We start from the raw sequence: 72,089 nt of genomic DNA on the forward strand, positions 1-72,089 counted from the left end.
TCAGGATCGAGTGAGGTTGTATGCATTTGTGCACCTGAGTGTGGCTGAAAGGGATTTGGGGCACAGATGTAGTTGGGATGGATCATGCTGCACTGATCTCTGATGAAAAGATTAACTTTTGAGTGAATATTCAGTGTGTACTGTGTATAGCCACAAGAAAAGTATGTCACATACAGGAATGTGTTTTACGCAAATTTTGGAGCATGAAGTTGCTTTGTGATTGAGTTAATTAAAAGCACAATTCTGTGTCGCATATGGAGCAATAGTTACAGTGAACTTTTCTAGTTTGTTGATAGCTACTGCTGCATAGAAAGCGAGCATTCTAAAATAATAAATAGTGTACTTTTACGAAACAGTTTTTAATTATTGGCTAAATACTGGCTACTGTGTGTGAATGTTTCACTGTAGAAAGAAACTGCTAAGCTGTAAATACTTGGTGATGAAATAGTGAAGAATCACATCTGCAATATATCAGAATTCCTAGAAATAATTGTGTTTCCTTCAGTAGTTAGCTATACCTAAATCGAAAGGTTATTTATTCGCAGCCTTGTGACACTTATCATATATTTCAGTTTTATCGTCATAGCTTTGCAACTGAGTAACATTATAGTTAATATCAGGACAAGGTGATGTGCCGAAGGAGAACACATTAAAAGGTGAATGGAATGAACTAGTGTTCCGCAAGCAGTTTGCTGTGGCACATTGGTGTACCAACACAAGGTGAAGATCCTCACTTTAACATTTACGTATTATTATAAGAAAATTAAGCGATTTCAATTTTAGACATACTGCAAATTTTTAAGTTATTGAAGAAATTATACGTACTTTATTTCGTTCGATTTTAAATAAACAGGTCTCAGAGGCCCAGCTGTACTGACCAATCGTCATATCATCCAATAAGCGTCACTGAATGCGGATATGGAGAGGCATGTGGTCAGCACATTGCTCTCCTGGTCGTTGTCGGTTTTGTGACTTGAGCAGTTAGTTCGCACTCAAGTAGCTCCTCAGTTGGCCACATGATGGCTGAGTGCACCCCATTTGCTGACAGTGCTCGCCAGACCCGACCGATCACACATACAAGTGCTAGCCAATCATGGTAGTGTTTAACTTTCGTGATTTGACATGAACCAATGCTACCATTGTGACAAGACTGTTGCCTTTATTAGTAGAAAGGTGCTTTTTTATTCTTTGATTATTTAATAGTGCTAATAATTGTTATATTTTCGTAGAAATTAATTATAATCTATTTACTCAAAATCTTGTTCTACTTTGCTTAAGTTAACTGTATTCTTGCCTGTACCACTGCCCTGGCTATGCCATTAGGTTGAGAATATTTTGCAACACCGCATCTTTTGTATACAGCTGACTGTGTGTGCTTTTCCCTAAAGTTCCAGGTATTAGCAGAATAGTCATTATTTTTATTACCTTGTTTTGGTATTTGTCCCAGCTTGTATTTACTTCTTAAATTTGATTGCTCTTTTAATTTGCTACAAGTGGACAATGCATTTTCAGACAACAATGAAGTATTTCAGTTCAACACTGTTACTCCATCGTGGAATTTCCATTGTTTAACTATTTCAGTTCGTTTTATCACACCTTTGCTGTACAGTAACACGAATTTTCCATTACCTTCTTATTAAACTCTTTTCTTAATTTGATTGTACAGGTTGGTCCATCCGCAAGTGTGAATAGTAAAACTGCAAGCCTGGAGGGAAAAAAACAAAAATTATTTCAAAGGTGATATAATGATAGTTGTTTATCTTATGGTTCTTTTTAGTGTGGTGACAAAATATGCCCAGTGCCTGAGTGTGTTGTGTGTGCTGAAAATCTCAGTAATACTTCTTTGGTTCCCAGTAACTTGAAACAGACATCTGTCATCAAAACATTTCTCTGTGTTATGTGAAGATGTGAATTATTTTTGTTTGTTGTTTCCACAAAATTAATGGCAATGTAGTGATAATTATTTATCTTAGATCTTTTTGTGTGGTGACAAAACACACCCAATCCCTGTATGTGTTACGTATGGTGAAAAACTCAGTAATGTTGCAATGCTTCCCAATAAATTGAAATAACATTTGTAAACAAAACATTTCTCTCTGTTAAGTAAAGATATGAATTATTTTCGTCGATTGTTTGAACAAAATTGAAAGCAGGTGGAGCTGTTCATTGTGTCGGTACATGTTGCACAAAAAGTACATGAAGGTAGCCAAACTTATCAAAAAGCCAATAAACCACACACTATAGCAGGAACGGTGTTAATCCCTGTGTGTGAATAAATGGTAAAAATAGATGTTACTGAAATTAGATATTACTGAAATTACACAAAGTCTTCTCTCTGCTGACACAGTCAGCAGCTAAGTGTCCAGTGACATGGAAGATATTTTGAAGGAGAAAATAAAGAGCATTTTTAATTTTATTTCAGATCGATGAGGCCATCAATAATAGCGATCACTCAACTACTTCTTTCTTCCATAAGGTAGTTGATGGGCATGTAATTGCAAGTAATTTCTTTTTTTTACAAAGAACTACTTGGACAAGTAATTGATGAAGACATATTTCGTGTGACTGATGAATATTTGGTCTGTAATGAATTAACATGGGAGGACTGCAGTAATGTTTTTATGAGATCCCTCGTTTCTATGACAGTCTGAATGAAAGGATTCATTGGTAAAGTATGCAAAGTAAATCCTGACTTATGAAGCATCTGTTGTTTCATTCACTGTGAGTAAATCGTTGCTATATCTTTGCTATCTCCTCCAGAAATTGTGATGGACGAAGAATAACAAACATCGAACTTCAACAAAACGTAGTCCATAAATGTATGGCTTTTTAAAGTTTTGTGCCAAGAGGTGGGATCACAGCACACTACATTTTTGCTATATGCAGGAGTATGATGGTTATCCAAAGGTAAAGTGTTAATGCAAATGTTTGGACTTAGAGACGAAGTACCTGCATTTTTTTTTTACTATTGAGGGACATAAATCTCAACAGAAAAATGCAAGGTAGAAATGAAAATATTTTGACTGGTATGGATAATATTCAATGATTTATTAATAAGTTAAATTTGTGGATACAGACAATTGAAAATAGATCATGGGAGATGATCCCAACTGTAAGACACCTTACTGATGATAATGAACTTAATTAAAGCACATCTAGTGCTCTAGCAGCAGAGTTTCAAAATATATATTTTTAGAGTGTGTTGAAGATTTTGACTGGGTTCGTAATCCATTTGCGGATTCGAAACATCTTCTGAATGATATATGTTTAGTCTAGAAACGTGGATTGGTAGATCTGAAAGCAGACAGAACATTGAAGTAAATACAAGGTGTCCCAAAATAAAGTATAAACTCTTTGCAACTGAATATCTCTTCAATTAAAGGAGATAGAAATACAATACCGAACAATGTTTGTGGTGTACCTTAAGGTCCAACTACTAGAGGTGGTAAATATTCAAAATGGCCTCCTTCAGTCGCAATACACCATCAACAATGACTTAGAACAAAGTGACAGGCCATCTGTATTGTTCCTAATGGAATAGCATCACAGGCTTCCTCAATTTGCTCTCTAAGTGTTAGTGGTCTTGCGGTGTAAACTGTGTTCTTGAGAGTACCCCACAGACAGAAGTCTAAAGGAGTTAAATAAGGGGATCAAACTGGAAACTTCACACTCCCTCTTTGTCCTATCTGTCTTGCAGGGAATGTACAATTGACAGATACCCTCACATCAATGTGAAAGTGATGTAGTGCACCACCCTGCTGAAAGCAATAATCTTAATTTTCAAAAAAGTCATTAAGACCAGGAGTCATCATATGCAACATTTCTAAGTAAGAGTCACCTTTGACAGTGCTTTCAAAGTTGTGCAGCCCAATTAACATTCCAAGGGACAGACCACACTAGACTCATACTCCTGGTAGATTAACGTGTCTTTCCTCTGTTGGGTATGGCCCAGTACACGCAATTATGGTTGTTAATTGTTCCATTAAGTTTAAAGGTCAAATCCTCTGACCAAAGAATTAGATCGTGGAAACGTTGCTCTTCTTTGCATCTGTTAACGAACCACTCACAAAGTCACCTCACCTATTGGGATCATCCTCATTAAAACCATGGAAAAGTCTTGGAATCTAAGGCATCAATTTCTGAGCCCACTGAATTCTATGAACACTGCATTTGCAGGTACCAATCTCACGAGAGCATTGCCTTGCATATTTATTTGGGATTGCATGTATGCTTCGATCACTGCATCGACCCTGTCATTGTCTGCTGAACACCTCTTTCTTCTGCAATGTCCCTTATTCAAATCTTGTACTGTTACTATGATGTCAAACTTATCTCAGATTCTTGCAATTGTTACCCTTGGTGGTGATGGTGTTCCAAATTCAGCCTCCCAACATCATCATACCTAATTCACATTCTCTGTTTTCCAGTAACACTTCAGCACACATTTCTGTTGAGCCAACAACAACACCATGTTTACAATTCTGTAACAAAAGAAGGTGTTGTTATGTTTTTCATTGTCTTCCGAATAATTATCGACAAAAACTCCATTTCTGTATCCTTTAATTAAAGAGATATTCAATTTAGAAAAGTGTATACATTATTCTGGCACACCCTCTTTTTTCTGAAGTGCCTTTGAATACATGTTGGTTGTCAATAAGCAGTGAATACACAGCTATCTCTGAAATGGCAGTTAAAGTGTCATTACCATTTTCAACTACATATTTGTGTGATGTTGACTGAAATTAGAACACCAACGAGACAGAGACTCAGATCCTTTGACAAAGAAATGAGGCTTGTTTTGTAAACTATTCCACCATGAAGCAGCCATCTGTGTGCAGCTAAGCAAACTCAAATATCACAGTGAAGACAGAAGTAGAGTTATTTACTTTAAAATTCATATTATTGATGTATATTTTCAATAGTGAACTAAAGTTAACAATTTCTTAACAAATGATGAGTCTGCATCTGTTTTATAATATTAATAATTGATTACATAACGATCTAATAATTCGTAATTACTGTATATTAAGATTCACATGGTTATGAGGGGAAAGACATTTTAGTGTGCCATTTGAGTCTAGGCCCGTTTGAGTGAGTAATAAAAGGTTGTGGAACACTAGAATAAACTTTACTGAATGGAAAGATCGCCACGTCGCAACAGTATGGTTATAGGCTGCATTGTGAATCAACAGATGATGAACAGTGAACTAATTTAGAGAGGAAACTTGTTGTAGATTGCGTCTGAGATATTTTTTTTTATAAAACAGCATAAGTCTGCCTCCCATTTAGCAGTTCATTGTTAACTCGTGTGCAATTATTCATGTGCTCCCACTAGGTGACGATACTGCAAGCTGTACAAGGTGTGTTCAAAAAGAAACCGAACTTACGCTGTTTCATCTTTATTGCTTATTGTACAACATTTTAAGCACTGTCCCCTTCAAAATAGTTCTCTCTACTCGCAATACACCGCTCCCATCGTTTCTTCCAGTTTTGGAACGCCTCCTGGAACACATTATGTGGGATGGCACCCAGGTTTCTCGTTGCAGTGTCCTGTATCTCCCCTATGGTTTGGAAACGACGTCCTTTAACGTGTTTTTCATTTTGGTTCAAATGGTTTAAATGGCTCTGAGCACTATGGGACTTAACATCTGTGGTCATCAGTCCCCTAGAACTGAGAACTACTGAAACCTAACTAACCTAAGGACATCACACACATCCATGCCCGAGGCAGGATTCGAACCTGCGACCGTAGCAGTCGCGCGGTTCCGGACTGCGCGCCTAGAACCGCTAGACCACCGCGGCCGGCCTTTCATTTTGGGAAACAGGAAAAAGTCTGCTGGGCTACGTCCAGAGAATACAGTGGATGGGGCACAATGGGAAAGTGGTGTTTTGCTAGATAGCTGCAGACAAGAAGTGACACAAGAGCTGGCACATTGTCATGGTGCAACATCCAACTCTTGTTTTCCCACAATTCAGGGATCTTCCTGCACACAGCATCCCTCATAAGCACTAGCATTCCCTGGTAGACTTCCTTGTTTACCATCTGACCACGTGGCATAAATTCATGATTGATAATGCCTTTGTGGTCAAACAACACAACCAACATCACCTTGATCTTTGACCGAGTCATGCGTGCTTTTTTTGGACGAGGTGACTCTTTACCTACCCACTGCAATGACTGCATCTTCATTTCATCACCATAGCCATACACCTACGTCTCATCGCCTGTGATGATGTTCTTAAGAAAGTTTTCATCGTCATTAAAAGCGACAAGCAGTTCCTCACACATTTCAGTGTGGGTCTGTTTCTGATCTTCAGTCAACAAACGCGGTACGAATTTTGATCTGACACGACACATCTCAAGTTTTTCACTCAAAATTTGATGTCATTATCCTACGCTGATGCCCGCCTCCTCAGCAACTTCCCGAAAAGCTAAACGACGATTTCCACGAATCACAGCACGAATGCTGTCCACGTAGCCATCGTCTGTTGTAGAAGGACGTCCAGAATTGCAATCGTTACAGTTTGACAACATGCCCTGTTGAAAACGTTTAAACCACTCGTAGCACTGCGTGCGACTCATACAACCCTCCCCATATGCTTGGCTTAGCATTTGAAATGGCTCTGTGAAAGTTTTGCCAAGATGGTAGCGAAATTTCACACACACAACACACACACACACACACACGTTGTTCTTCAAGCTCCTTCATTGCACTAATCCGACGAGCAAGCTGTAGACGTGCTTGCTTCAGGGGCTGTGGTTCGCTTGCTAGTTTCTATTGTCCTTGCGACACGAGGCACATGGAAGTTTGTTCTCTAAATCTGTCGCTAGGTGCGCTCAGTAGCCGAAGCGCGCTCGCCTTGCCGGTTGCCGCGCTATTTCAAAAGTCCAGTTTCTTTTTGAACATACCTCGAATATCCTGTCATCCCATGGGTCCTAAGATGTATCATCATTGGCTGGAGCTCAGAGACAAAATTCCATTGATGCCCACAGATGTAATCGGTGTGAACCTTTCTTAAGCAAGAACAGGAATCTGACTACGAAAAGCCTTTATAAGCAACGAACATTTACTAAAACTAACCAAATACTAACCTAAAAATCTTCTACTAAAAAGTAAATAGAAGATTGTTTATAAATTAATATTCTACACTCAATAAATAATAGAAAACGTCTATGTATTAATATGAACCGTACAAACAAAGCATTGCTCTGAAAAAACTATTCAGCCATCAAATAATTACAAACAACTGCATAAGGAACTTTCATCCAAATAAAGACAATTATTTCTTGTAACGAATTTGCATTTGTGAAAATTCGACCTTACTTATCAAAAGTATTGCAATGAAAGTCATTGTACGTAAAATGATTTATGTCTCATGAGGTTGAAGGTTCTTTCCACGATTTTCCCTGGTTTTCCATAGGTCTAGACTGAATAGTGGGCCAAAATAAGAATTTAATCCAGGATGAAAGACAAAATTCAACCTCAGGTGTAGCCACAATGACAGCATTTGAATGTAAAATAATTAAATGTCTCATGAGGTTGAAGGCCCTTTCCACAGTTTTCCCTGATGTGCTGTGGGACGTACTCATTCTATGAACATCGTTCTGTGAAACCATCTTTATTGTTTCCTGTCATGATATTGCAATTTACGCCAGTGTTCAAAATTTGTATACACGTGAGAAAAATGACAAGCAACACTGTATTCCAGGATAATTCTATCTTTACCTCATAAAGTCAACTAAAGATAGAAACAAAAATTAACCTGTAAGAGAATATAATATTAATCTTGGTCCCTTCATAGAAGTAAGAAAAGATAAAAAACGTAACCAGTAGTGAAGCGAGTAAAATCAGAATGGCGACAGGTATCTTTACATAGTAAATAAAGTCTGTCCCTGTCAGGGACATTGCAGAATGTCCTGTCGAATCTTTTAATTTGCAATGTTTTTAGTCGTTAGCAGAGATCTTCTAGGAATCCAGAGGTGCTATTCAACGAAATTTGAACTCTCTGTCGTCTTTCTCCTTAATTCGCTGCAGTACAAGAAATTATAAATGCCCGTTACGGCCATTTTGTATCCCATTCTCATTCAAGCTCTGTTGTTTTCTTTAGCTGACAATCATCACAAAGGAACATGTATTACTTACAATGATTAACGATTTGTTGTAGTTGAAAATCATAAATAAATCAGTCGTATGTGTGGTACCCTCACGTCTCTCTTTTTTATTTTCACTGTCTGTCTGTCTTCTCTCGCTTTTTCTCCCACTGCTACGATCTCCGTGGTGACGGTACTCACATCAGAGAGGACCGCACCACAATCGATAAGCTGTGCTCGAAAAGCTCGCACAGCTGTATGGGTTGGCAGTATGAAATATACAAAGTTCCACTAGGGGCTGCAGCTGCCAGCCCATGGGAATCACGCGCGTGGATAGCGTTTGGTCGATGCCTCATTAAATACCAGAGCACTGAACTATGCTGGACAGTTCTCTTCAGTGCAGTCAAATTGAGAACAGTCTATAGTTACCTCCGTGTTTACAAGCTGCTGTGTTCATGCCATCTCCTAGTCTTGGGCTCCCCACACATCGTAGGCCAGCTCTGGACATTACGTAGGCATCGCTCAGAGGCACAGTGACAGGACTTTAATGTTTTAGAGGACTTTTAATAATTCCAAACTTCTAATTGTGCTGGACTTTTCAGAAGAAGACGCATCACTTAAGTTGAGTATTTCTTCAAATTTAATAAACATCGTTTTATTACCACTTGTTGGGAATCTTTCTGATTGAAGATAAGCTACGCAATCCTCCTGCACTTCCAGCAATCTCCATGCATCTCTTTCTTAACTGCCACGGTTTTCCATTGACCATCACTAACAGGTCTCTCTTTGACTCCCACTGCTGTTGTCTTGAATGATATCTCTTTCTCCTTCATTGTCACTCTCTTTCTCGCACGATAACTGTCTCCTCTCCCCTTCTTTCCCAGTGGCACTGTCTCCTCCATCTTCCAACATTACTGTATTTGCCTACTCCCTCTCAGCACAAAAAAGCGCGAATATGTTTGCATGCCAAACTTTTTGGCGAGGAAGGCGGTATGAGGATTGGAGAAGCTTTTCTCTCAGAGTCTGTTACAGAAGAACATATTTACCTTTTTTGTGCTCCAACAGAATTATTTTTCTGCTGGTTCCGTTCTTTTCCCAGTTACAGCACGGTGTGTTGCTTATACTAAACGAATTCTATAGGCCAACAAAGTTTTGACAGTTGATTTATGTACTTCGACACATTCATATACTTTGACACATATAAACAACAAATAAGTACCTGTATTATAAGGTTAAGACAAAATCGTTTGCTTTAAATTTTTCTGACAACGGGCATGCCGCAGTGGTAACATTAGTTCCCGTCAGATCACCGAAGTTAAGCGCTGTCGGGCTGGGCTAGCACTGGATGGGTGACCATCCAGTCTGCCGAGCGGTGTTGCCAAGTGGGGTGCACTCAGCTCTTGTGAGGCAAACTGAGGAGCTACTTGATTGAGAAGTAGCGGCTCCGATCTCGTAAACTGACATATGGCCGGGAGGGCGGTGTGCTCCCCACATGCCCCTCCATATCCGCATACAGTGACGGCTGTGGGCTGAGGATGACACGGAGGACGGTCGATGCTGTTAGGTCTTCCAAGGCCTGTTCGGACGGAGTTTTTTAAATTTTTCTGCTCATCGATCGCAATTCATCGAAGAAGCTCGGCTTACGATTTGTGTCTTAAAAGATTGAAAATGTTATTCGAAATATTTCACTGAATTTGCAGTCTTTCCACTTTTACACTATTTTCGCCGATAGTTTCGTCCAAATATAAATCGAGTCCTACGTTAAACCAAAAAAAATTAAAAACGCCACCTGAGAAATAAAAACAAAAGCTTTTAAAGCGACACTATAAATCTACAGCGTAAAATGACCACTCTACAAAACAGATGCTGCCTCTATACCACCTGAAGAACATATGGCAAAAATTTAGACGATTTGACAGGAATAGAAATTACAGAAGTGGTTATCCCCACAACTGATTCAATCATGGTTTTTCGGGTGATCTTGATAACGGATAAAGATTTTCGAAAACCGGAAAATGGCGATTCTAAAAAAAGTCTAAAGAATATGCTCATAATTTTTGAGCTGTTTGTTATGTTTAGTTATTTCGATAAATGCGGCCTACGATGCAAAAACTGCTAAAACTGGTTTTTGCATTTTTCTCAGGAACCAACCATGAACAAATGGTGTTTTAATAAGCCCCATAAGCCCATTCTAGACCACACCTAATGCAAAAGAACCAGCCGATTTCCTCAGTATGCCAGGGATGGAGGAAGTTATGATGTTTAAATTTTGACCCTGTACATAGCTAGAGTATGTTCGTTCTTCCGATAGCTACACAAATGGTCGCTAAGCCGAGGGCTATTCAAAACATTTGACCCTTTTATCTCCATAATCAGCAGAATGCAAGATATGGTTCAAGTGGTTCAAATGGCTCTGAGCACTATGGGATTAACATCTATGGTCATCAGTCCCCTAGAACTTAGAACTACTTAAACCTAACTAACCTAAGGACAGCACACAACACCCAGCCATCACTAGGCAGAGAAAATCCCTGACCCCGCCGGGAATCGAACCCGGGAACCCGGGCGTGCGCAAGATATGACCGCCTGAAAAATCGTTATTTGCGCACGACTATTTGGAGCGTATGACATACTCCGTTCATAATAAGAATACACGTCACGTAAACATTACACTATGCATTCTTCCGCGTTTGCTGGAACCTCATGGAATTTCGTTTCACACGGAGCAGAAGCCAGTCTCTCTCGATGACAGTCAGGTACAATAATAAGGATACGTTTTATGATGCGTGTTACGCGTACCTTGACTCGGCGATAATACGGGACAACAGCTTTACCGGCGCATTTAACTTGGAAAGCGCTGACCAGCCAGCTCGTCCAACTAACCTGCTGTAAGTGAACAGTTGTAGTAAAGACGTAAAAAGAGACGAGCAGCCGACAATACAGCCTTGAATGTCATTTAATTTTTGAACATAGGTAAATAATGGTACAACTCAGGCGATACGCTTCTTAGGTAATCTGAAGGAAATGCTCGCGATCTTAGCTAACATGGTACTGCAATTAAAAACGAGAGTGATGAAAATTCCTGACTTTAACAAGCGTAATTTTTCTGCATGAGCTACATGCGGCGTAAAAGCGCACTGCTGGGATTTCACCATGTAGTTAAATATTGAAGCCACTGAAGATATTACAGTTAGTCATCTGGTAATCTCTGAACTTCCTCCATATCGGATTCCGATGAAAGCGGTACATTTCAGCACTACAAAATTGATAACGAGGTGATCAACAACAGAATCCCAAGCCACCAAAGAGTCCATATTTCCGCCTCCTTTTAAGAGGTGCTGATTTGCATATCACCATCGTTCGGCCGTGATGTGTCACAAAGCTTCATGCATTAGTTCCAGTAAGTCTGGCAGTTAAATGTCTTGTTATTTCTCGCGACAAATCCCTTAACTTGCCTCCAGATCAATTCTATTGCGTTCAGATAGCAGTGGTACGGTGACAACTGTAAAAATGCAACATTTGTACTAGAGATGGGCAAAACTGTTCTTTTCAGAGATCGGATCAGTACTGTTCACTCCATGAAATGAACTAGCTCACAATAGAAAATAAATGGAAGGCACATTGCCCTTTAAACTTGGTTTACTCCAGTACTATACCTGTATTTTGATCTTATTTGATCCTATTTTGAAGTAACACAGATAATGAGTAAGAATTTTGTATTGTTTATTGAAATTTCCACGATATGACAAAGTTTTTGATTATTGATTTATTTTGCACTATCGTGGTTTTGGCTTTGTAGCCATTATCATGGTCAAAGGTGAAGTAGTCATAAAATATCTGACATGTCTGAATGACGACAATCATTCAGACATGTCAGATATGTAATAAATATTTCACCTTTGCACGTGATAATGGCTACAAAGCTAAAACAGCATGCTGATAACGAAACTTTTGAGTGTCCCGCAAAACAAGGAAAATATTGGTGTATCACATTTTGCAATACGTTTATCGGTTCGCTCGTAATTAAAGCATAAATTCGAGTGTCTATAATAAAAAATCCTATAGTAAGAGGAGTCGTCAGGAACCTAATGTGATCAGTTTAAACAAATAAAAATAAAATAAAAACAAATGATGTATACATAATATAATTATGTAATATACATACTGGTATTACTACGAAGAACAATATCCAGTAGAGATGAACTCCGATGCAGAGGCGCTGAGTCAAGCAGGTCGAGCCGCGAGCTGTATTACTGCGTGAGCTAAGACCGCAGAGACCAGAGACACCTGAGTCGCTTTGCTCAAACGCTCTGGCTAGGGTCGAGAACAGTGTGGTGAGCGTTGAGCGGGCGAGTTCCGAGGGTGGGGGGAGCGGTGAACGGCCACCAGTCACCCGCTCTGAGACAAATCGGCCGTTCTCTTGCGAGCAGGTTGTTGCAAGTAGTTCTTATGTTCTCCGCTAGGAGGCTCTCTGTCCTGTTGCTCGCATCAACTGCCCAGAGGGCAGGAAATGCGACTGAAACGATCGCCGACGGAGTGCGATAGAGGTGGGCCAAACGGTTATTCTGGAGTAACCGTTATCACAGTTCCAATTATTCTTTGATAACCGTTATTGTTAACAGTTACTAATAACTGCCAAGTTACTTTCGCTAGCGAATACCGAAAACTCCGAGGGGCTACAGTTAAATAACGACATAGTTGGAATCCATCAGTTTATTTATCAGTGCAACTGCGAGTAGTGTGAAATGGCAGGAGTGTCGTATGAATCGTGTCATAACCTTAGCTTATTTACTCCGGGTACATTTTAGTTGATGTTGGAACAATTATTAGTGTTTCGTATTATATGTTTGTAGGTTATCGGTCGCTATTAGAAATATTATCTTCGCAGCTGCAACAGAAAGTACGCGGAACTTTGCCACAGCACTGTTTAAGTAAAATGTTAACAATGTGCGTTTTTAAGTATGAAGTAATATGTAAACTGAGTACTGTAGGTTAAATTCGAAGCTTAATTTCTTGTGCTGCTCACATAATAGAATAAAGTGAGCCTTGTAATACAACAAAAAATCTACGTAATGTGACAGATTCGTTTACCCCTGTGCTGTAAAAGATAGTCCTATTGGGGAAAGTGTGAGTACGCTAATCCAAGTTTTATGTGAGATTTGGAAACTGCTCGATTTCTCCAGCTACAGCATGTTTATAACATATGAAGACTTGCAGATCGAAAATGTTGACAGTGTTACATTTCTGGGACTATAACTCGATAATAAATTCAGTTGGGCAGGGCATACCACATTTTTTCACTCTTATTATTTCATAAGGGAGCATATTCTGTGGTAACTCATCAAACGTAGCAAAAGTTTTTCACATGTTAAAGTGTGTAATAAAAATCGTTTGTGTTATAAATTCAAGAACATCATGTAGGAACCTGTTCAAGGAACTGTGTATTCTAACCACTGCTTCCTAGTATATTTATTCCTTAATGAAATTTGTTACAAGTATTTCCAACCAATAGCTCAATACATAATAACAATACTAGAAATAGGAACAGCAATCTACATAAAGACCTAAAATCACTTACCTTGATCCAAAAGGGGTCCATTATTCAGGAACATGCATTTTCAATAAACTGCCAGCAAGTCAGCAACCATTAAAAACTTGGTTTCAGATAAAGCACGGTTTACAGTGTGTTTGAAAGACTTTAAGATACATAAGTGTCTAATTCCACCCATCATCAATATGCCAGAAATGGCTATTTTAAGTGTGTCTATGACATCACTACATACACATGGCAACAAACACGAAGATACATATAAATAATACAATAACATCTCCCACCAAAAATACAATCAAACCAACGGGACAACTGTGGGAAGTTGGGGGTTTTAGGGTGAGGACAAGCTAGTAAAAAGAACACACCATGATCCCAAAACACAAAATGAAGAACAAAAAGAAAAAAATACAGCATTCTGCTACACCAACAAAAATTTGCAGGAATCGGACACTTCCATTGAACACTGTAGGTCAACCATAGGTGACCATACCAAAACACAAATACCCACAACTAAAAGCACGAAAATTGGAATTGGACATTTCCCTTGACCTACATAGGTAAACCTCAGATGACGACACCAAAACATCAACACGTACAACTATGAAAATGGGAATCGGTCATTTCCGGTGACCTATATAGGTCCACCACAGCTACTGATGCCAAAAAACCAACACCTACAACTGCGAAAAATAAAACCACAATCCCAAAAGTCCACAAATCAATCATCCCTACATAAATTAAATCACATTCAATACTCCATAAATACACAAAACATCACAGCTAGAAAAAAAAAATTAATTGCCACCAGCAAATTCCGGCACTGCAAACTAGATCGACCAGCCAGCCCCCCCCCCCCCCCCCAACACACACACACACAAAAACCAATTCATAAACACCATGCTGTAATGACATTCACACACCACAACACCTTTTTACGCCGAAGCAGACATGTGGAATCGGACGGTTCCATTGACCCCTCCTTCTCCTCTGTAGATGAATATCGTAACAGAGACTGATAGACCAGCTTAGGTAAAAATCCTGCTATATTTCAGTTTTGACAGCACTTGGTTGCAACAGTCAGGATCGGGTATTCTGTGTACGATAAATTTATTAAAAGTGCGTAACTGTGTTTTATTCTGACAGTGTATCAGTTCTGTAAATATTAGCAGTTACTGTAATATATTCACATGTTTTGACAATCTCCTGACAAATGATGAGGATAATAACTATTATATTCAATTGTATTATGTTATACTTCCTGACATGTTATTTGTCATGCGCGATGGCCAGCGGCTATTTCCGAAGAAGCACGTAAATATTTGTTCGCTCCAGTAACTATAGTCTCTGAAATATCACCGGGGTCTAAGACTGGAGTCACTGTATCAGCAACACAGACACACAGTTATTCCGTTACCAACTTCCAGGTTACCTGTAGTGGTAGCCCGATAACTGCCAGAGAGCGAGAACTGCGAGCCAATAACGATAACTGCCAGAGGAAAATACCGATCTCTGACAGTTATTTCCATAGTCGCTCGAATTCCTTATGGTACCTCTCTTTATACTACCCGTCCAAGCTAAATTGACATATGAGACGGTGGCTTAAGGGAACGACCGTACCTGTTAATGCCTGTTCAGCTCCTATCAGCCACCGATCGGGCATTAACGTTATTTAATTGTTTGTGCTAAAAGTAACGAAGGCGCACGATATAGTACACAGTTCTTATCAACAGATGGCGCGCAGTCTCACAGTTATTCCCATGGCCTATAGAACGCCTTCCAAATGGCCTACCCTCGCTTTAGTTCCTAGCCAGATCTCCGATGAGTTGACAGAAAAGCGTAGTATGATCTTCGGTCAACAGATGGCGCGAGGCACTGTTGACATTAGACAGTTATTGAAATAGCCTGTATCAGAGGAACGGTTATCGCAGTAACCGTTACTTCTCAGTAAACGGTTATTTCTATCAGTTACGTTATTTTTTGCCACCTCTAGAGTGTGATGCTAAGTTAAGGTGCGCCAGACACTGCACGCGGCAGAGGAAGCACAGAGACAGCACGGCATATGTGAAACACAAAATCCAATGGGGCACTGCACAATGCAGGCAGCCGAGGCAGAAGCAGGGCAGAGGCCGACGCTGGCTGTGTTGTGTGGCGTGCAGTGTGCTCTGACCAGCAGAGGCCCCGCTGATCTGCTCTGACTCTCTCTCTCTGCTGTGGGAAACGTTTGGAGCTACCGTTCTTTTTTTCTGAATCACTGATTGTTCACTCCTTTGAAAGATTCAACTCTAAGAATCAGTTCAGGAGCGGATCCCCCATCTCTAATTTGTACAGTGGGCTCCATGCCGTGAAAACTGTTTCCCATGTTTCTAAGACACTTATCACTGGCTCATAACTTCAAAATATGTAACCATCTTTTATAATATATCGATAAGGAATGTATTTGCAATGAAAACCAGAATTCTGCGTGTGGTATGTAATTAGAAACGAGAAGACGTGCATTTTCTTGAAAAGTTGATCGTTAAGTATGAGTTAATTAACACATATTGATAAATTTCGTATTTAATTGATTTAGGTATTCAAATGGAACAAACAAAAAGATGTTGACCGCAATGGGTTTCTTTTTTTTTACATATAGAAGAGGTAAATGGCCATAGGAAAATATTCATTTATTTATTGAAAAAAAATTCTCCTTTCCATGATCTGTATCTGAAAGAAAGCAAAGCACACAAAAAGCTGCAATTCTGTAACACGCACATGTGGTGTCGATACTCCATGGACGTTGCTGCCCCATTTTCATGGCATGTCCTCTTGTAATGTCGCGTGGGTACAGTTATCTGTCCATTTCTTTGTGTGAATGTATCAAATGTATTTCCTGCAATGAATAATCCAGCTACTGAATGGATCGTGGAAGATGTTCGAAAAATATTGACTTAGGGTCCTTCACAATAGCACAATGACGATCGTTTAAGTAGTTCCAAAAGTTCATGAGTTCTGTGACACCACTTCCAAATAAAAAATGAATCACGCGATCTCTGGTCCACATAACGGCGTTGTGTTTCCTCCTCGGGTAATAAACAGTGTCTGGGTAGTGGAGAGTGTGGGAATTGACATAAGATGGCGACATTTGTAAAAAGAGAGCCAAAATTTGACACAAAAAATATCAGATCTCTTCCGCTGGAATGCTATGGAGCCAATGTTCATCCGTATCCTGGACGTTGCAGTTCACACATAAAGGCGAATCTGCAAGATGAATCCTATGTAGTCTCTCTCGAGAAATTTGTTTTCTGTTCACCATCCAGTACCAGGTAGAAAGTGCACCTGAATCGAGCATTACTGTGTTGACAGTGCGCCATACTACATTCCAATGAATGGTAGGACACGTCAGTTCGACGACATTAGTTGACTGGCGGCGAATTAGTGTGTGGTAGATGTCCATTAGTAGGCCGTTAGTGGGTGAGAGACAGGGAGAATGTCCCGTAGGTAGCTATACTCTAGATGAAACCATCCCAAAGTAGGAAAAGGGCACCGGTATCTCACTAAGCGCCACTAAAGGGTCAAGGGAATATGGTGCCAGAGCCTCCATCAGTAGGCCATGAGGCTGGTTGGGCTTCATTGCCAAAACTTGATGTGCATAGTGACGTATAGAGATACTGCTCGAATGTGAACATTGACAAGACCAAGTCCACGCCGTTCTTTAGAAAGACTGAAGGAGTTGTATCAAACCTTAAATATCATTCCAGCGCTGACAAAGGAACCGAATGCCGCCGTGATGCTCCGAGCTATGTGTTTAGGCATTGGTTGTGTTTGCACTAAATGCCGAATTCGTGATGCCTGATAGACGTTAACAAATTCGGTTCACTGATAAAGGTCTTATGCACTAAGACAATGTTCCACAAATCCAGCACAAATGTGTTGCAAGAGGCTCCGATAATTAATGGTTGTCATGTGTGAGATGTTATCCATGAAATCGATAGTAAGACAGCGGATTTTATTTCCCACTCTGAGTGGGGCGACCTTGCAGGTGTCATCCCAGTGCCAATATTCAAAGCAGTCGATTTACGTACACTTATACGGCTTCCCAAAGCTTCACCATAAGTGGCTAACCAACCCAAGGCTCTGTGAACATCTTGTTCGTCACAAAGAGTTAACATCAGATCATCAGCACATGCAGTGCACCTAAAAACGAAACCACCAAGAGACAAACCCTTGAGGCTGTGTTGCAGGCCACACAACCAAGGTTCTAATGCTAAAGCATGCAGTACTGTCAATAACAGGTATCCCTGTCCATCAGAGCGGCGAATTTGCAATGTATTCGACAATATAGCGTTGACAAATACTTTCCATGTTGCACCACATAGGAGACAGAGTACCACCTTGAAGAAAGTGCATGGGTAATGCATATTCTGAAGAACAGCAATTAAGTATGTATGACTGACGCGATCAAATGCTTGACTGAAGTCTATTGCAACCAGAACTCCTGGTATGCAACAGACCTTAGTGAAGGCAATCAGGTCCCTACAGCGGCACAGAGCAGAACAGATATTGCATCCCACCCATCAATGCTTGATCCACTGGTAGGACATGAGATGTCATACACCAAATTCGAGCTGCCAGTAGATGTGTGAAGATTTTCGTATCACAGTTCAACAGAGTTAATGGTTGGTAGTCTGTAATTCGTGAATCTCCATGAGGTTTATGGATAGGGATGATGATACATTCTACAAATGCAGCTGGAACTTGCATCTCTGATGTCATGAGCTCTTGATATTCGTAGTCCAATAGGGCACCAATAATCTCTGGAGCATCCTATAAAACTCCAGGGGTAACCCATCTGGTCTTGGTGACTTATTGGGTGCCCATTTTACTATGGCATCTAACACTTCTTCTTCAGTCACCAGTTCTCACAGTTCCTGTTGGAATTCCAGCATGCATCATACCAGTGACAGCAGTAATGATCTCTGGATCAGATCTAGTCTCCACATACAGGTGAGAATTATGGATACAGTACGCATTGCTTATATCTCTTTGCATGATGTGGTGGACGCCATCTTCTGTCATCACATCATGGATCAACATCCTGTATCTGTACTTCCTTTTTGTGGCAAAATGGTACATGGAAGGCTGTTTGTTGACGATTCTGCCCGTTTGTTGTGTACAAATGATGATAACTTTCAGGTGTTGCCACAGCAACTTCAAAATCTTTGCTTGGCTTGGTTGACAGTCATCTGGCTCTAGTGACGACGGGGTAACGGAACACTCGCTGAGAACTCTGTAGTGCTGTGCCTCCATGCTGCAGCTTCCCTGCTGAAAGTCTTCAAGGTACGTCAAAGACTCAGCTTGGCACAGTCCAGCCACCACTGTAAAGCAGAAGTATACACTCTTTGTCATCGTAGGCACAGTCTCCATGTGTCTCCTACTGCTGCTTGACATTCAGGTAAAGGTGAGTGGTGTTAGATTTCCACAGGCTGCAGCTGCGCCACACTTGTTGGCATCAAAGCTTGATGGCACAGACATAAGCAGTGTGGTCAGTAAATGCTGCTGGCCACAGCTTGGTTGCTGCAATTGCATCCCTGAGTGAGCAGGAGGTATATATCCTATCAATTCTGCTAAACGAATGTTCTGTAAAGTGACTTGGCTGACAGTCATTTGGCGGTCTGGTGACAGGGGTGTAATGAAACACTCCCTCAGGATGGTGTAGTAGAACTCTGTAGAGCTGCGCCTCCATACTGCAGCTTCCCTATTAAAAGTCTTTAAGGTATGTCAAAGGCTCGGCTTAGCCCAGTCTGTGCCTTGGAATAGTTGTGTTATTTCCTCAGCTGTCTATCAGCATAGGTGATGTTCCAAGTGTCTACCAAACCAAGCTTGCGAATGACAGCAACAAGTGCTGGGCATGGTGGTTGCTGAGGAATTTGGTCCTTGGGAGATTGTGTACAGTTAAAATCGCCCCTAATCACCATATCATATAGCCTTCCTTGGCATAATTGTGTTAATTTCTCAGTAAATAACAGCAAATGTTCACGCCTCTTGCTGGTACTAGATGGTGCACGAACATTCACAAGGTGTATCTCTTGGACCATAAGCGCCATGGCCCCGGCATTCTGTCGGTAACAAATATAGGTGGCTATTAACCCTTCTTCGAGAAGTACTGTGATGCCACTGCTCATATCTGACACATGTGATACGTATGTTGTGTATCCGGTGATGTCCTGGAATCCAAGAATGTATACCTCCTGCAATTAAGCCATGTCAGTGATGATGAGGTCCCATACTCTGAGGAGCGTAGGGGACAATGTGGGAGACCTGCACTGCTGTACTAGGCAAGGTCCTAATGGAGGTGGTTTGCCATTGCCCTCCTCTGACCATAATGAAGCTGAATGATATTGAAGACGACACAACAACACACAGTCATCTCAAGGCAGGAAAAATCCCTGACCCCACCGGGAATCGAACCAAGGACCCTGTGTGTGGGAAGCGAGCATGCTACTGCAAGGCCATGTCAATATCAGTCGCATAAAGTGTGTCACATAGCAATGACAGCTTCTTGTGTGACCTGATGGTATTGATGTTAATCATCGTGAATTGATATGACTGTCATTCAACCTCAAAGACCGCGGCAGTCATCAGTGTACGCAGTGGCGACAGGTTTGGTAACCTCCACACCACCCCGTCATTTCTATTATCATGCTGTTTGCAGGAGATGGGGAGGATTATTTAACTACCCCTCTTCCGTATGTGATGTGCCCACCAAAGAGTCATCTTCCATATTGTCCACCCACGAGATACTGGAGAGAGGCTGTCAGTGTGGTTCATCAGCTACCAAGAGGCCCTTGTTGTGATTCCTCGTGGCTGGGATGGTGTTCCATTGCCCCTCCATATCCGCACGGATATCCAGGAGAAGAAAAGTCTATCGTCTTAGTCCTTGAAGAGCGAATAGTGTCAGCTGATACCTCTGGAGCATGGGCATCCATGGCGCTGTCAAAATCAGTAAGATCGTTTGTACCTGTCCGCAAGAGACAGTTGTCAGATGGCGCCTGTACTTGTAGGGTGAAAGCTTCTTCTGGACATGTGTCTCTATGGCAGAATGTGAATATAGAGCCAACTCCTCTGTGCTTCCGAGAGGAAAGCTTGGCTTGGTACTACTCATGGATCAACATCCATCTGCTCACTGTGCAGTGACAGGTGCTGTTCAGGTTTATCTGGCGACTTCGTCTGCATAGAGCAGACGGTATGTGCCTCATCAATAATATGCCCTTCTGTCAGCAGTAGTAACCTATCCCGATTCCCACTGCCCGACGTCGTAGGTGCCACCACTTGTGCGCCCGATATCGTGGCTGCATCACCTGTGCATAAGTAATTGATAGAATCGATGGAGCAGCATTTTGTGTCGCTTCTCCTGAAGGAATCTGGATGATCCACCGCTGCAAACAATCAGAGTGAACATGACCCTCCTGTTTGCATCCTGAGCATGTGCGTGGATGTCTGTCATACATGATAACTGCACGACAATTGACAATGTTAAAGTATGAAGGAACATGCTTTGTCAGTTCGATTTTGACATGTCTTACTCCTTTGAGTATGGGATACATTGTAAAAATCTGCCACTTCTCAGCCATGTGGCTAATGACAGTCCCATACAGCTTAAGAACGGAGATAACAGACTTGCAGATATCTCAAAAGGGAGCTCAGATAACCAAAGGGTCCTCATGCCTAAGCCTGTGTGTACAACTATTACAACCCTGATATTTCCATCTGAGTGCTCAAACTGTGGTTTACTGGCAGTGTCAGTAACCACCTTCGTGCAAGCTTCTTTGTTAATCATCTTAACATTGACTACACTGGCTGTGATCGAAAAGTGAATACCAATTATGTCCTGTAGATCTAGATGTAGTTCATCACGCAAGAAGTTTTCTGCTTCATATGTTCCCAGTCTTGGATATTCGGCTTGGAAAGTTATCTTGATAGTGTTCTTCCCAAAGGAATTTGCTGTGTTGCTGCAGTGAGCTTGTAGTAAGTGACATGCGCTCGTGGGAAGTAAACAAACTTGCGTATGCCACTAGACTGGTGGGATGGCAAGCACAGGTCTTCGCTGCTCCGTCACTGATGGCCAGCTTGTTTCGAACCACCTTTCACCAACCCACTTAATTTTCAATCAAAGACGCTACCGATTACGCCACGGTGACAATTACAATTACATTTCTTATATTCAGTACGTGCAGCTGCTCAACGAATGTCATTTTTCTCTGTAATGTTGTGAAAGGCTTTAAGAATAACTTGTTTCTAACCATTAACAGCGGTCCACGCGCTTGTTTCACTACGAAGCAGGAAACAGTGTCATCCATTTTCGCGGTACATATGAACAGTTTGATAATCAAAGGACAAGTAGCGCTTACAGAGACTATGACTACATAATTTTTGAAAAAAAGAAATTACGTAGCTAAAGTATGATTAAGAAAAACTTTGATGACTGTTAATACATCAGAATGTCTTAAAGTTTCATTTACAGTGACATAGCAGTAAAATATCTAACACATAAGTTGGTCCTGTTTTCAAGAGCGGAACAACAGAGTACGAGAGCTACAGCTGCTGACCAATTATCGCGTTTATGTTTGTTTGCATCAGGTTTCTTCTTATGATAAATGGTGTGTAGCTACCATAGCATAATATGACAATACCTGTATGCCTGAGTGCTGTAATATGATAAATTTAGAGCAAACAGTTTCTTTTCGTCTTTCTTCCGTCTTGCAGCACGTTTCTCCTTCAATGGCATGCTGATCTGGCTTAACAAGAAGTCAAGAGCATCCTTTTTTTTTTTTTTTTTAAATATCGGGATCCTATAGTCTTCAAAAATTGTTTGTCCTTTTTCACTTGATCCTTCTGATACAGTTTCTGCTGCTGTCTGTAATTAACATGATAGGCACTTTTATTGTCCCATAATAGTTTTGCACGAAGTCTAGCAATCTGCACATTCTGAAACTTCACACGCTTTTGCAAGACACAAATAACTGCGCTTAATCTAACCACTTCATCGTCAAATCAGGTTTGTGTTGACGATTCAGATGAATCTGGCACTGACACATGGAGATTTGAATCGGCTGCTTCTGTGCCATGGAACTGTTTTACAGCTTTAGACGAATTGTCGAATCTTTGTGGCAGCCTCTTCTTCATCGCCAGTTGAGGTGACTTGTTTGGGATGTCAAACAGTGTGGGTATTGTATTCCACACGAGTTTATTATTGTCTGCACTCATGAACTGATTTTGCTCTAAGTGTAGCGGACAGAACTTAACATTATTAAAAAGGTACACAGGGTATTCTTTCGTAAGATCTTCTCGTCTGCTATTCACTAGCCATTTTCTACTACTAAAACTAAACTTTAATCATTGATACACATGTAGCTTGCAAGCGAATCCTGACGATACCGTTTAGTGACATGATAGTATATACCTCTCAGGGTCCTTAAGAAAACTAAAAAACACGGATGTGGTATCTTATTCTTGTTGTTGCTGCGCTTGATTGCGCTACAGACGCTCCCGTTTGTAAAAAGCAGTATACAAACCAAAATAAACAACTACCATTCGCTTTCGCTCTCACGATCGCACCGAACTCAACAGTAGCACGTTACTGGCACAGTAGGCAACAAAAACAAGCGTCTAAAGCTAGCGAAATGAGGGATGCTCAACTACAGGACCTACCGATAAATGGCTCTAGCGTCAAGCTACCGTGATCACTTTAAGTGATGCCATCCAAAACAAAACCGAGTACAATGCGGCATCGTTGTCAAGTGCTGTGGCAACTATATTTGGCTAGTAATTCGTGGCAATAGTTTAGCCCGTTTTTCTTTCTCTCTATGACGTGACATTTTGAACGTTTACTCGAAAAGCTCTCTACTCTACATGAATAACTTGGCTGTATGGAAATTGTTGACAGTATTTCAATAACATTCCGTTGTACGGCTTTTTGCCATGTATCTTAAACTGTGAAATCACATATTTCATAGTTGGTTTCATTTGAGTGGTAAGTATTTACGAAGCAAGACCAATATTGTTGTTTTAATCCGTGCACGTAGTATTATAGAAATGTATTGAAGTCTTCTGGAAGACTAATTCGGGACTTATGACCATTGCTGTTCGGTCCTTTTTTATTTGAAGATTCCCGCACAATGGCATGTACTTCTGGAAAGCTGACACTGGCTTTCTCTGCAGAATTAATAATAAATTGCAGAGGTGCTATGTGCCTCTCCAGTGCCACAAGTCCTGCATTGGACTTTACACTCTGCACCATTTCTGATAGTTTTGCCACTAAAGATGCTTTTCTGTCCTTCAAATCACTAGCGTCAACTGTCTTTTTAGTCCGTGCTGGACTAGACAACTGCTGCACAAGTGCAGCTGCTTCAGCACATGGAATAATAGCGACCTGGAACTTTGAGTAATAGTTTCCATTTGTTAAATAACTCGACATACCAAATGAACATGTTTACACATGTTCCACAAAATGCTAGAGTCTGCACAAGTGCAACTGAACACACGTATACAATGGTCACAGTCCTTGCACCATAAACCACAACAGCACGAGCCTAAGTTTTTTAACTCCGAATAAAATTAAGTGTTGTTGCATGACATGAAATTCCACAACACTTGTACTAACAGTTACTACTAGTTTTTCAGACAGAGGCAATGACTCGTTGTGACGTACCCTCAGAACTGAGAAATTCTTTGTCAGTTTACCTCTGTAGATAGTTATGAGGCGATCACGCATCCTAAAATTGAGGAATCTCATAAGGGTATGGATCCCTTTATCTAAACGCTTTACTTTCTTCCCTTTCAAATATATATGTTTCAAATTTCTGTGTAGATTTTCCAAAGCCATATTTGTATTGATTCCTGCATTCAGTCGGTAACAATACGCCCACCGATCGGGCTGACTTAAAAATTTCTCAAAATATACAGCAAAACTTTGAGTTTCCCTCTCTGAGAGTAATTCCTCTTTCAGATGGCGTCTCATAATTTCGAAAGTTCTACTTTCTCTTTCGAACATTAACGTTTTAATTTTCTTGTATGTTGCAATCTGATTTTCCTGGCCTTCGATTTTGTTAATATGCTGCCTCCACACTCTGTCGACGTGCCAGGAGCAGTACAGCTGACTAGCTCTGGGACCACACATAGCAATCCAAGCATTGAAGAAACAATCGTCCATGTCCGACATGAACCACTTCGGGTTTATGAATTCCTCACTTAATGCACTTACTATGGTGCGAAAGTAAATTTGCATGGCTACTGTCTCTCCCCCGCTAGATATCATGAAAGCACATGGAAAGCCTTCCCGTAAATCGTCCAACACTAATAAAGTATACAGCTGGAAATTGTAGCTGTTTGTACCATGTGTACCGTCAACGCAAGTCACATCGTTGCCGTATTTTTTTCAGTAACTCAATATGACTGCCATTTGACAAAATCAAACAAAAATCATTTTTGTCAAGCTGACGGAACTCAGGCAGTAGGCTGCCTTGTGACTTATACAACTTAACAAAATTTGAATTGGTTTCCATATGTGCCACCCAAGAATCTACACTAATGCAGTCTTCACTATTCAGCACACTGTCATTGTTCAAATTGTACATCTGAATGAAGTTGTGCAGGTCTTTCCTTCTAGTTAAGTCTCTCCTGCACAATGTACCTTCAATACTAGCCACTATCTCGTCGAGAATGTCTTCTAGCAGTACCCCCATTGCAATCTCAGAAGCAAAGTCTTTCTTTTCTTCTTTTGTCAGCGACTGCCTGCCAACTTCTCTCTTATGCCCTACATGAGTTTTCTGTAAATTTACAATAATCTCCCCACTGGTTAATGTCTGTGTCATTATTGCTGCTGGACAGTAAGCATCAGTTTTACTGGAGCCTCGGACCTTTACCGCACGAACACCTTGGCTCTTTGATGTGAAAAGACCACTTCGGTGGCAACAGTATTCATTTATTATTATGTCCTGTTGATTAGTTTTTTGACCACGTTGCTTAATAAACTTGGAATTAGTTTCCTTTTCAAGTTTTGTCTTCCACTGTTCGAACGTTGCACTATTACTAAATATTGAAGTGTCCATTTCCATGGGAAAACCGTGTTGCAAAAAATATTCTGGAGCACCCTTCTTATCGATTTTGCACTCACAAACTGGGCATGTATATTTGCAAGTTTCATTCTCATGGGCCTTAACATGCATGTTTAAATTATGCGAATCACAAAAACTTTGCAAACACACAACACACTGGTAACGAGATGGTGTTTCGTGGACCAATTTGACATGGGATGCACGCGCCTGAAGGCTGGTAAAACTCTTTTCACATAGTCATGATGTCATCTATCGTTTGATCCTGTAGTTGAGCGTGATCCGAGATACCTGGACCACAGTCTAACATAACAGTCGCGACACTCACTGCTGTAAAAGTTGTTGCCGTTTGACAGATGGAGCGACACTAGCGCTCCAAGCGGCAGGTAAGGTGAACGTCAGACGCGTTGTAAGCATAATGTTTGTTTACATCCATTTCCTACGTAATTTCCGAATTATTCGAGTTATTTTCTTGCCTCCAAGAGTTTGTTTAGTATCAGAAGGCATATATGTTTCTATTAATGATTCTAAAATAAGCGCAAGTATGGACAAAAACCATTAATAGAGTGGCACGCTACAACACATTCGTGAAGAAACACTTGTGACATTGGACAGAATTGCAGCTTACCACGTTGATATCAAAAGAATATAAACACACAGATTCACATGTAAGAAGCACAGACATGTAGCTCTACATGCAAAAGCAATCGACAGCTCGTTTATCGTTCCGTAGGCCTACTGTGTTTGTCATTGTCGCCTGTTGCCACAAGTACGACCTTCATCTTTATATTATTCTAAGTGGGACAAGCAACTGCCAAATAGTGGGAGAAATGTACTGAAAACATTATAATGAGCTGATTACATTACATTTCACGAAAAACCAAATATTTTAATAATTTTCAAACAATCTGTCTGTAGGCATTTTCCTTGTCCCATAATAGTTTCGCTCGAAGTCTAGCGATCTGCACATTCTGACACATCACACGCTTTTGTAAGACACGAACAGCTGCACTTAATCTAACCACTTCATCGTCAAAGCAGGTCTGTGTTGATGATTCACACGAATCTGGCACTGATACATGGAGAGTTGAACTGGCTGCTTCTGTGTCATAGGACAGTTTTACAGCTTTAGATTGACTGTAGAATCTTTGTGGCAGTTTCCTCTTCATCGTCAGCTGAGGTGGCTTATTTGGAATGTCAAACTCTGTGGGTACTGCATTCCACACGAGTTTGTTATTGTCTGCGTTCATGAACTGGTTTTGTTCGAAATTATTATACAGGTAAACTGGGTCTTCCTTCATAAGGTCTTCTCGTCTGCTATTAACTAGCCATTTTCTGCTCCTAAAACGATACATTCATCATTTATACACATATAGTTTGCAAGTGAATCCTGACGATACAGTTTAGTAACATGATGGTATATACCTCTCAGGATCCTTAGGAAACCTAAAAAGAGACAGCTGTGGTGTCTTCTTCCTGTTGTTGCTGCAATTTATTGCGCTACAAACGCTCCCGATGGTATAAACCATTGTATAAATCAAAATAATCAATCACTATTCGCTTTCACGATCGCGCCGAACTCACAGTTCAACCTACCAGCCGCTTGGGGCGCTGCTGGCGCTGTAGGCAACAAAATCGAGGCGAAGTGTCGCGACTGTTATGTTAGACTGTGCCTGGACTCCCAAAGGATCATGGTAGCTTGACGCTAGAGCCATCTATCGGTGGGTCCGGTAGTTGAGCATCCCTCATTTCGCTAGCCTGTGCAACAAAACCGAGGCGAAGTGTCGCGAGTTGGCACTACTGTGAGCGTAGTAAACATTAAACAAGCTGTTAGCGCAGTACTTGTGTCCTCCGTCGAAAATATATTTGTGGGTGCAATGGTCTTCTTGAATACTATTTTGCTAGCTAGAAACAGAGGACCAGATGAATTCTGGCGAAAAAGAAGAATTTTTAAATTGGCTGCTGTAAGAAAGCTTCCTCCCTTTCTTTTTTGTGTTGTTCATCGGCTTTTGTGTAATTGTACGTAGCGTGTGCACTACGTTATCATAACTTCTCGTTTGTTTCGTTCAAACAAATAAGTTGGCTCTATGACGCTTCGGACATTTGAATTATTATCTTGTAGCGTTATTTGCTATCATAACTTAACGACATTCTTCTTTCGTGGTGATTATTTCTCCTGTCTTCAGCTAGTCGTCATTTCATTGTCAGATTTGTTGTAGTTTACTAGTTCTCTTTCTGTTACGTAATTTTGATCGAGAAAAAATGATTATGATATTCATTCAACTTCGAATGAGTGGCTGGACAGTTTCAAAGACTTGACGAGTTGGATATCACTTCATGATGACTGTAAGAACATTTATGTGAGAGAAACAGGCGGAAGTGAAATAAAGGCCGCTTCCTGTCCGCTTGAATGACCAGGGATAGTGAGTACAAAATGTTAGTTAAATGAGAGTTCATAGGCCCATAATTTTCATCCTATATACCTGTGTACTAAATATTTGTTTCCTAAGAGTTTTGCATTTTTTATGAATCATATTTTGGCATTAGTTAGTACACATTTATGGTGTTAATTCAATGTGTCCAAACGTGTGACTGCTTATACGCTTATCCACTAATGGTAGAAATACTGTAAAATCCACAGTGGGTCATGTAGCCACAGGTGAACTATTCAATTGAAATAATGTTCGAAAATCAACCAGCTACTCTCTTACAAATGTTTTTTAATTACTTCATTTGAATGTCAGGAAAGTCCACAGGTGGAGCCTCCTTTCTTCCATTCCCTCGCACGTGTTCTAGCTCTGAGAGAACAGTAAACTACTTAAACCTTCATTCTCTACTTCATGTTTTACTTGTTTAACTCTCTACATCTTGTGTACCTTCTGCCATTTAGTTTATATTCTGTGTGACACACTGTTCATACGCTAAATGACTCTCATTATTGAATTACAGGAAGGATAGAACTCAATTTTCTATGGATTACAAATAATCATTGTATGTGTGTTTCTGTTGCATTTAATATCTAGGTATTTACTATTTTTCATAGACACTTACTGTTTGGATGGTTAATTATTTCTATTGTCTCGTTTCTTAACGTTATTAAATGTGGTTGTTTTGGTAATGAGTATAAACTGTGTGGATTATTCTCAAATATGTCAAGATTTCCAGAAGTGTGGTTAGGCGGGAACCGATGAGCACAGCAGTAATCATATTTATAATCTTTCTTTCACAAATACGTAGATGGTCTTTGTTTCTGAATGTAGCGTGGTTTTGTGCAGGATTTATGTATTTTCTATTGCTATGACTACTTAATCCATGTGGCATTATTTTTCTGGATTTTTGTTAGGTTCCTTAATGTGATACATTTTTTTCTGTATCGCTCTGTCTACTTTTGCTGTATAGCTCAAGTTGCTGGTACCATGTTTTGTTAATTTTAGCTACACCATGTTCCTGTCTGTTGTGTTTCCTATATTTTGCCATACTGTGCTTCTGAGGTTTTTAAATTACAAATTAGTTTCTCTCGACCTGCTTTCCTGCAGTTGTCCCACAAGTTTGTATATTATTAAGGATTCCTGCAATTCTATATATCGTTATTACCCTTCAGCTCCATGGAAACACTGACAAGTATTGGCTGCTATTTTCAAAATCTTGTTTCTGTTGTGTCTTTGGATCTGATGTTAAATCACTGGGGACGACGGTTCAATCCCGTCTCCAGCCATCCTGATTTAGGTTTTCCGTGATTTCCCTAAATAGTTTCAGGCAAATGCCGGGATGGTTCCTTTGAAAGGGCACAGCCGATTTCCTTCCCAATCCTTCCCTAACCCGAGCATGCGCTCCGTCTCTAATGACCTCGTTGTCGACGGGACGTTAAACACTAACCACCACCACCACCACCTTAAATCACTGGTTGCAGCTGACAGGTGGAATTGTATGCTAGAGTTTATTCAACTTTGTCTGCATTTCACTTTTGTACAAGACTTCCCTCCCTCAGCATCACCTGATCTAGTTTGACTACATTCCATTACCTTTGTTTTACTTTTGTTGATGCTCATCTTATAACCTCTTTTCAAGGTATTCTTTGTTCTCTTCGGCTGCTCTTGCAAATTCTCTGCTACCATTTTCCTCTCCAAGTTTCTCCTTGGTTTGTTTAGTGTACCACTTAAATAACACTGGGGAAAGATATAGCCCTGTCTTATTTAGGTTCAGGATTTCAAATAGTGTTACAATTAGCATTATCAAAACCTTTTTGTAAATTTTTTCTGCACTCTTTTGAGATAAGTCATAGTAAGTGTTCCTACTTTCCTCCAAAACCCAAAATGGTCTTCTTTGAGGTTCACTTATAGTAGTTTTTACGTTCTCCTGTAAATAATCAGTCTTTGTGTTCTGAAACAACAACTTGTTAAATTGAAGGGTCTATAATATTAACCCCTATCAGCACCTACCTGCTTTGGAATTGTAACTACAACATTCTGTTTGAATTCTGTAGGTATTTTCCTGTCTCATACATCTTGCATAACAAGTGGAATAGTTCGGTCATGGATGGCTTTCCAAAGATCTCTGAAATGTCATCAACTTGGGTCTTTCAGTGCTCTGTCAGATTTTCTCTCGGTATTGTCTCTCCCATCACACCTTCTTCTACTTTCTCTTCTGTTTCCCTAACATCTTGCAGTTTCTCTTCGTGTATAACCCATTTATATATTCATTCCACTTTTCAGCCTTCCCTTCAGTTTTTAACTGAAGCCTTTGATAAGATTTTGCCATCACAGTCACCTTCCGGTGTGACCTAGTTCTCAATCAATGTTGCACATCAATATGTTACCACAACTAAGACTTCATATTTGTATTCATTGTCTTCACAAACTCAACCAAATTTTATCATCTAACCTAACTTACACCGTGTGCTACAGATCAGTCTTGTCACCATGACCCTGATTCCAGAAAATAATGTAGATGCAAACAAAAGTATGCTTTCAGTGTTCTATTCTTCTACTGTTTGAGCATGTATAACATCACATGCTACAAATTATTTTGTCATACAACAAAACCGACAACCACTGTAGGTAGGTTCCATTGACTCATCCCTTCTCACCTTAGTACTGGATCGACATCTGAACTTTTGATGTTCGTACAGTTGCTTCTCTTTTCTCCAGAGTTTTTTTTAATTTCCCTATATCTGAGATGTCTTTCCCATAGTTTTACATACTTACACAGCTTTGTATTTTTTCATTTCAGCCATTCTTACTATTTCATTTCGCACTTTGTCTCATGTTTTAGACGTCTTTCTCATTAATTCAGTTCCTGTGTTTCTATTTCTTTCATTGTTTAAATTCAAGGATTTCTGTGGGATCCACTCATTTTGCCTTCAGTTCTTTCTTCTTAGAAAGTTACTGATCCATCTTCTGTTGCATTAATTTCTCCTGTTTCACTCAGTAGTTGCCTAGTGCTCCCTTTGAAATCACCTTCGGGTATTTCAGCTTATCCAGTATCCATCTCCATAATTTTCTTTCTACAAGGGCCATCCAGAAAGTAATGCACCACTTTTTTTTGTCATGGCCCAACAATACAAAATTATAGGTACATGTTATTTGAAAGTTCTGGAGTGCACACACAAATTTTCTATTTCCTCAAAACAGGTAGCATAGATGTGGCAGTGTTTCAAAATGGGTTATATGAGTTTTATATGATAGAAGCAGTATCTACTCATTGAATTTCTCACCATGGAAAAAGAAACTATTGGGAACATTCACAAATATTTGTGTGCAGTTTATCAACAGAAGTACTGTTAGTCACTGGCCACAGATGGTGGGCCATCAGAAGACGGTATGGTGTAGCTTTGTGATTTTCAGCAATCAGGGAGACCATCCATTACTGTCATGCCTGACAAAATGCATCTTGCTGATGTGCTTGTTCACAAGAACTGATGTGTAGGCCTAATGACTCGGCTGTTGGTGCTCAAGCTGCTAATCAGCAAAGGAAGCGTGTATGCAATCATCCATGCTCTTGATTACTCAAAAGTGTATGCACGATGCTGTCTACACTATTGTACGGTGGAACACAAATCTCTCTCTCAACAAAAAATAAAAATCTTAAGAGTTGTTGCAATGAATTGCAGCTGAGGGGGGAGCCACCTAGTCCCAGATTTACAGCTATGAAACCTGAGTTAAGCATTTTGAGCCCAAACCAAAACAACAGTCAATGGGATGGCGTAATCCTCAGTCTCCACAGACAAAAAAAATTCAAAGCAACTGCTTCTGCGGGTAAGGTCAAGAGCACTGTGTCCCGGAACTGTGAGGGTGTCATACTCATTGATGTGATGTCAAGAGGCAGCACAATTAATTCTGAAGCATATGTGACCACATTAATCAGACTCAGGATCCTCACGCAAGTTTGAGGAATTCGAAACACATCACAGAACAGGGTTGGACAGTGTTGCCCCATCCACCCTGTAGTCCTGACCTAGCTCTCTGACTTCCACTTCTTTGGACCATTGAAGAATACCATTCATTGAAGACATTTTGAGAATGACGTGGTGAATCCACACAGTGAAGAAATGTCTTCATGATCACAACTAGGAGTTGTAGTGACAGAGCACACATGCCATTGTGTTTCATTGGAGGAAGGGCAGTAGAACAGAAGTGTAGAAGAAACATCACTCTTGTGTGTACAAGCCACTGCATTCCATAAATAACTGTTAAAGGAATATTACATGGTGCATTGTTTTCTGGGTGACCCTTGTCTCTGGAATTTCCTTAGCTTCAGTCTGCAGTCAACAACCAGTAAATAGCGGTCAGACAACATGTGCCCCTGGAAATGTTTTGCAGTTTAAAACCTGACCATGAAACCCCCTTCATGCCATTATATAATTTGTGTGAAACCTTTCAGTGTCTCCAGATCTCTTTCAGGTATACAACCATCTTTCATGTTTCTTAAACCATGTATTAGTAATGATTAAATAATTATTGTGTTCTGTGAAATATTCTACCAAGTGGCTTCCTTTAATCCTTTTTGCCAGTTCATGTTCTATTTTTTTCTGCTATTGTTTTCCATTACAATTAAATTTTCAGCTCCCTAAAATTGAATAATTTTTTCTTCTCGTCGTATGTTGTTTCTGTTCATTATCTGAGGCGCAAGGAGGCACATACACACATATACTACTGTGGTGGTTGTGGCATTGTTTCTAACACACTATAAAAATGTTTTGTGTCTAACAATGAACCTAAAGAAAATTTCAGTATATGTCCCTCAGGGCACTCACAGCTCATTTGTAAGTATGTCTGTGGTGGGCATGGGCCCCTCGGGCTATTGCAGTACTTGTTCCTTTCTTGTGCTGCAGTTTCATTCTCTGGCTGCATAATTCTCAAAACTGTTATCTACGACAGATTCCCTGCTTATGACCCAGCTTTCTCGTAGGATGCAGAGTATGGTTTCTCCCATTTTGTTCCTTTATTTTACATCACATATTTCAATTAAAATATACATTCAGTTCCCACACCTAGATTTGATGTCCACCATTTCAGTTTTTTTTAGACATGTGTCAGAAGTGGAAGTTCACCCAATACCTTATGGTAGCCAGCCCATGTGGGGTGTCGTCAGGTACCCACACTGTCGTACCGCACCGAACCTGGGGGACCGCAAATTGGTGTCAGAGCTGTCACCTCCCTGCGGATTCTGGGTAGTTATTGCCTGGCCATTTGTGGGCAATGGGACTCATGCTCTGGGTGTAAAGCCAAGTGGCCTTTGCTCTGGCTGGAGGGGTGCTCATGGGGAGAGCCCTTGTTTGGAGTAGGGCAGAATTGTGGCTGATACCTAGCATCATGAAAAGGCCAAAGTTGTCAGCAAGTGATCACTACACTCCAGCAGTCTTTTCAGACAGACCACAATTCACTGCAGATCATTAAGACCCAGTAACTTTTCCTACTTGGCCATGCCATGGGAGGAAAGCAAAGCCAGGTAACATGCAGACACAGCCCTCAGTTCCTGGTTTGCACTCAGACGGATGGACAGTCTTTCTCTCTACTATTCCAATGTTTTTTGTGGAGATACTGAAAATGTATTTGGTGAACACACTTCCGTACTGAATTGCGAAGTGGTTCAATCTTAATAATATGACAGAGCCTAACCAGTTCTGGCTATTACTTGCTGGCAAACAACTAAGTGATGTACCTGTTACAATAACCATGCTGTAGGGTTTAATTTTATATTGGGACCTAATGCTGCAAATGCGTGAACTCTGCAAACACTTAGAGGAACAAGGGATCCGATATGAGCATTGTGCTTGTTGAGGCTTGCAAAACAATGCGATTGACAACAGAGCATTCATCCTTGCTTTTGAGAGGGATTTGCTTCCAGAGGTGGTCAATATCATGGTTTATTGCTGCAGTGGGAAGCTGTATTTCCCGTCCCCAACACAATACTTTAAATGCCAGTACTTTGGGCATATATCTTTGTAGTATACATACATCCCAACCAGTGGAGATTGTGGTCAGGCAGCTTTCAAAAATTCACCATGTGTGCTACCACCTTCCTGTGTCAACTGCAGGAATGAGTACCCTCCCTGATTCCCAAATTGTGATACCATAATTAAGGAATGCAGAAACTGAAGATCTTTGACTGCATCTCATATTCCGAAGCTCAAAACAAATATGATCCTTCATATCCTGCTTTTGTCCAGGTTGGTATGTCAGTACCTGGTATGCTTACTCCCTCACAGTCGACCTTTGATAGTAGTGCAGATACAAACTCTGACAATAAAGTTCAGTGAATGAAGTCAGAACGGTCGACTGGGCAACACTGGTGACTCACAATGCCGCACCCGCATAGCGGCCGGTATTGACAACCTGCTCCCACCATAGTTCATGTGAGCATCGTGTGTGTTCCGTGTTAGACCTGTTGGATGAAGAGCTTGTTTAGTGCATTGGTTCTGAACTGAGAACAGGACAGTGAATGTACAAAGGATCAATTTAAAGTTTTGTTTTAAGCTTGGCAAGACACTGAGAGAAACACATGCAATGCTGGTGCATGTGTCTGGGGGCCAAGCACTGTCCATGAAGTGTGTGTGTATGAGTGGTTCTCCCGTTTTGGGGGGGGGGGGGGGATTAAGCACTGTCCATGAAGTGTGTGTGTACAAGTGGTTCGCCCGTTTTTGGGGAGGCCGGGAAAGTGTTTCTGACAATCCCCGTGGTGGACAACTGGCAACCACCCTCAGTAAAGAAAACACTGAGAAAGTGAGGACATTAATTAAGAATGATCATTGATTAATTGTGCACTGACGATTGGAAGCAGGCACATTTAGAGACTTCACAGGATTTTGTCGAAACGGTGGATGCTACTCCCAATTTCTTGAATCATATTGTCACTGAGGATGAAACCTGATGTCTCTGGTATGACCCTGAAATGAAACGGCAAAGCATGGAATGGCATTCTCAGAGACCCCCTTATCGGAAAAATGTCAGAGCCAAAAATCACGCCTCAAAACGATGCTTATCACCTTTTTTGGTAGTCAAGGCATTATCCACAAAGAATTTATACCTGAGGGAACAAGACTTTACACTGCATGGTATGTTGAAATTTTGACCCGTTTCGTGCAACGTCTACTCAGGGTACAACGAAAGTAAGCACAACAAGGTTCCTGGTTTTTTGTTCACAACGAGGCTCGCTCACACAAAGCCAATATCGTCAAACAGTTCCTGGCAAAAAAGGGGGTGGTGCAACTTGAAAATCCACCATACTCGCCGGATCTGAATCCTCCAGACTTCTTCCTATTCCTCGACTCAAACTCACGTTGAAAGGATAGAGATATGATGATATTCCTGACATCCAATGAAACGTGACTTCGCTTTTGAACACCATTCCAAAGGAAGACTTCATGCAAAGATTCCAGGACATGTATCCCAGAGCTCAATGCTGCATAGTTATGGGAGGTGACTATTTCAAAGGACAGTAAGGTAACTGTAGTTCATAGTTAATCTATGTTAATGTTACAGGACTATTCAGCGAACTTTATTGTCAGAGGTTGTAAATTAGACTGTGGGAGTGACAGGCCCTGGGCAACAGGCCTCACCTCTTGTTTTTCCATTGGCACCATCACCAGAAACCATTCCCACATCCAGCTGGATGGCAAGTCAGAAGGTGATCCCAGAGGCATCCCCCCCCCCCCCCCCCACCTACCTTCCCATGGTGTTGGACTCCAAGCTGACGGCCGATAGTTATGATAGTGGTCCTGGGGTGTAAGCTGTCCCAACAAGGATAGCTTTTACGTGATAATTCAGCGATTTTACTGACATGTCTCTGTGAACAACAACTGATTTTCTTAAGCTGTCCCAACAAGGATAGCTTTTACGTGATAATTCAGCGATTTTACTGACATGTCTCTGTGAACAACAACTGATTTTCTTCTGTTACGTGATCTGTGTTCTCTCCAACACATTTCGCTGACAACCATTCTCCAACTCTTCAAGGTTACTGTGCATTGTGGCTGAGCTGTACTGTTCTCGAGGGGGTTATCAAAATGGTCTGTATGTAGGTTTGCACAGATATTAGTGAGTGGATTACCTTCTATAATAGTTCGAAGCAATAGTAGTTTGACAGTGAACATCCCAACCATTCACAATTCATTTATTACCAGGCAGGCTGCATTTGAAGACCTGGAAATGACCACCTTAATCCAAGAACTCCCTGGCCCCATGTTCTCCTTACCTGGAGATTTCAGTGCACACCACCCCTTGTGGGGAAGAACCGCATCATATGGTAGGGTCCCTTCATATTAACCAGCTTCTTTCTGATTTTGATCTGTCTTTCCTCAATGATGGTACTCTTATTTACAACCATGGCATATTTTTGGCTATCAACTGTACAGTCTCTTCCCTCAGTCTTGTGGCTTTGCCCCAAGGTGACCTGTACGACAGAGATAACTTTCTGGTGATTGTCACTTTCGTGTCACCATCTGAAGGGCCAGTTACCATGTTGTGCTCATTGAAGAGCCAGTTGGCAGTTGCATACTTCCGCTGTGACCTATGTCCCCTCCATTGTATGGTATAGGAGTCGTGAGAGACATCTGACATGATCACCCATGCCTTAACTAGTGCTGTTCTGCTTTCTGCAGGCCACCTCTGCTGTTGGCTGGTCCCAAGGTGGACCAAAGACGTTGCAACAGTTAATCAGAAGATCTCTGTGCTGAGTGTTTCACTCTGCGTTAGTTATACCTGGGCTTGTATGTTGATAAAATTTGCATTTGGTGTAGCTCTCAATCTGTAGCCTCAGCTGAAGGTCAACTCCATGGCACCATATTTCTGGTTGCACCACACTTGGAACTCTTGTTTCATAGTCCCAGTTTTTGGGACTTCTCTTTCTTAAAACGGCTGACATGTGCACCCCATCTTCATCAACTAAAGATTAGCTACATTTGAAGCCTTAACTCTCTCCACTTCCTTGCCCACAGTTCTTGTGGTGTGGATTATACCACTCGACTTCATTTTTTGCTGTACCCTGGTGTCATCCCAACTGGACTATGGTTGTCAGATTTATGGTTCAACAGGACTTTTGGCTTTGAAGTTAATGATTTTACTCTTGTACTGGTCTCCAAAATTTGTATTTCATTTAACTTTCCATGACACATTACAGATTGCCCCACTTCTGTTCTCAGGCAGTACAGTGTGTCAAAAAAAATAAATTTTTGCATCTAGATGGCATTTATGAGAGTACTGTATTGCCAGATAATAGGAATATCAACAAAATACCAGTACTTATTGAACCTGGATAAATTACTTAACTTCATTTACATAAAAATTAGTAAAAGGAACTGCTTTCTATTGATAAAGGCAAAACTTACGTTTCAAACCGGTTTGAATTTGAATGCACGAGATGACCTTCAAATAGACTCTGTACAAAAAGAATTTTTAACAGCTGATATTAAATGCATTATTAGTTGTACATCAAATTACAAAAATTAAGACTGAAAAGAGGATAATGGGAAACTAGGATATATATTATAATTGCAAAGGACTACTGTCATATACAGCCCAGCAGGATGATAATACTTGTAGCTACTAAACTGTCACTACATTTAAAGAATAATTTGACCCAGTGCATTATTGTGGAATTAGACTGGTCACAGCTGCCTTCAGTAGTCCCGTAGACAGTCTCCTCTCTGGAGCCAGGATCTCAGCTCTTCAGTTCCAGTTCTGCCATTTCTTGCTCACTTATGCGATCACCATCCAACAATTTTCTAATCACTCAACTTTCCAAATACTTTTTGCATACAAGGGAAAGCAACTTATGACATTCGCCTCTGGTGGCATTACCAATTGCGATGTGCCAAGGTTGCTGGGACCTGTGCATCCTGCCTACTCCTCCCCCTTCCCCTTCCTTTTGGTTAATACCCAGATCATAAATTAGGACTGATTGTTTTATGGACCTTGTCCCATTACATTTTGGCCTCTGCTTCTGAGTTCTTCGGTGGTGTCAGGGTGTTTACCCTCATTTGCACTGATCCTATCAAACCAGAGAGAGGACATTGTAGGTTTTTACATCATCCACCTGTCAGCAACATCATTTGCTGTTGAGAATGTGTAATGTTATGATGGAATTGTAGCCATTAACATAGCCCTACATTTTATTAAATAGACCTCCCTCAGCTGTATTCTACTTTTTTGTAGTGACTCAATGAGCAATTTTCAGGCTATTGATTGATTTCACTCTTGTCTCACTGTGGTCTTCTCTCTGATCTTAGATCATACTGTCTGCTTAGTTGTCTTCCTCTCTATCCCAAGTCTTTGGATATTGTAGGAGTGAACTGGCCAATAGGTTGGCTACTGGGGCGCTTACATGCCCAACATTTGCTTTGATGGTCCCACATGCAAACTTGAGGGCACAAATGGAACATCTCTTCGCGCAGAGATGGACCAACATCTAATGGGCTTCTGCCTCCTCTAAACTCTGCACTATCAAGGGGACAATTGTTGTATAGCGTTGCGTCCCTTGGTCCCTTCTTCCCCCCCCCCAATCGCCTGGATTAATCAACTGTCGTATGTTGTCTCCACATTGGTCACATCAGATTAACCTACAGTTTTATCTTATGAGATGAGCTAGTCTCATATTGTAGTTGTGGCACTTCAGACATTAGCTCACATTCTGGTGGATTGCTCTCCCCTTCTGACTGTCCATGGCCGTGGTAACCATTGTCTTTCAGATTGTTTGCCTCTAATGTTGGTGGATGATGTGTGGACAGTTGACATAGCTCTTCATATTCTCTGAGAGTGTGTTTTTTTTCTCAGACACAACATTGTAAACTGCTTTTGGTTGCTGCAGCCTATTTTATGTTTTGGGATAGCACTCCGATGAAGAAGAGACCTGAAGAATTCTGTACCTTGATACTAGCTGACAACAGAAGAACTGTCAAAGACGTTTTTATACTTTCATCCAGATAGTAGGCACTGTTTCCATCTTTAACACTTTGCCTATAATGGATAGGGCATGGGAGAGCTATGGGAGGGACAGGCCCCGTGACCTCACTGTTGAGTACCTTAGCCCCCTAACCAACCAACCAACCAATCTACCTTCTGCATGATGTAGACTAAATGGATGTTCAAAAATAATGTTTGTGATTATAAATTCCAGTCATGAAATGCAAAGAGATCTTACGTAATGTCATTCATTTCTTCTTGTTCATATCTGAGAGGTGACCCAGGCAAACAAAATTGATGCAAGACTATGCTGGCAATTGTGAGTAAATAGCAGGAAATAAAACTAATACTGGAAACACAAAGTCAGTTACTGATTAGTGTGTGATAGTGTCTTCCTGCGAAATCTCCATTGTGTTAACAGCTTGGTGTGTGGTATAGCCTGAGGCATATGTTTGTTCCAGATTTGCCACACTTCTCATTATAAATAACTAGAACTGGGACTTAAATTAAGAAAAGCTTTACCACATAATAAACAAATCTCTGATGAATATTATGCTACATATTATGTACGCATATAATACATGAATTATGTAAAATGCAGTTGGTTTTCTTTGCTTTATTAAAGTTCTCTGCATAATTAACAATTTAATTCTTTAAATTTAATCACAGCATTTCCGTGGGCGAAGGAGGAATTGTTACTCTGTAGCAGTGCGATATGTCCACAGAGCTTTAGTGTATGCTACAAAAGGAAGACGGTTAAAGAAGGCTGATGCTGCACAGGTAAACATTGTTATTTTATCATTGTTGAATTGTATTGTTATACAACATTTTTTATTTATAGAAATTTGAATTTCTGCGTAGTTTGATATTTATCACTTTTATCCATGCAACATTTTGCTCCTATAAATGCCGGGAAAGAGCAGTGTTGAAGATAAGAGTCATACTGAATCTTTTATACATTTGAATTAGATGCTTTGTGCTTGGTTTTCTTAGTTGATGCAGAGTGTAGTTTCTTAATCATGAAAGTGTGTGAATTTCAATCTCTTGGTTGTAACTTTGAATGCTACTTTTGGGTCGACCGAAGTGTCCGATCCCACCCGTTGGCTTTGACCCGTGGCGTAAGGCTGTTGTGGTGTGTGATGTCATGACGGCGCGGAGTTTGGTTTGTGAGTGTGGCATGTTTGTAGGTGTCGTGTTGCGGTTTGTGGTGCCCTCTGGTGATGTGTTTAGGATTTCGTGTTGTGTGGTGTAATGGGTTCAGTTTGGTCTTACTGATTATCGTGGCTGGTTCGCATTTTGGCTGTGTTTCAAGCAGAATTGGTTTCAGTTAGTTAACAATTTAGTGGTTTTGTGTGAAAGTTACTGTAGTGCTGTTCGCTGTAGGTCGTATGTTAATGTGAGTAAATGAATTTGTTGTTGGTCTTGTTAGGTATGGATATGACCGATAAAGAGTTGGCGCAACTCATTTGGAGCTGATCAGATCTCTGCAGCTTTTTGGGTTGATTGCAGAGGTGGTCAAGTGTGCTGTCTGTTGGAAGGAAATGACATTGGCAAAAGTTCCGGCGTCTCAGACCAGGGATGGTTACATGTGGCGATGCCGTAGGGATAACTTATGGTGCTCCATACGTCGCAGTTCCTGGTTTGAGAAGTCTAGGTTGGGCATGTGCAAGATTGTGTTGTTGACATATTACTTTTGTTATAGATCCTCTAAAAGTTTTTGCACACGTGAGACTGGCATGAGTGAGAGGAGTGTGCTTGACTGGTTTTCATTTTGCCGTGAAGTATGTTCTGAGTTTATTAAGTACAGGGGTAAGTTGGGTGGGCCTGGGGTTGTGGTGGAGGTGGACAAGTCGCAGTTTGGGAAAAGGGAGTATGGCAGGGGTAAGTCTGTGGTTCGTCTCTGGGTGTGGGGAGCTGTTGTACCAGGGGGTGGGTGTTCGGAATGTGTTTTCAGGGTTGTGGAGGGGCGGTCTAAGGCGGCATTAGTGGGGTTAATTGAGGAGTTTATAGAACCAGGTTCTACTGTAGTTTCAGATGTTTTTTCTTCTTATAGGGGGTTGGGGGAGAGGGGGTACAATAATTATTTGTTAAACATAGTTTAGAGTTTAAAAATTATGAGACGGGGGCTTGTACGAATACTATAGAGGAGATGTGGAGGGCCGTTAAGTCAGTTCTTGGGAGGGGTAAGAGGTGCTTTTCCAACCTCCAGTCTCATTTAGATGAGTACTGATGGCAGAAGAGTGTCCCTGAGGGCTATTGTTTTTTTTAAGGGCTGTTAGTAAGATGTACAGGCCGAAGGTGGTTAGTTAGGGTGGTTTGGGTGGGCGGCTGTGGCCCAGGGGAGTGGGGTTTAGTTGTTGGTACTGTTTGTGATGGGGGGAGGGGGGGGCGTTGTTGGTTTGTGATTTAGTTGTGGAGGATCTATTTTGTTGCAGTTTTTGTTGAGTTGTAGTGTGTGATTCAGATTTTTTTTTATTATTAGTTTGTGTTTGGCTTTTGTTTATGGGTATTTTATTTTGGGGGGAGGTTGGGTTGGGGGTGGGGAGTGGGTGGGTTGGGTCTTTCTTTTGGTTGTGTATTTTTTCGTTGGTTTGTGGTTTTTGTGTGTGTGTGTGTGTGTGCGTGTGTGCGTGTGTGGTGGCCGACCTGTGTTGCGGTGCCGGAACTTTGTAGTGGTAAGTTTTTATTTTTTCTTGTTCTTAGTGTATTTGTTGTGTGTTGGGGTCGAGGGAAGTGTTCCATTACTATGTGTGGCTGTGGCTGTGAGTGTTCTGGTATGGGGAGTTGCTGTTTAGCTATATAGGTCAAGGGAAGTGGTAGATTCCAATTTGTGGGATCGCGAGCTGCTGTTGAGATATATAGGTCAAGGGAAGTCCGATTCCAGAGGATATTGTGTTTAGTGGAATTTGGGAAGTTTTTTGTTGTCAGTTTTTTCTTTGTTTTGTGTGGTGTGGTATGGGAGTGTGTGTCTAAATTTGTTTATAAAGTTTATATTTACTTTGTCCCCACCCAAAAACCCCCAATTTCCCACACTTGTCCCGTTAGTGTCATTAGGTCTTTTGTGGAATGTGTGTGTGTGTTGGTTTTTGATGTATTTTCGTGTTTATCAAGTTTACCTAATGACGTCATAGGCGCTATATTGGAGTCGTGGTGTATGGTTGTTTCTGCCATATTTGTGTATCGTGGGTCAAAGCAGATGGGTGGAATCGGATGCTTCTGTATGTCCCTACTTCCTTCATTAAACAAAATCAATATGAAGAAACATTTGATCAGGAATTACATTGGGGTTGTGACTGAGTTGCAAAATATACTAAAGCATAATTTATACTGAAAATTGTAATGGATTCATCACTTAAGCACTACAGCTAATATTGGAATTTTTTGTGTGTTACCTATTATTTTTCACTTCACCTACTAGTTGGAAATTAGTTGATTTTTGACTACTACTCCTAGTGTTACAACTGGACTTAGTTTACCATTGTTGTTTCTTTGAACAATCTCTACAAAACATGAAATTGTACAGATGCTCAGAGAGCAAACGTTGAAATGTACTCATGTTACTACACAGATGATGATATGATGCTATACATTTATAGGAAAAATCAACAACTGCAAGCTGCTTCAATCAAATATATTGGACAATAAATTAAAGTTGGTGCCAATATAGTCACATTGTTACATGCAGAAATTAATTGTCAATTAATGTAAAAACAGCTACTTTGAAAATAAAAGGAAAATGCTGCTCTTCTGAAACTTTTAGCTGCTGTTTTAATTACTGCTTCACACTAGGCATTTATGTAACTTTACTGGTTTATAGAGAATGCTGTCAGCATTCTGTATGCTGCGAAATTTAAAACCTGTTAACTGGAATTATCCTGATAAATTATAGACAGAGTAGATAATAATGTGTAATTTTACCGTGTTCGTGAATACTGAATTTGCATTTATGTGGTGAACGTTTGTCACCAGAGTATAATACTTTGTTCCATTATGTGGATTGTGTCCAAATACTCTATATGAAAATTACTTTTACTTCTAGTATTGGGATTGTGAATTTCATAGTTCATTCCAGATTGACACCACTGACAATGTATACTGTTAAGTAGTACATGTATTTGTGTGTTTGTTTTAGAACTGTAAGATCTGATGTGAAGAGACTTCTGCTAAATGATGGTTATTGGATTTGCATAATTATGTTACTGCAAGTGCCAGTTCAGTAAAACACGTCTTTTTTACTGTGGAGCATCCCAGAAGGTTGTGTCGTCATACTTTTCAGTATGCTAGCAATCCTGTCTGCAAGTAAACACACAGATAGAGCTTACTATATTCAGAGGAAACAGAACTGAGCTGTTTGGTTTACTTAAATCCATGTAACATTGCAGCCTGTTCGTTACCCCATCTAGATGCTTAGGAAATTTGTATATGGTGTTTCAAGTAGTGTGTGGCTGAACATCTAAAAGTAATTTTTTTTGTCTCGAGTTGCATAATTTTGCATATGAAAATTTTAGGACTAAGCCATTTGCTGAGACCCCACTGTTATTATGTTTGTATCATCATGTAACTTTTTGATACTGTTGCATGATCGATTATTATGTGCTGTATAACAGATTTTTTCACAATGAGTGCCTTTTTGTACAATTTGACGAAAATTTTGTTCTGCCACAACGTAATGTGGGGCATTGAACTGCCTCATGCCAATGTAACAGAAATGTGATGTAAGGAGAGAGATGTTGCTATTATGGTGACCACATTTTGTGAGGCAAGAAGACATAATCAGTTTGCAAGAGTACATATTCAGTATGTTGACACTGCAAAATATATCTGCCACCAATTATGAAAAGTGAAGTTGAGACACCTTACAGCTTCGACAGAGTGGCCAGAAGATTTGACTATATGAGGAAAGCCGGCCAAGATAAGTCGTATTGATTCATGGTGGCGAGTGAGCACGCTACCTTATTTTGGTTCCTGGTCTAAAGTCACATAAGTAGTACTTCAGAAAATTGTATGCAGGCTACGTGGCATCTTCACATTGGGGAGTCACCTAGATGGTGTCTACCTCTTGAGGGTGGCCACCTCCGTGGTGGGACACGTGTTCAAAGTAACTGGCTTGCTATCCTCTCACTGCAGTCTGGCCCTTGAGGACAACCTCGTTGCTGATCAGCACCAGAGTGGGCACACGATTTTGCCATCAATCATGCTGGGGGCTACGGTTTTAGTATCAAACTTCCCTTTTCAGTATTCTGTGGCCCGAAGTGGGCTGGCAGCCAGCATGGAGCTGCCATTCATCAGCCATGGTCAGTGGTCTCTGCATTTAATACCATCCTGCTGATAGTGCATGACACAGCCTAAGCATCTCGCTGCTGAGATAAACCTGCTGCTGATAGCTTGCTGAGCTCTGCAGCTCACTACACCATTTAAGATTAAATGGCCTCCCCTCCATTGGTGGCCATACGATTACCATATTTACTCGAATCTAAGCTGCACTTTTTTTCCGGATTTCATAATCCAAAAAATCTCCTGCGGCTTAGAATCGAGTGCAAAGTAAGTGAAAGTTCTGAAAAATGTTGGTAGGTGCTGCCACAACTAACTAATGCCGTCAAATATATGTAGCGCTACACAGGCATGCTTTGTAGGCACAAAGCACTGGCGCCAAAACCTCTGCATCAGTAAATAAATTAAAAAAAAAAGAGGTGGAAGACGAGCTTTTTTCTCCACCCCGAGTTTTGACCACTGCATTTTCATACATTATCCAGTGAAGTAAATACAAATTCCGTATTGTTCATCTTTGAATGTAGCAGCGTTTCAATGTACTACGAAAATCCAACTGGAATGACTGACTGGGATGTTTGTCAATATGGCCAACTCTATATTCTGAATTTTTTCTTACGTGTGAGAAGAGATGGTTGCTAATAGGAACTTTTATGAATTGTGAATCACATGCAGTATTTTCTTCACCATAAGAATAATACGAATATAAACATTTTGCCATGTATTCTTTCGTGTTTGCTACTATCTCATTTAAATCCTGTCTGCCTAATAAACTAGTGTGAGACAATAGCAAACGCGGAAGAATATACATTTCATGTCATGTTTATATTCGTATTATTCTTATGCCCAATAGTGATACAGTCAGAAATGAAGCACGGCATTTGACTAGATTTTTACATCTAAGACGACTCTAATTTCTGTGCAGAATGTAGTGTACAAAAGAGGCGTCTGCAAAGATTTTCAAACGGAGAAAAATTTTAGCTGAACTCCCGTTCAGAACATCTTCTATCATACGCGGTATATTATTTGGTTCTTGTTGATCATTATCAAAGAAAGCTGCAGTGTAAGTAACAACAAATAGCAGTCTCTTGCCATTGTTTTGCTAATGAGACAATTCCTCCCTTTTTTATTGTAAGCGGCGGTAGCGCGCACAAAAGCAAGCCATGCCGTGAGCGGCGACAGGTCATAAACACACATTATCAGCATGCGACATACAATGCATTACACAGTACAATAATGCATTTTCAGCTTAGAGTGACGTAAGCACCTATAACAAAGAGAACGGCACTTACCAGATCAAAGGAAAATAAGCAATCGATTCAAACCAGACGAAGCACGTGAAAAAGGAAGGGTACTCGTATAAATACGGATGGAGCGCCTGACGCATAGCAATGGCTACCTGGTAAAGCTTAACTGCTAAGCTTACGACTCAAACCAAGCTACTGTAGCTGTATCATCATTCATTCGATCTAAATTGTGTCTCATATTACAATGGACCAACTTTGTTTCGATTTGGAGATGTAGTCTAAATCTTTTCTCTCCCCTTGAATTTCAAGTCTTAAATTTCAGGTGCGGCTTAGATTCGGGAAAATTTTTTTTCTTGATTTCGAGTCTCATTTTTCAGGTGCGGTTTAGATTCGAGTGTGGCTTAGATTCGAGTGAATATGGTATACCTATCATGAATAAAAGTCTAATTCAGTCAGGGGTATCTTAATAGCAGTCCACTGCTCATTTTGTTACCACCACCATTCTTGACCCACATCCAGACAAAGACACTGGGGCCTCATCTTGATCGTCGCACAGCCATTTCCTCTGTCACCGGTGGGGTCACCACACGCCCCCCCCCCCCCCCCCCCCAACAATTTTTTGAGCTGTTGTTTAAAGTTAAGAACAGGTGCTGTACCAGCCGGAATACTTTTCCTGTTGTTCTTGTAGATTGGAGTGCTGTAACCAATGAAATGATAGTCTAATGTAACCAGTGATAGATAAGCAAACAGACAGTGTTTTTAGCACCATACTTGGTTTCATTATTACCCAGTTTTCTTGTTCTGTGATATTTCTTGGAATACAGGCAATGACAAAATAAGTGGAGCACCTAGAAGGGGAGGAGTAAGTGAAATGCAACTGCATGTATTAAGAGGTTATTTTATTTTATTTCAGTGATAACTATCTGAAGGTAAATGAACAATGAAATTGAAATTGCCAGTATAAACACTTGGCTGGTCTTTTGTCAGGAGGACACTGCACTCTCTTGGGCCTGAATACTTGCAAATATTCAGTTGAGAAGGTGTCATAAAGCCATTTTATCACTTCCTAAGGTGAGTTACCACATAACGTGTGGCTGGCCCTCAGTGCACTGGATATTAGAACCAGGATGGTTGCATACGCTTTCTTTCAAGGACAATTGGGGGATCTAGATGGTGAAGGGAGTCCCTTAATGTCAATCATGCAGTTCATAGAGACATGCCATGTGTGGATAAGTGTTCTTCTGTTGAAAGATACTACCAGATACTGCCTCTAGTAGTCTGTGACCACCAATTTGGTGTAATTATTTCCTGAATGATTGTCAAAAGTGACCTTAAATGATGTCCATTGGCTACATTAGGGTTCTAAATTATTACTGTTTTAGATTAAGAGTATTGTTATTCAAGATGACAGCATTATTTTTGGTGTCATTTCTGTCAATAAGGATTGTAGAATGGATTTATTTTCAGCTTGCTCTAAGTGATACGATTATTTACTTACTCTTCGATTCACAGCTATGGGAACAACGTGTAACAGCTGCATGTGAAGAACTTGGTTTCCGGTATCCTCTGCTAAGGGAGGCATTGGCTCGAATGAATATACTACTCAATAGAAAAACGCTTGCGGATTTGGCTGTGTGGGAACCTCGGACATTTAAAGTAAGCTTATGCTACATTTATTTCTGTGTTTAGTGTAAAATATAATTTCATTTTCAAATGTTTTACAGTCCAACTCGAGCCTTTATTTTGTCAGCTAAAAATAGTAAAAAGTGAGAAAATTAGGACTGTGAAAGTGGAATAAATGTAATTATTTATTAATTTTCTGTTAACTTAAATCATTGATGAAGCTCAGAGGACCACACAACTCAGACTGGCCACTACATCCTCCTCTGTCAAACGGAACATTCTGATGTGGTGTCAAGGGGCATTGTGTCAGCACACCTCTCTCCTGGTCGTTGTCAGGTTTTCAGACCTTGGAGCAGTTACTTATTATTAAAGTAGTCCCTCAGTTGGCATAAAGATGCTGACTGGACTTCTTTCCAGTCCTTCCACTGAGGAAAAATTCCTGGTGTCCTTCACTTGGCAATCACACGATGACCACTCAGCTGTGCAGATGGACTGTTCATTATTCTAAATCTCTTTTATTTTATTTGAATAAGAGTCGACCCAACAATTTTCTTACTTTCATGTGAAAGAATGTTTGGGTTGAGAATGTGTGTGCATTGTACTTCTATGTAAAATTCTGCTCTACTACAGTCATATGTGTAGTTCTTGAATGTGTTCAGTGTCATCTGTCATTGTAGAAACTGAGGCTCTTTTATGATTGAAAATTCATTAAAATGCCCTTCTGTCAGTTTTCTTAATGATGACGGATGACTGATGGAGCTGAATCAGCATTTCAGTGAAAAAAGCGATCTCACTGAGCAAGTAGTAAGCAAAACATTTCCTCAGAGGTAAAAGTTATAAAATTTTCTCTGTAAGTAGTAAATTAGATTTGGATGATGATCTCTTTTCAGAAGAAATGTATTGTGTGTAGGCATTCGGCAAATCAGTAACAGTGCATCGTGAATGAGCAGCCCCAAACTACTGCAGAGTTTCTTCCTTTTCCTTTGCTTCAGTCCCACTGTATCATTATACCTTTCCTCTGATGTGGTACGTAAGACAGTTTTTTTGTTGACAACCCAGTTCATTAGTTGGTCGCTGATTACAATTACTTACCTTTCTCAGACTTTTTTTCCTCAATCATTTTCAGTAATTCACTTTCGTCCCACAGGGTGTATACGACCCGGGAGATCCGGGAAAAACCCGGGAATTTTTTCATCCAGGAGAAAACTGGGAAAAACCCGGAATTTTTTAGAATTTCGAGAATTTTTCATTTTTTGGTTTTTAGTTAAATTTTTGTGACTTTGACAGGTAAGAACCAATACTCTAACAAAGAATATTACTGTATCTCGCTACTGCCTAATAATACTGCAGCAATATAACATGAACAAGAGGGGGGGGGGGGGGGGGAGAGGGAAGGAGGCGAAAATAAAACTTAAGTTGCAAAGGAAATGCACCATATACAAGAACAAAACAGTGCTCATACAAGCAGGTGCCAACAGCAAAATGTGTCAAAGGCTTTAGGAAGACTAAGCAATGTTTCATAACAACAAATTGCCTCTGATGAGCGTGACATCACAACTGTTTACATTAAATTCGTTGGAGTGGTTGCGAACGAGCTTACGCGCATGTGCAGATGAGTCGCATTTGAGTAGTAGCTTCTCCTCACTTCTGGCTACAGAAGTGTGGCAGTTAGCTGTATAAGCAATAGCAGCAAGCAGCCAGATGCTATCCAGAAAATCTGCCCCAAGTGGCAATTTCAGGCAGAGGAAAAGACCTTGTTTCACAAAGCGCTTAGCATCCAATGCACGTTGGTCTATCGATTACTCATATGATTTTGAACGCATCTCTGTTGGTTTTTTAATATTTTTGATCAAATTCTAAGTTGATTTCTGAATGAATCGTAAGTTGATTTTTGAATGCATGCACAGTGTATGTGATGTCTCTGCCAGGGGAATCCCCGTCACATCTAGAAATAAACTTTCCCGCAGACAAAAGGGGACGGGTCTATACGAGCTGATCGAATAAAGCCGAAAGGGTGAATGACAATCGCTGTTTATGTGGTTGACTGGGTTTGCAGATGATCAGCATTGTTATAATTACTAGTGAATTCTGTAGATTCAGACTACCAGAGTGGAAATAAATTACTAACAGGAATAACAGGCAACAAAGATTACTTATTGTCTTCCCCATGAATCCAAGAAAATGAAATTTTGACAGAAAATTTTTGGCCAGACCGCTACAGTACTAAGGGCCAGTTATACAATCCCTGGCTAGCAGACGCTAAAGTTCTGTTCTGGGAGTAGTGCGGAAAATGCGTTGTACGTACACGTAATAATGCCTAACCGGAGAATAAATGTGGGATAGCTAAACCGGCAATTGTGGCAGGGTTAATGAAGTTAACCAGAGAGTAAATGTTGACACTCGCAGGAGTAGTTACAGAATTAGTGATGACAAGATTGTTTGTTAGAACGAGGAAGGAGAAGAAATGGGGACTCTCACAAATTACGGAAGAATATGACGATTCCAAATTTATATAAAAATTTCATACTACTACTTTTCGATCTTTTCAGAAGCTAGAGAGTATGAATGAAATGTGCAACTATCTCCCAACATAGAACTTCTTGCTTGTAGTAGACCTAATAGGCAATTCATATTGGTACTTCGTGAATTATATTCTGTCGTGTTATAAAAATGACCATTTGTGCCTAAACAGTCTTGTTTATTTGATGTGTGTAACAATTGCTGCAATATTAGGCAGGCCTATTTCTTTTTGTCTAGCAGACAGTGACAAAATACACGTAATTAGATCGAGAAACCACACCAGTCTTGGGTAATATTTGTATTAACAACTTTTCCAGGAATTAGATGACAACATTTCGTTTTTTCATATAAGAAAACGTTGACTAACTTTGAGGAGATAATAGATTCTTTCCCAGAAAGGAAAGTACGCCATATACAGCTGTGGAAGATTAGAGAGGAAGAAAAGGACTTAAGGACTGAAGAAACGTGTACTGTCTTGCTTGTCTCTTGTCTTTACTCGTTTTATGCATCCTATATTTAATTTTATGATACACAAAACAACAAGTTATTAGCTAATAGGCAGTGAAGACTGCAAATTTTCTGAAGAGTTCTTGTTCTGCCGGTTACAAATAATCCCATCCAGTATTAATTGCGAGATTTCTTTAAGGATGTCAAACCGACCGACTGGGGGCAGGAGAGGCACCACAGGACATTTTAATTTCCACTGGCCGGAATATAGTTTGATGGCACCCATTACAAAATATTGCACGTTTGAATTCCACAAAGCGAAATACAGATACGTGTGATGGAAGAATGCTGTGTGAAGAGGCTTGGCACTTCACTACGGCACACTTTACGACCAAATAACATGTCTTACGTTCCCTCGAACATATAAGTTTTATGTATCGGACTCTTCAGAAAGATGTGCGCTACAAAATTAAGATATTTTTGAAAAGTCGATTTTTTTAAATTTTTGGCGTACTACCTCAAACGCTCGAGGGAGGGGGAGCGCCACTATCTAATATTGTCTTGGTTCAGAAATATCGTAGATCTGGACCTGATGCACAGAGCAGTCTGAGTTGTAGTGGGGAGGTGGTAGTCTCCACGTGACCTGTGTTTATGTTAAGTGATTTTGTTGTTTCCTCTTCGTTTATTGCTCTCACGTTAAATCAAAACAAAACAGATTTCTGTGGCCGGTTGCTGTCAAGTGAATTAAAATACATTCACATGATTACAGAAGGCTAAAATATATTATTAGTTTGAGATTTTATTTTGTTTCCATCTTTGACAGTCAAGCGTTAATCGCCTTGCAGAACATTGAAGTTATTTTTTTCAGTTTGTTCAAGAAATTTGACTTTTATTGATCTTTTCTGCTGAGGCCAATTTATTTGAAGTGAAGTGTTTAATTCCACATTATTGGCTAGTTTCAACTGTTCGCTGCATTTCAAGTTCACGTTTTCGTCTTCTAGCATGTATGGTATTATGCCATAATAAAGAACCAGACATGAGATAATACGTTACTGGTACTCCAAGAAAATTTCCATCTGAATCTGGACATACGAATGTGCACTTTAAGCCAAGTTATGCATTTTAGTATGGTTCGCAAAATTCCCATGCTCTTGGAGTATCCTCTAATGTCTTGTTTCTTTTATGACATTTATGTAAGATCTTTTAATGTTTTACATGTGCGAACATACGGGCTTACGTTATTGTAGCTGCGCAAGTGCGGCGACACCTGTCATCTGGTGCAACTGCTAAAACGAATCTATTTCTAACAGGTCGTGGGAAAATATTCCGAATAGTTGAAACTTCTTGGCAGATTAAAACTTTGTTCCGGACCGAAACTCGAACTCTTTGAGGACGACCATTTAGAATATTTTTGAGCCCAGAAGATCAGACATTTACGTCGTCGTTAAAAATTTTACTGGCACATTTGTGTGATGTACCTTAAAGTGTAACACGTGCAAAAAAGATCAACACTATGTGTGAAAGCATATTAACCTTAGAGACCAATATTATATGTGAAAGCTTTTCTTTTCTTGTAGCAACACTATGTATATTAATTTAAACCATTACCTTTTCGTATTTGTGTGTTCGTGCTACTTAACAATGATATTCCTATTGGCTGACTGCATCACGTGTCCTGTGCTCTGAATATCCGCTCTCATCGGTTGGTGAGTTCTCTTGACATGAGCTATGACTGGCTTACAAAAGCGCATAGCAATCTTTGATTTCAATCCTTCGGAAAGTAACATGCAGTGTTTGGTGGAATTCGAATTTATACTTTCGTAATATGAAAGTATGCTGTGTACATGTTGCTGCACATCAGACGTCTTTCCAAAACGTGTTTTTTCCCCTGAATTTTGTTTCCTAAAGTGCCAGGAAATTCTACGCCGGTGTATAAAACCACAACTATTGAAAGGATTGATATGTTTTACAGTTCCGAGGAAAAGTGTACTGTTACTTAACACAGAAAAAGTGTATTTTCATTCAGGAGAAAGTATTTTTAACCGGGAAAAATCCGGGAATTTTTTTTCCTCGTCCACGTATATACCCTGTCCCAGTTCTGGGTTTAATCTCCGTCCTTTTATAATTGTTATAGTAGTGCAAACCATGCTGGGAAGGTGTCCCAGTCTGTTGTCAATTCCATTCACTGTGCAATCATATCTATTGTGTGTATGGACCAAATTAGGAGCAGAAAACCTAACCAGATATCCATCCGTTGTAAGGGAAGGGAGTTGTAAGGTAGCCACACAATTGTTGCCCCATGACAGTTCGTAGAATGCATGATAGGTGCCAGATGTGAAGACTCCCTGTGTAAGCTAAAGAGTATGTGCAAATTTACAATCTGGAGCGCAGTGACTCCTGGGAATCATTACACTGCTAGGCAGTCACTGCTGTGGTGGGGTGGTACCCAGGGGGAGAGTCCCAGGTCAGAGTGGGTGGCGTCATGCCAGATTATCCAAAATTAAGATGATCAACCTATCTTACACTGGTGGCTACATGACCCCAGCCCACTTCTCCCATCACACTGTATATTACTACTTTTATTGAGTAGTACTTTAAACACGAGGAAACTACACTCAGTGAACAAATTGTAACTTGGACAAGTTAAAAATATAAGGAATCAAATTTCCACGCATGATTTGATAGGGTAAATTGTGGCACACACTTCTTTATTCACGGTAGTGTAAATTCTTTTATTATCCTGTATTACTCAAAGGTGTATCCCTTAAATCTTTTTGAGTTGTTCTGTGGCCAAGTAGCTTTGATCTATAGGTGTCCACAAAGATTTTGAAGATTTATGAATAAAAGTAGCCACCTATAATAAATGACTGGCTTTTCTAATGTGTCGGAGAAAAATAAAATGCCAAATGGCATGTGTGTTGGAGAAAGTAAGTCTAGGATGGAATAATGATGCTACGGAAAGGATAGGTTGCTGCTCATCACGTAGTGAAGGCTTAGTGTTGCAGACAGGCACAACAAAGAAGAATACTATAAATCCCATGCATTCACACATCTACTTATCTACACTCTCTGGTGTTCTGTTATAGTAGGTGTGTGTGTGTGTGTGTGTGTGTGTGTGTGTGTGTGTGTGTGTGTGTGTGTGTGTGTGTGTGTGTGTGTGATTGTTATTGTTGAATGTATGAGTGTTCTACTTCTGAGGAAGAAATTTGTCCAAAAGCACAGATATTTCTTAAATTCTCTAATATTTTTTTGTGTTGTGCCTGTCCTTGACTCAATGCCTCTGTGGGGTGAGTAGCAACCTATACTTCCCATGTCGTTGTTAATGTGTTAGTTAAATTCATTGTGGAGCCCTTCAAATATCACACTATTGGAAGCATGATGGAAGCATTAGTAGTAAGATGGTGGCCCAGCTGAAGACATGCTTGATGGGGTATTCAGATTTTGAGTCGCGAGCATGTGAAATTGGCAGGCACTCATCTCAACATAATGTGTGGAGATATGTGAATGAGACAGAATTTTAAAAGTAATTTGTCAAAACTCACTGTACTATGCCATAGCTGCCCATACTCTTAAGACTGTGCCAGTTAGTGCCATTTTGATAGATAAAATGATGTAAGAGATTCAAAAGGGTAATGATTCTCAATTTCTCGAGAATATAAAATTAGTTATGGCTTTGTGCTTCTTATTCATTGTATGCTACAATATGACAGTTTCAAGTGTCCCGCATCGTACATTTTTCTGATAAGTGCCACATAACCACTCCAAAAAGGAACTAGGTGACAAGAAGTTCGGGAAAATTCTCCTTTTCCATGTGGATATGTTAAATTTGCAAATTGTCAGCACTGGGGCATTAATTTTCATCTAAAGTTAGTTGAAAAGTGATATCTTATTAGTCATGTTGTAGATATCCATTGAAGAAATAAATGATCAATGTTATTTTCTGACATATTGTTTTATGGAGGAAGAGATTATGTACAAAACAATCAAACCTTGCTTACTAACTGGTATGAAAATATTTCATTCTTTTGAAATTCAGAAACACCGTATTGTGTATTAGCTTCAGTCAAAACCATCATATGAAAACATATAACAATATTATGAAAAGGAAAGTTACTACTCACAATATAGCAGAGATGCTGAGTCGCAGATAGGCGCAATAAAACCACTGTCACAATAAAGCTTTCGTTGACCATTAAGGCCTTCGTCAACAATAAAAACAAACACACACACACACACACACACACACACACACACACACGATTGCAGTCTCAGGCAACTATAAAAACATGGACATCACTTATGACTGGTTACATCCCCATTATTTGACAGCAGGTGTCATCTTTTTCTGTGTTACAGTGGATGGAGCATAATTTTGCTTCTATGAAACTTGGTGCAGTTTGAAACGCAGTTAAAAAATTGCAAGAATCTAGGTCATTTATTGCACTTTGAATCTGAGACTGAAATCTACTTTTTCACCTGAAATTGTAGTTAATTAAGCATTACAAGAATCTTTAAGGTAAAATGCCATAGAGCACTTAAACAATTTTTATTTCGTTTCTTACTGCAATTTTGTTATGAACTATTAGCAGTGAGCAAGAGTATTTATTACAAAATTTCAAACATGGTGAGCGGATATGTGAGCAGAGATATAAATATCACCCTGTGTTCGAATATTAATATGTGAAGAAAAAAAAAAAAAAAGATTCAGTGTTTATGTCCATGAAAAGTATTTTGTTGGCTAGCAGATGGTTAAAAACAGTGTGACTAGGTAACATAGCACAGCCTCATGGCCATATCGTACAAAAGGAATCACAAATAATATTTAAGATGATTGATGCCTTGGCTTCTTATTGTAAACAGGGCCTCCAAACACTTTTTGTCTGTACGCCGCTTATTCTTATTTTCTTTCACTTTCCATTTATTTCATTGTCTAGTTGGAGACACTGACAAAGGAAGTAACTTTGTATTAAAATGTTTTTGTTAATTGCCTAACATTTCACAGATATTAAGAGGGGCAGCAAACAAATAAAAAGCAATGTGGAATGTAAAAGATGATCAACGTGTTTCTCAGAAATCTTTAGCAAATTACATAAATGACTACTTCATAAATACCCCAGTCAACCTGAATAAAAATTGATTCAGGGGTAGTAGAACCTCAGTTCCAAGAGAACAAAGTGTTAATTCAATAGTGCTGTGTGCGGCAAACAAATCGAGAGTTCTTAGAGTAATTAAAACAACACAGAATAAAATATATTCATGGATTGATGAGATACCTGGTTCAGTCATAATTAATTGTGATAGTGTCATAATCAGAATAACTCTCACATCATATGTATATCATTGTCAGGAGGAGTGTTTCTACAAAGATCAAAAATTTCAAAAATAAAATAATTGCATAAAAAAGGCAAGATGTACGAAATGGAAAACTGTAGATCAATAGCTTTCTTATCTCTATTTTCAAAGATAATGGAGACTGTCTTGAAATACAGAATTACAAATTACCTTGAAAAATTTAATCCCTTGTCCGTAAACCAACATAGTTTTCACAAAGAATCAACTATTACCCAATTTATTGAAAATGTCACGTTGGGACTATACAGAAACTATAGTACAATACTAATTAACTTGGACTTAACAAAGGCATTCGATACTACCCAATGTGATATTTTGCCAGACAAATTAGAAGCTATTGGTGTACCCAGAAGTAGCAAAAAATGGTTTGTTTTATTCTTCATAATACGAGACAGTAGAAATTCCCTCAGAAAACATTAAAAAACAAAGTATTGTTTAAAGCCCTAAATTCATACTCTACCAATTTGGGTAAAACACGGCAGTGTTCTATGGCCTCTCTTTTTTATGTTAATGATATCAAGATTCCAATCAATGGTACTCACGTAATCGTATTTGCTGATGGCACAAATGGTGTAACTGATATAAACAAAGTATTGCCAACCTCTGCAATCAGAGGTTTGGAATATTTAAAAAAAAATGTTTGAAAATAACAAGTTAACCTTGCATATGTAAAAAAACTAATTGTATATATTGGAGGTAAACAGTCACAGCATGACATGGATCTCAGAATACAAAATAAATAAATTGAGAGGGTAGCTGTCACAAAATTTTTAGGTGTGTGTGTAAATGAAAATTTAGACTGGGAAGCCCACATCTTCTGTCTCACTAACAAATTAAGATCAGCTTATTTTGCATTACATGAAATTAGTGGTGTGTGTAGTAGACGGTGTAGCAGAATTGTCTACTTTGCTTACATGCATTCTGCTATTACCTATGGCCTCACCTTCTGGAGTTGTAATAAGACACAAATGATAACCCATTTCACTCTGCAAATATGAACTATTAGAATAATTACTAACAGTTCAAGGCTAACACCCTCCAAACAGTTAATTCAACATCTAAATATTCTACCCGTACCATGCCGTTATGTCCAAAAACGGTTAATTAATATATAAAAAAAAAAACATTGAAAATTTTAAAACTAACTCAATTGGTTCTTACAATGCAAGAATGTGCAATGGTAGCCATATAAAAGAAAGAGTAATCTTAGGTTTTGGCTTAAGAACAAACAAACATTCAAGGTGCTAGATTGTACAACCAACTTCCAGCACAGATAAAGAAGAAATTGTCTTTATTTAAGAAAGTGTTCAGATTTTTAATAACCAGCTATAATAGTGTAGAATAATACCTGCAATACCCTTGTAGTAAATAATTTTTCATGTAACTCGTCAGTCACACATTATGAAACTGTTTGCCATGATTTGAATGAGTATTTCAAACAGAAGTGTTAGAACTGGTGTGTGTTTGTATGTAATTGTCAACCGTGTATGCCATGTAAATATCTTTTTTGTACATTTATATAAGTAATCAAAGGTATATGTGTAATTTTGAATGAGATTTTTTGTAGGGTACTATGCACTGTACATCCTGTTGTTAGTATCATCATCATCATCATCATCATTATTTTCTGATGAAACCCATGCAGTGTACGTTGTCTCTGGATGTATACTTCTACCACCACCCCTCCTGCTAGTGCTAGTACAAAGAACAAGTTACGATCCAAAACTGTGTGCCAGACGAAGACATGAGATTGGAACCTTTGCCTTTCGCGGGCAAGTGCTCTACCAACTGAGCTACCCAAGCACAACTCACGACCCATTCTCACAGTTTTACTTCTGCCAATACTTCATCTACTACCTTCCAAAAAGCTGTGAAGACAGGTCGTGAGCAAAGCTTGTGAAGCCCAGTTGGTAGAGCACTTGCCTGTGAAATGCAAAGGTCCCAAGTTAAAGTCTCTGTCTGGCTCACAGTTTTAATTTGCCTGGCAGTTTCATGTCAATGCACACTCTGCTGCAGAGTGAAAATTTCATTGGGTTATGAGTTGTTCCCTGCATACCTACTTTGAAAAGTGTACAATGTATTTCTGTGTGTAAATGTACATGTTCCGTTTTCAGTCGTTGGTGAATCTGTCCTGGAAAAAGGCATCAGAGGATGGGCTGGCTGGTGTAGCAGATCTTGGATCTCCTCCTCCTGGAGTTATCACGAGGGGCATGCTCAAATAGTGTTTAATTTGTGCCTCATAGTAGCTGGCCAGTTCTTTACAACAAAGAGAACTGTTTAATCACATCTGGTGCATCACCAGACATTCTTGTTGTTTGTATTATTTCTTGTTTAACAATAAAACAGTTTAAATAAGATTTTAATTACTTTTATGTATCTTACAAATAAGTAGCCAAGTGTTATTTCTACATCACTTATACTTTGCTGTGGTGGAATCCAGATATGAACAGCGGAGGAATAGTGCCCGTCTCCATAGCCTTTTGGACAACAGTAAATGTGGCAGTTGCTCTGGTGTTTATTCACTTCATATATCCTGACCAGTGCTTTAAAAAAACAACATAAGTTTTGTTCAGTTCATCACTTCTTTAAGCTTTGAGAAGCTACGTGAAGCCCAGTATCAGAATCATAAAATGAGGTTGTACACATGTAAGAAATCAGAACACATCTAGATGATTCACACTGTTCATGTAAACATAAGGCCAAGGTTTTGAAATCAGATTTTAAACTGAAAGGATTTCTAGGGGCACATGTGAAATCCGACCATGATTTAGATTAAAACTGAAGAAATTGTAGAAAAATAGAAAATTAAGGAGATGACTATAGAAATCATAGGATAACACAAGAGTTATTGAATTTTATTGATGAAGACAGAAAATATAAAAATTGCACAAAACAAAGCATACAAAAGAAATACAGACATTTGAAAATATTGACAGAAAGTGCAAAATGGCTAAGAAGTAATGGCTGGAGGACAATTGCAAGGCTGTAGAAGCTTGGACAGCTAAGAGAATAATAGATGCTGCCTATAGGAAGAAGAGAAGCAGCTGTACAAATACCAGAACGTCGAAAGACAGGGCAATAGTTTGCACAGAAAGGAAAGCTGAAAGGTGGAGGAAGTGTAAAGAAGGGCTATTGCAAGGCAAAGACAATAATATAGAAAAAGATGAGGTAGATGATCAGATGGGGAGACATGATAATCGAAGAAGTCTTTGACAGCACTGAAAAATAACTTGAAGTGAGGTCCCTGGTGTGGACGTGATTCCCTAAGAATTATTGAGATCATTGGTAGATTGTCATGACAAAACCATTCCACCTGGTTTACAAAATACATGTCAGTCAAAATATTTTGATTTCAAGAAGAATGTAACAATTCCAGTTCCAAAGAAGGCAGGTTTTGAAAGGTGTGAATATTACTGAACTCAGTCTTGCAATTCAAAGTTGCACATTACGAGTATATACAGAAGAATGGAGAAGTTGATAGAAGCTGACCTTGGGTAAGATAAGTTTGATTTCTAGAGCTATGTAGGAACATGAGAGGCAGTACTGACCTTAAGAGTTATCTTAGAAGATGGGGTGCAGAAATGCAAACCTTTGTTTGCAGCATTTGTAACGGATAAAATACAGGGAGTGAAAGGTTAGCTAAAACATACTCAGGAACCAAACTGCTGTTAAGAGTTGAAGGGCATGAAAGGGAAGCAGCAGTTGAAAAATGGAGTGAGACAGGTTTGTAGTCTATACCCATACTATTTGGTGTGCACATTGCGCAAACAATAAAGGAAATTAAGGAGAAATTAGAAAAATGGAATTTTAAGTTCAGGGAGAAGAAATAAAAGTTTTAAGGTTTGTTGAGGACAGATATAATTCTGTCAGAGTAGGTGAAAAACTTGGAAGAGCACTTGGATAGTGCAGTAGATGGCTTTTGCTACTGATGATGGTACAAGTAGAGGGGACCCAAAATGCAGACTGGCAGCAGCTGTAATAACATTACTGAAAAATGATTTATTAACATCAAATATAAATTTCTGAAGGTATTGCCTGTAGTGTAGTCTTGTACAGAAGTGAAAGATGGGGGCAATCCGTAGAGGTTCACCTACTTTTATTTCTTCGTTTGTTGTCCTCCATGTCAATGTATTGCGTTGCTACACTGGCTGAAAAATGGGTTGTGGAAGTACAACACTGACTACTTTAAATGATGTAGCAGACAGGTGCACATTTGCGTTTCACAGTACTTTACTTTTGCTGTTCACAAACCCACAATAATACAGAGTTATACGTGGCCAGTGCACTATTGTTTTAACTTTCCATAAGCCTCATTCATAGTTTGCAAGCGAACATACACATACTGCTAAATAGTTTACTATTTTACATCTACGAGCAGTAAAAACCTAACCACACGGTTCGTGAAGAATAACAAGGTACATATGGAGCAGACACTGTCATTGTTTTAACACACGGCCTAATTGTGTTACACTTATTTCACGAATGCATTGTTGTTGATTTAACCAATACAGGTTTCTTGTCTGAAACTCAGCTGTGGACTGACTGATGCGGGACCAAAATTCGGGCCCTAATACATCCTCACAATAATAGGTGCCGAAACTACACACTGTTCGAAGGTAAATTTACAGAAATCGCAATTAAAATTTAACTCATTAAATTCACTGAATACATCCAAAAATTGGTTCTTTTTAACAGTTTCTTCTACTGCAAGAGTTAGGCTGAATTTTGTGTTTAAATCATGAAATTAACAAATATCATTACGCAAACAATACAAACAATACTTTTGGGAAAACTGTTAATTACTTTGGAATTAAGGGCTGGCTTTACTAACATGTTTCCAAATAGGTCCTTCAGGAATACTATTAGTTCCTCCTCCTAATGTTTATAGTTGGTACAGAATTTATATTTGTTTATACGTCAACAATAGAATTTAAGTTACGAAACAATTACCGATTTCACCCTATAACAAAAGATACTAACTAGGAATAGTCAAAATAAATTAGAAAATCAATTATATACATAAAACTAAGCACGAAATTAGATCTGGTGTTATATTCTTTAAAACTGAGGGAAAATTTTTTTCTCTTTTATGACCTTGTAGATTATACTCATGTATGTTAGTGGAAATTAGTTAAAAGTAAAAAAAAAACTAATTTAAGTAGGCAGATGGCAAAACAGGAGGAGAAATAAAAATATCCCAGCTTGCTTCATCACAGATCGAATAACTAATATGGAAACATTAAATTTATGGCACAACTTGATTACAAGAAGGGCTCAATTGACAAGACACATCCTTGAGCTATCAAGGAAATGTTGCAGTGGTAATGGAGGGCAGTATGGTGACTTACATAGATGGAGATCAAAGGATGGATACAGTAAACAGGTTCAGATGGATGTGGGTTGCAAGAGTTGTGCAGAGTTGATGAGGGTGACACAAGGTTGATTAGTATAGAGAACCGCATCAAACCAGTCTTTGGACTGAAGATCCACTACAATGTCACAGGAGAAATATATTCATATTAAACACTGAGCAAAAAATCCATATCTGCAACAGAAATGGAGACCAGTAAAAAATCCACGTCTGCAACAGCAATGGAGACCATCATAAAATGGCACTGCTATATAGGATATGACACTGCTGTAGAATTTAACACGCTCACTGCGGCTGACGCTTATAAACATTTCCGCATCAACAAGCTAGTGCGGGTAACGCTTACAAGCAGTGCGTTCACTAGCTGAGTACTCAGTTTAGTTTGTTTGGCTGTGCACTCGTGTTAGTACAAGCAACCAATGAAATATCAAGTAACGTTTTCCTGTCTACAGTTGTGTGTTTTCGTACTTAGTCGTCTGTGTTGTGCATTGTTTGCAATGGCACCAAATCAACCAACACTGGGGCCTTCTAACCCGAAAAAAGAGTAGGACGAGTGAATACTATACTGACCAAGAGTTACTGAGTGTGTGTTAGAAGATAGTGATGTTGAGTTCAGAGGGGAAGAACCAGAGGAGGGTGGCTGGAATTTAGAGGCTGCAAAAACATACCACAGTGATAACAGTGTGGAAGCAGAACCTTAAAATATGTTTTGTGACAGTTCGGAATTGGACGACAATGATGAGGAAATCGCTGATGATAAAGAACCCGCACTCGCAGAAGTAAGCAAACCAGGTGTGACTTGGCATGAAGAACCACATGAGATGCAGTAGCATCCATTTACAAAAGCAGAATGTTTGCAGATAAATCCTGCTGGCAATAAGCCAATAGGTTTCTTTAGGCTACTGGTTACAAATGATATACTGCAGCTCGTAGTTGATGAAACGAACGGTAATGCATGCAATATATTTGCGAACGAAAATACAAAAGAGGGTTCTAGAATTAGTAATTGGAAACCTGTAAGTACAGGAGAAACACTAGTCTTCCTGGGTGTTTCATAACATATAGTTAATATCAAATATGCCCGATTACAAGACTATTGGAAGAAAGACCCACTGATCAAAAATAGGGGAATAGCAATGAGTACGGGCAGACACAGGTACTTGCTCATCTTACGCTTACTGCATTTTGTGAAAAATCCAGAGTCAGGAGACCCGAAACAAGATGATCGACTATATAAAGTACACCCTATATTGAATTATTTTAACAACAGAATGTGTCAGGTGTATTATCCTGGAAGGGACCTTCAGATGAATCACTGATTTTGTGGAGGGGACGATTGTAATTTATACAATATATAAAGAACAAAAGGAAAAAATATGGCATCAAATTGTACATGCTAAATAACCCAGACGGTTTCATAAATAAATGCACTGTGTACACGGGGATGCGTGGTGATATGGGGGGGGGGGGGGGGGAAGGCTTGCTGAAAAGATGGTATTACATATGCTGGAAGAGAAGCTGCATGTGGGCCTTCATGTTTACATGGACAGTTTTCACAACAGCTTTGCTTGAGTTAAAATCCTGTTGAATTGCCCTGGGACACTAAGGATAAATAGGAGAAATATCATTAAAGACGTGGTATGCGCAAAACTGGGGAAAAGGAACACTATTGCACGATATTTGGGCAGTGTAATGATCGGCAAATGGAAGGGTAGATGAGAGGTCTCCCATATTTCCACAGAATATCCTAATGCAATGGGATGTGTGCTGAATGCACACCAGCGAATAGTCTCGAAACCACTGCCAATTATCAAATATAATAGTTGTATGTCTGGGACTGATAGGCTGGACCAGATGTTGTCTATTATTTATGCGAACGAAAGACTGCCTGTTGGCCGAAGAAACTATTCTTCCATGTAGCTGACATGCAAATGTTCAATTCACATTGCCTATATAATACGAGTAAATACTCAGGGCATAAAATGACATTGTATGATTATAGAATACAAATAATAAAGGGAGTACTTCCACCAATGGATGTTGCAAAAGATGTGTGTAACAAATATCATAAAGACAGACAAGTTGTGCAAAAGTGGGAGGCAATTGAAGGGAAGAAGCAAGCCAGGAGGAAGCGATTGACAACTTGCGCGGAACGGGGCAAGCATACAGATACACCATATGTGTGCATAATGTGTCCAAACGAACCTGGATTCTGTTTGAACTGCTGCACAATTACACATCCATATTTTAATGGGATGTCGTATCTTCAGAGGAAGATCTGTTCGTGTTTGATTTGTAAAGTGTTTGTATTTGTTTTATTTGATAGTCAAGTAAAATGTTACATTGTTTGCTCAGAACATGAGGTTTCTGTACAGTATGTGGACTTATTTGACGTTTGCTATAAAATCACCACCTCTACACTTTGCAAATTTGTTATATGGGATTGGGTTTCCATAGCACCACATTGCAGACAAGTCCTGTTCCTTTTTCTCCATTTTATAAATCTTTTGGTGTTTTCAGACTAATTCTTTCTTAATGGAGTGGATTTATTGCTTGTTTGAATTGCACTTTCTTTCCAGTTTGCAATAAAATCAATAAATCAGAGGCATTGTTAGAATTGTTTGCAATAAATGCATATGATGCTTATAAGCGTCAGACAGCAAGCAGCATTTATCACATTATTGGCATGCAGCTAAAGCATACTTCTATTTATATATCTAGCACCATCTCTTGCACAGACGTTATATTCGCTGTCAATATTACGTACATGCACAACATGACATTACAGGTTTCGCAGGGGTAATATTTCAGCTCTCAGCTCATGTGCGCTTAAAAGCGCCCACCTCGAGTGTCAGAGGTCCGCACTGGTGACCGCAGTGACTGTGTTAAAAAAAGCTCGGACTTCTGTACATCCTTCTCACTGTGATTAATGGGCCTGAGTTAAATATTAACTGAGTGGGTGCTTGTTTGAGCATGTGTCTTTTGTTCCGCATTTTGTTTTTTAGGTGTGCATGGCAAAAATATCATTGTCGTCTTCTACTGACTGGAATTTACATGGTACAGAAACTTGCAGATTTCACTAAAGATAGAAGGAAAAAAGTAGAAAAGTAAACAAAATAAAGCAAATAAAAGTAAATGTCAAGCAATTATGATTAATTCTAACAAAAATATTTAGTTATTATACAGAAGATAGCTTTAAATGTGTGCCTAGTTTCATAGCATGTCTGTCCGTCTGCCTGTCTAAGTTAATTACTAAGGCTCCTCTGCAAGTTGCAGTTGCCATCTCTTATGTTGCTAATAATATCTAAGCTAAATTTGTTGACCTGATTGCTGTGTCCTTGTCTGCAGAGTCCATGCAATGTTCTTTTACCTAATTGGTCAACAGCTAGCCTTTGGTAATTACTTCCATTTCTTGAATATGTCTGTATGTCAAGTAAGAATAGCTTTGTTCGTGGCTGTCTATGTTGTACATCTAGCCTTGGCACTACTCTTAAAAGAAGTTTTACTCACATTTTTCATCCACCAAGAGGCACAAATTTATTTATGAATCTGGTTTACAAGACAGAAATACCTCACAACTTCTGTTCTTGTAAATTGTGTTTTTTGAGGGTTTGGAGGGGTGGGTGGGGGTGGAACTAATTTTCGTTATCATAAATGTTGCAAAGTATATCTTGATGCAATGAGGCCCACATCTATCATGATAACAGTAAACTATGTACAATGTGACAGCATTTGTTAATTTGCAAACTGTCAGTGCACTTTGTGCAGAAAGTTTTTAAAAATTCAGCACCATTAGCACATCATACATAGTTTACTGGTACAATAATGCCTGTGGTACCTCGTTGCATTTGGATACACTGTTGCATTCTGATTCCAATAACAGCTGATCATAACTTTCAGTCTTTAAAATTTTTAATGTCCATAATGTAATTCAGTATGTTTATATTTCAAAATAGCTGTGACAGCTAGTTAAGAGTGTATGATATGACTAACAACAGGGCCTTCAATTCTTTGATGTTTATGTTGATAAGAATCTAAACTGGAAGTCATGTGCTGCATATTCTTTAATGTGAAAGGTCTGTGATTTTTGTGTGGTGATTAATATCAGATTTTGGAGATGAAATGTTGTACATCACTTACTTTTCCTAACTTCATTCAGTATTGCCATATGGCATCGTATTCTGCGGTAACTTGTCATTAAGGAACAATTGTATATTGTGTCAGAATCACTATAAATTTTGAATCTTGCTATTTAAAATAAAACCAAGATGGCAGCACTGTATCTATTACTAAAGTTGCCAACTCCAGGGATTTTGGCAAACACGTCACATGGGGATGGTTGTTAACCCTTTCCAGAAAATACATACCTGTTCTGGTGGATGGATTGGTAATTTGTATCTCATCACTGACCCATTTGTTTTGACAGTTCTCAGATACAACTGTTACTGGCTTTTCCGAATCTGGACTATGATTCGGAAATGTGTTTAGTTGTGTGTTGCTGTTAAAGATGGTCCTGGTTTTGTACATCAGTATTAAGTTGAGCTCACTTTACTTCTGCTCATAACATTCACTCTCTGTGCTATTCTTGGCCATCGACTCTATGGACTTAGTCTTGTCATTCTTCAACAAAAAACTCATATTCCCAAATACATGAAAGTGTTTGACAGTATTGCACTCTCAAGTTCTATTGCATGCTTTCTTCAAAGTGGAGGGCCTTTCTATATTGCTACCTCCAGCAGAATAAGTTTGTTCAGTACAGCAATAGCTTGTAGTCAAGTGCTAAGGACAATTTCACTCTTTCGTCAATGATATTATTTTTCCAGTAAAGTACATAACCATTTAGCAAATTGAGAGACATGTGGGCTGCCTGAGGACAGTTTATTTTATTTTATTTTTTTGTATAATTCAATAAGCATCACGAAAAAAAATACTTGCATACTGATTTGAGTCCCATCAGTCTAATAACAACTGAACCACAGAAGTGAACGTAATCTGTAAAGTGTTGTTTGGACAACATAGGGAAGAAGCAACTTCGTTTTTTTGAAAATATATAAATATTAAATATTCCTAGTGTAGTAACAAACTGTGAAAAGGAATAAAAGTCAGTTGGGACTTGTGTCAATGAAAAATAGTGCTGAATAGACCTGCATAGTGACAACAATGAACACCTAAATAAAAACTGAAATACTTAATTAGAAGGCCATGCAGTGGCATGTGAACGAGGTTTGTGAGGCAAATTAGCTCTGGATTTAGGAATGCAGTTACAAAGGATCTATACGAAATGATTGTTGATATGAATGCTGGAGACTGGCATCCATTGTTGACAGTATAAAATTCAAGAGGAAAAGCCTAATATTCACCAATGACAGCAAACTGGCTGCTGCATTACAACAATTATACAAAGGAGCTAATTAAATATGTATTACTACTGATTCTATCTAAAAAGAAAGATGATGAGACTTACCAAACAAAAGCGCTGGCAGGTCGATAGACACACAAACAAACACAAACATACACACAAAATTCTAGCTTTCGCAACCAATGGTTGCCTCGTCAGGAAAGAGGGAAGGAGAAGGAAAGACAAAAGGATATGGGTTTTAAGGGAGAGGGTAAGGAGTCATTCCAATCCCGGGAGCGGAAAGACTTACCTTAGGGGGAAAAAAGGACAGGTATACACTCGCACACACACACATATCCATCCACACACTGTGTATGTGTGGATGGATATGTGTGTGTGTGCGAGTGTATACCTGTCCTTTTTTCCCCCTAAGGTAAGTCTTTCCGCTCCCGGGATTGGAATGACTCCTTACCCTCTCCCCCTAAGGTAAGTCTTTCCGCTCCCGGGATTGGAATGACTCCTTACCCTCTCCCTTAAAACCCGTATCCTTTTGTCTTTCCTTCTCCTTCCCTCTTTCCTGACGAGGCAACCATTGGTTGCGAAAGCTAGAATTTTGTGTGTATGTTTGTGTTTGTTTGTGTGTCTATCGACCTGCCAGCGCTTTTGTTTGGTAAGTCTCATCATCTTTCTTTTTAGATATATTTTTCCCACGTGGAATGTTTCCCTCTATTATATTACTACTGATTCTCATACTCACTGGATGTAGAATGAGCTGTATGGTTCAAATGGCTCTGAGCACTATGGGATTCAACTTCTGAGGTCATTAGTCCCCTAGAACTTAGAACTAGTTAAACCTAACTAACCTAAGGCCATCACACACATCCACGCTTGGGGCAGGATTCGAACCTGTGACCGTAGTGGTCTCACGGTTCCAGACTGCAGCGCCTAGAACCGCATGGCCACTTCGGCCCAGCAATGAGCTGTATGTAGAGAGCTTCATGTAGATAGCATTTCTGTTTGAAGAAAACCCATGGTTTAACTGCAGATTTTTCCCCAATCTGTTAATCTGAAAATCTTTCTAGGTAAAGAATGTGATATCAGACATCTTTCACAAACCATAGTGTCAGTGAACAGTGAGTTTGTTACTTCACACCACAAAAGCAATAGGAAGTGTGTCTCAGTGTTGTTAAAGTAAAACATTCAATTCAAGATTTTATTAAAAGCGTCTAAAGGCTTATTTTCTACAGGACTTTTATTTCCCACATTTAATTTCTGCATTTAACAGAAATGTTAATTTGCCTTTGTTTGTAAGGTGTATCCACTGATGTTAATTCCAGAATTAATGAAATGTAATTGATATTCATTACTGAAAGACTTTACTCAAAATTTCAAAAAAATAAAGTTAAGGACAGTACCAGATTCTATACACATAGACAAATCTTTCTGTTTGAAAAGGGCCTTCCTCCTGCAATAATGCTCTTTCAATGGTGATCATATTCACATGCTTTGTATTTCACCTGTCCTCATTACTGAAAGTCAGGCTCCAACCATGTTTTTTGATACATTTTGAACAAAGTTAGTCAGTCAGGTGTTGCAGCTCTTGAATACATAGGAGGATTACAGAAACACACATTCAATCTTTTACTTTGGGAAGTGTTCGTTGTTTTTAATTTTGGAAAGGATTGCACTGGACCAATGACTATTAATAGGAACAAAATGCAAGACATTCGACTCTTACTTAATTATATTATGCATGGATATAGGTATTTCTATGATTTGATGAAATGGTGTGTACGTAATTCTGCTGCTGCTGATGATGATGATGTGAGTTACAACACTGTGGTAATGTATGAGTAGAAAAAGAAACAATTTAAGACACAGTAAAACTAACTCGACCATACGTATCTATTACTTCCTCAAGAGAAGGACCTTATATTAAGATTTTGCACTTATTTTTTCAGAGAGATGGCAAAACTTAGGAACTGCTTTAATGGTAAAATATTCTTTCCATTCTGTGCCTTAAAGCTGTTACACTCCATGTACTCACCTGCAGTAGATTTTCCTTTGTTCATCGAAACTTAAAATTTTGGAATAAGGTCCAATAAAAACTGATTGTATCAATTGTTTTTTAATTATTTTTTAAATAAAACTGAAATTAAAATTAGTTTATGTGCCACTAAATAATTTGCTTGGCAGAAGTTAAAACATTTGCAGTATGTTCATTGTGTAAAACTATTACAAAACTGCAAGTACACTGAATGAGAAAACTTGCTAACTAGGGACACGTATTTCCAATGTACTGTGTTCAGTGACAATATCAATAGTCAACCTTTCAAATTCAAACAGTCTCGAAGTATATGCTTGGTTATAAACAAGGAAACATTGCCCATTTCCAGCTAGTGAACTCTTATTGGCTGGCAGCTTGTTAAGTCACCCAATGCCCAGTGCAGCCACACCACACCACACCACGCCACACCACACCACACCACACCACACCAACACGTGTAAAATGAACTCGCCTAACGGATGTGTAGAGGGGGGGGGGGAGTGACCCTTCAGTGACTTGGCTCAAATGGCTCTGAGCAATATGGGACTCAACTGCTATGGTCATCAGTCCCCTAGAACTTAGAACTACTTAAACCTAACTAACCTAAGGACATCACACACATCCATGCCCGAGGCAGGATTCGAACCTGCGACCGTAGCAGTCGCACGGTTCCGGACTGCGCGCCTAGAACTGCGAGACCATCAGTGACTTGAGTGGAGGTGGGGGTGAAAGCATTTTGTGAAGTGCTGAAAATATACTTTAAGTGGAGATGATGTGCTATAACAGAGATGTCACATGGAAATAGAAAAAATATTTTGCAATAGCACATTTTAAAGAGTTTTGTTTTCAAAACTGACATGATACTGTTGCAACAACTAGGTACACCACAGTTGTGTATACTTTGTACTGCACACTCCACACACTGTAGATTGTAAAGATTGGCACCAGTCATAGAGGACATAAGTGACAATTTAGCACCTGAGCTTCGTTTCAGATTTACATTTTACGGTCTACAGAAATTCACCAAGCTGACTTTGAATAAACTTGTAATGTCAACCGGGTAAGTAAACTCAATTTTTCACATCTCTCTCTCTCTCTCTCTCTCAAGAGAATGAATGATGGTGAACATATGAAGTGTGGCTTGTAAGAAAGGCATTAAACAATAACAGCAATGGTGATAAAATATGTCATTAAGCAGATCACTGCATTTGTGCTTATGGTTTAATTCAACACATTTATCAATTTTTGCTTTTTTCTGGGTGAGCACAAAGGATGATCTCTCAAGAGCATATGTTCTGAATGTACAATTTGTGATCATAGCATGATGGGAAACAGCTCGATTACCTTGTACCTGAATACCAATTTCAATTTTTTGATGAGTTTTTACTAGCTATTACACACCTGTGATTTTTAAGATCTCATGAAATTCATTACCACTAATTAATGTACAGGGTGTACATAAAGTCCGGGAACATTTTCAATTATTTATGCACAAGAACCAAACATTGTACAGATATCATACATGTCATTTTGAAGAGAAACCCTGAAAGTTTTTTTTTTTCCTCCTCCATGTATAACGCCACAGCATAGTTTGGTAACTTACTGACAGTCAGCGGTAGTTGCAAACATTGTGAGTTCAGGTGCGGAGCGAGCTTTCTGTGTGTTGGAGTTTGACAAAAACAAATGTGCTACAACTGTTCAATGGGTGTTTAGAACCAAGTTTGGTAAGAAGCCACCAACAAGGAAGGCCGTTTACCGCCTCTACCTTGTGATGTAGCAGAGCTCTGGGAGAGAATACGGGAAGCAAATGTCACAGTCGACAGTGCCATGCTGGGACGGGTAGAATTCGATTACTTGGTTGACGTCTGCCGGGTCACTCATGGTTTACATATCTAATGTTTGTAAGAAAAAGTTTCAGAGTTTCTCTTCAAAATGCAATATGTATGACAGCTGTACAATGTTTAGTTCTGGTGCAATAAATAATTGAGTGCTCCCGGACTTTATGTACACCCTGTATAAACAGTGTACTGTACACTTAATTCCCTTCAAATGGACAGATTTTATACAAAGTATTGGAGCAGATTGTGATTTGTAATCATATACGCCAATTACATGTGTTTTTGCTCATATTATGTGGGTTTTTAACATTTTCCTCCATTCTGCATGTTCCTCAATTTTGCGTTTTTTAAGTCTGAGCCATACAAAAATGTAAAATAGTGCTTTCACTGTAGCTGTTTTTATGAGTTCAGTTGCAAATGACATACTATAGACAGGTGGCTGCATTTTGTTGAGGATTTTCTTCGCTTCACGCTATATGGTACAAGACTTGTTATTTTCAATCCTTGGATTTTCTTCTCTTCATTCTCTTATGTCATTCTCAGCATCAAGTCTGGATGCTAACCTGTCCTGTTAATGCACCATAGCACCTGCTTGTTATTTAACTTTTACATCCCAAAATCATTGCTTGTAAATCACCTCAGAGGGTTTGAGATAAAAGGACTTCAAATCATATAAAGTGTGCTTTAAGTCATACAGATAACGCCAACATACTGAAAATTAACACAAATATAGCTGTTTTTGAGAGCATGCTGTCAACAGCTTTTATTATATTTGCACACCTCCATGATACCTTCTGGGTCGCATGCCTTCAGCAGTTGTGCTTCACTTATGTTCTGTTATATCACAGAATGTCACAACACCTTTACTCAAATTAAAGTTAAGAGACCAAATCAACTTTCATTGGGTATTCTCCAAGTTACTTATCTACATCTACATCTACATCTACATTGATACTCCGCAAGCCACCCAACGGTGTGTGGCGGAGGGCACTTTACGTGCCACTGTCATTACCTCCCTTTCCTGTTCCAGTCGCGTATGGTTCGCGGGAAGAACGACTGTCTGAAAGCCTCCGTGCGCGCTCTAATCTCTCTAATTTTACATTCGTGATCTCCTCGGGAGGTATAAGTAGGGGGAAGCAATATATTCGATACCTCATCCAGAAACGCACCCTCTCGAAACCTGGCGAGCAAGCTACACCGCGATGCAGAGCGCCTCTCTTGCAGAGTCTGCCACTTGAGTTTATTAAACATCTCCGTAACGCTATCACGGTTAACAAATAACCCTGTGACGAAACGCGCCGCTCTTCTTTGGATCTTCTCTATCTCCTCCGTCAGACCGATCTGGTACGGATCCCACGCTGATGAGCAATACTCAAGTATAGGTCGAACGAGTGTTTTGTAAGCCACCTCCTTTGTTGATGGACTGCATTTTCTAAGCACTCTCCCAATGAATCTCAACCTGGTACCCGCCTTACCAACAATTAATTTTATATGATCATTCCACTTCAAATCGTTCCGCACGCATACTCCCACATATTTTACAGAAGTAACTGCTACCAGTGTTTGTTCCGCTATCATATAATCATACAATAAAGGATCCTTCTTTCTATGTATTCGCAATACATTACATTTGTCTATGTTAAGGGTCAGTTGCCACTCCCTGCACCAAGTGCCTATCTGCTGCAGATCTTCCTGCATTTCGCTACAATTTTCTAATGCTGCAACTTCTCTGTATACTACAGCATCATCCGCGAAAAGCCGCATGGAACTTTCGACACTATCTACTAGGTCATTTATATATATTGTGAAAAGCAATGGTCCCATAACACTCCCCTGTGGCACGCCAGAGGTTACTTTAACGTCTGTAGACGTCTCTCCATTGATAACAACATGCTGTGTTCTGTTTGCT

The 72,089-nt window shown here is 39.6% G+C and overlaps 1 protein-coding gene across 1 annotated transcript; it reads left to right on the forward strand.

The window, feature by feature from the left end:
• The first annotated feature begins 27,486 nt into the window (after positions 1-27,486).
• On the forward strand, positions 27,487-57,949 carry LOC124793725 (39S ribosomal protein L20, mitochondrial). The gene is made up of 4 exons (XM_047258043.1): positions 27,487-27,696; positions 39,799-39,909; positions 47,157-47,300; positions 57,701-57,949. The coding sequence occupies exons 1-4, from the start codon at positions 27,610-27,612 to the stop codon at positions 57,806-57,808; spliced, it is 450 nt and encodes a 149-aa protein (XP_047113999.1). The 5' UTR covers positions 27,487-27,609; the 3' UTR covers positions 57,809-57,949.
• The last annotated feature ends 14,140 nt before the right edge of the window (positions 57,950-72,089 follow it).

Source organism: Schistocerca piceifrons, chromosome 1 (assembly GCF_021461385.2).
Source record: "Schistocerca piceifrons isolate TAMUIC-IGC-003096 chromosome 1, iqSchPice1.1, whole genome shotgun sequence".
NCBI classification, from domain to species: Eukaryota; Metazoa; Arthropoda; class Insecta; order Orthoptera; family Acrididae; genus Schistocerca; species Schistocerca piceifrons.

Coding starts and splice junctions, on each gene's coding strand:
- LOC124793725 (XM_047258043.1), top strand. CDS start 27,610: ATGGTCTTCTTGAATACTATTTTGCTAGCTAGAAACAGAGGACCAGAT. Junction 27,697..39,798: donor GAATTTTTAAATTGGCTGCT/GTAAGAAAGCTT, acceptor ATTTAATCACAG/CATTTCCGTGGGCGAAGGAG. Junction 47,301..57,700: donor GGGAACCTCGGACATTTAAA/GTAAGCTTATGC, acceptor TTCCGTTTTCAG/TCGTTGGTGAATCTGTCCTG.